The sequence below is a fragment of the Megachile rotundata genome, unplaced genomic scaffold (genome assembly GCF_050947335.1).
Source record: "Megachile rotundata isolate GNS110a unplaced genomic scaffold, iyMegRotu1 scaffold0057, whole genome shotgun sequence".
Lineage (NCBI taxonomy): Eukaryota > Metazoa > Arthropoda > Insecta > Hymenoptera > Megachilidae > Megachile > Megachile rotundata.
Genome location: NW_027473354.1, coordinates 190,497 through 262,585, shown reverse-complemented (window position 1 = coordinate 262,585; position 72,089 = coordinate 190,497). Strand labels below are relative to the sequence as shown.

Sequence of the window (72,089 nt, the reverse complement as noted above, 5' to 3'; positions counted from 1 at the left end):
CGAGTGAAAATATTGCAATTTGAGGGTGAAAGTTGCCCTCGAAGAAGGACTTGCGCGAACACGTGGTAGTGCGACATGTCGAAGTTGCGAGAGAAAGTCGCAGAAATTAAATTAATTAATGAATAATGTAAATGTCATTAGGTATTTAGAGTGCGGGAAAGGGCGAATGAGGCATATTGAATGCACGCGGTGTTTAGTTTTGACTGTTTTCGTATTTTCATGATTTGATAGTATATAAATAATGGCGTCGGTCGAGCATGCTTCGATATATCGTACGAACACGTGGGCATCTCCGCGCGAGGGAAAGCGTAGAGCATAAAGGCCGGTTCGCAAACATCCAACATGGCCGGGGAAGGGTCGCTGCAGGCGCATGGAGAGCGGCCCTAAAGGGTGAAGCGGAAGGATGCAGCAACAAGGAAGACGGCGGAGGCATGGTGCGCTTTTCAAACGGAAAGAGGAGGGGAAGAAGCGAGAAGACAGCGAGAGGGAGAAGAGGAAGAGCAGGAGTGGAAGAAGCGGAGAAACAAATATAGACACGACTGATCAAACGACTCAAACCCGCAAGGGAGGAAACCGGTGTCAGCCTGGTCATAGCACCATTAGGGGGCACAAAACGGGGACCGACTGAGCGGGGGAGAGGAGGGAGAGAGGTCAAACTGAGCAAAGCACCCTTCTGATCAACTGTTGATTCAACTAGGGACCCAGTCGTCAGTCTGGTCACGGTACCATTAGGGGGCGACAATGGGGACCGAGTGGGATCGACAGGAGAGAGGAAGGAGAAAATTTTTACCGAGAGCAATGGGCTCATGCAGCGTTCTGGAAGAAGAGTGGGGTGTAATAGGAAATGCGGGGAAAATCGGTAAGCGGCGATAACGCAAAGGGTTAAAAGGGCGCATGGGAAGGGGAAACATCGCGAAAACGCGATGGAAAGCGTGGAAATTTAAAGAAACACGAGTAAAATTAGATCTCGGAAATAGCGTAGGATATACAGAGGTGATAGGATATACTAAGCAGGCAACTTTCTTGCTGGGAGAGGGGGGTGGGGGTGGGGGCGGGGAGCCGAAATTTTTGAAACGCGAGAACAAAATAGGTAATTAGAAAGTGGGATGAATTAGAATTAAGCATAGGAAAGCATATTATGACACTTAGGTGGGAAATGGTGGGGAGAGGACGCGGTTTTTTGCCGTATGTTCGAGCCCACCGGGAGGCGGTGCCGAGGGGGCGTTACAATAATATCGTTAATAATTTGAGTTATATGTATAATAGTAAGAGTAATAAGTACAATAATTATCGTTCCACTTATAATAGCAGCATAATATTGGTAATAATACAAGTTATATTGATAATATTAAGAGTAATAAGTACAACAATTATCCTTTGTGACGGATCGGTGGGGGGAAAGCCCGAAGGGGGTTCCCTGGAGTGGGGGCAGTTAGGGAAAACGGCCCTCCACGCACCGATGCTCACACCCACGGACGATTTCTTTAATGGGGCGCCAGTGCTAATGCACTCGTCCGTAGTAATCGCCCTTCCGGCTGCTCTGTCGGGAGCGGGAATCAGAGGGGGTCAGAAAAAACTAGTAAAAGACCCGCGAGTTCGTATCCAATAGAAAGTGCTTTTATTCGGGCCTCCAAGTAGGCCACGTAAGCAAAACAGAAAAAATGAATTCGCGTGGGCCCCACGCGTTACAAGCAACGGTCGAGGAAAAGGGGTCGACTCGCCAGTTGCGAGGGAGGCTTTCACGGCGCGGGGGCTCACGGTACGCGCGAGTACAGAAAATATAGAAATGCAAAAGAACGCTGAGGTATTCGCCCGCAGGGAGCACGCCCTCTCAGGGGTCGTGGACAGCAAGGGGACGTTGGTCCTAAATACCAAAATACAGCGTACAAAGAAAACTAAATGAGAGGGGACGGTGTCGTATGACCCGTCCGCGGCCTCTAGGGTCCTCGTCACTGGGGCCAGGGGTCCTATCGCCCTCGCCCACGCGCAAATGAATAACAACAAAGAAAAAGAGAAGGGTAAGGAGATGACTCCTACCTTTTTGCGCTGGTGGACTCCACAAAAAACAAATTCCTCGGTGGGGCGGCGGCGACGAATAATCCACAGGCACACAATACAAAATGACACAAAGTATAAAAACGGAACGCACTACTATTAACAAAAAAAAAACTGCGACGCAAAACACGACAAAGCAACGAAAGAAAAAGGAAGATTCGAATTTTAGCGGGAGGGCTTTTCGAAAATCGGCTTCCACACGCGGCGGCTCGCTGGCTTCTCTTCACCATCCTCTTCTTCCCCGGTTCGCGGTATTCCCCCACCCCGGGGATTTCGGCGTCGAGGATGGGCCATCCCGTGGTGTTCTGCGGCCAGGTCCTGGGGCCCTCTCTAGGTGGCGGTTGGGGGTGGCTTGTCCCCAGGCCTGGCGTCCCTCGGTGGTGGGCTGCCGGTCGCCCCCGCGGAAGATGACGGGGCGGCGGCGCGACCGGACAGCCGGCGACTTTCCTTCGATTGGCCCATCCCGCGCCTCCGTCGCTCAGGGAGGGGTTCCTCCGCGACCGGGGCAGCAGCGGCTCCTTCCTGGTGTTGGAGAAAGGGGAAGGGGAGAAAGAAAAGCGGGGCCCGCGCAAACGCAAAAAAAAAAGAAGAAAAAGAAAAAAACAAACGCAAAGGATTCACACACGCCCGCTCATTCATACTTGCCCCACCGGCGAGGTGGTCCGCTTGGGCGGAGGAGTGGGGCTGGCAATTCGGGAGGATCATCGTAACGAGGCATAACCCAAAAAAAAAACGAGGCAATCAACCCCATGAAAATATGCCTCGTTACACCTTCCATCGATAATAGCAGCATAATATTGGTAATTATACAAGTTATATTGATAATAATAGGAGTAGTAAGTGTAATAATTATCGTGCTACCGATAATCGCAGCATAATATTGGTAATAATGCAAGTTATATTGATAATAATAGGAGAAATAAGTACTATAATTATCGTTCCATTTACAATAGCAGCATAATACTGGTAATAATACAAGTTACATTGATAATAATAAGAGTAATAAGTACAATAATTATTGTTCTATCGATAACAGGAGCATCATATGGTTAATAACATGAGTTACATTGATAATAATAAGAGTAATAAGTACAATACCTATCGTGCTATCGATAATAGCAGCATAATATTGGAAATAATACAAGTTTGATTGATAACATTAAGAGGAACGAGTACAATAATTAGCATTCTATCGATAATAGAGGCATAATATGGCTAATAACATATGTTAGACTGATAATAATAGGAGTAATAAGTATAATAATTATCGATCTATCGATAATAGCAGCATACTATGATTAATAATTTGAGTTACATGTATAATAATAACAGTAATAAGCAAAATAATTATCGTTCTATTGATAGCAGGAGCAGCATATGGTTAATAATATGAGTTGTATTGATAATAATAAGAGTAATAAGTACGATACTAATCGTGCTATCGATAATAGGAGCATAACATTGGAAATAATACAAGTGTGATTGATAATATTTAGAGTAATGAGTACAATAGTTATAGTTCTATCGATAATAGGGGCATAATATGGCTAATAACATATGTTAGATTGATAATAATAGGAGTAATAAGTATAATAATTATCGATCTATCATTCATAGCAGCATAATATTGGTAATAATACAAGTTATATTGATAATAATAAGAGTAATAAGTGCAATAATTATCGTTCCACCGATAATAGCAGCATAATATTGGTAATAATATAAGTTATATTGATAATAATAAGAGTAATAATGGCAATACTTATCGTGTTATCGATAATAGCAGCATAATATTGGAAAGAATACAAGTTTGATTGATAATATTAAGAGTATTGAGAACAATGGTTATCGTTATATCGATAATAGGAGCATAATATGGCTAATAACATATGTTAGATTGATAATAATAGGAGTAATAAGTATAATAATTACCGATCTATCGATAATAGCAGCATAACATTGGTAATAATACAAGTTCTATTGATAATAATGAGAGTAACAAGCACAATAATTATCGTTCTATTGATAACAGGAGCAGCATATGGTTAATAATATGAGTTAGATTCCTAATAATGAGAGTAATAAGTACAATAATTATAGTTCTATCGATAATAGCAGCATAATATGACCAGTAATATAAGTTAGATTGATAATAATAGGTGTAATATGTACAATAATTATCGTTCTATCGATAATAGCAGCATAATATTGGTAGTAATACAAGTTATATTGATAATAATAGGAGTAATAAGCAAAATAATTATCGTTCTATTGATAACAGGAGCAGCATTCGGTTAATAATATAAGTTATATTGATAATAATAAGAGTCATAAGTGCAATACTTATCGTGTTATCGATAATAGCAGCATAATATTGGAAATAATACAAGTTTGATTGATAATATTAAGAGTATTGAGAACAATAGTTATCGTTCTATCGATAATAGGAGCGTAATATGGCTAATAACATATGTTAGATTGATAATAATAGGACTAATAAGTATAATAATTATCGATCTATCGATAATAGCAGCATAATAATATAATAATACAAGTTATATTGATAATAATAAGAGTAATAAGTATAATTAGTATCGTTTTATCGATAATAGTAGCATAATATGGTTAATAATTTGAGTTATATGTGTAATAATAAGAGCATTAAGTACAATATGTATCGTTCCATCGATAATAGCATCATAATATTGGTAATAATACAAGTCACATTGACAATAATAAGAGTAATAAGTACAATAATTATCGTTCTATCGACAACAGGAGCATCATATGGTTAATAATATGAGTTACATTGATAATAATAAGAGTAATAAGTACAATAATTATCGTTCTATCGATAATAGGGGCATAATATGGCTAATAACATATGTTAGATTGATAATAATAGGAGTAATAAGTATAATAATTATCGGTCTATCGATAATAGCAGCATAATATTGGTAATAATACAAGTTACATTGATAACAATAAGAGTAATAAGTATAACCAGCATCGTTTTATCGATAATAGGACCATAATATTGTTAATAATTTGAGTTATATGTATAATAATAAGAGTATTAAGTACAATAATTATCGTTCCATTGATAATAGCAGCATAATATTGGTAATAATACAAGTTATATTGATAATAATAAGAGTAATAAGTACAATAATTATCGTTCTATCGATAACAGGAGCATAATATGGCTAATGACATAAGTTAGTCTGATAATAAGAAGAATATTAAGTAAAATCATTATCGTTTTATCGATAACAGGAGCATCATATGGTTAATAATATGAGTTAGATTGCTAATAATGAGAGTAACAAGTACAATAACTATAGTTCTACCACAATAGCAGCATAATATGGCCAATAATATAAGTTAGATTGATAAGAATAGGAGTAATATGTACAATAATTATCGTTCTATCGATAATAGCAGCATAGTATAGGTAATAATATAAGTTATATTGATAATAATAAGAGTAATAAGTACAATAATTATCGCTCTATCGATGACAGGAGCATCATATGGTTAATAATATCAGTTACTTTGATAGTAATAAGAGTAATAAGTACAATAATTATCGTTCTCTCGATAATAGGAGCATAATATGGATAATAGCATATGTTAGATTGATAATAATAAGAGTAATAAGTGTAATAATTATCGATCTATCGATAATAGCATCATAATATTGATAATAATACAAGTTCTATTGATAATAATAAGAGTAGCAAGCACAATAATTATCGTTCTATTGATAACAGGAGCATCACATGGTTAATAATATGAGTTAGATTGCTAATAATGAGAGTAATAAGTACAACTTATCGCAACGACACAATCAGTAGGGTAAAACTAACCTGTCTCACGACGGTCTAAACCCAGCTCATGTTCCCTGTTGGCGGGTGGACAATTCGACGCTTGGCGAATTCTGTTTCGCAATGATAGGAAGAGCCGACATCGAAGGATCAAAAAGCGACGTCGCTATGAACGATTGGTCGCCACAAACCAGTTATCCCTGTGGTAACTTTTCTGACACCTCTTGCTGAAAACTCTTCAAGCCAAAAGGATCGATAGGCCGTGCTTTCGCTGTCTCTATGCGTACTGAGCATCGAGATCAAGCCAGCTTTTGCCCTTTTGCTCTACGCGAGGTTTCTGTCCTCGCTGAGCTGGCCTTAGGACACCTGCGTTATTCTTTGACAGATGTACCGCCTCAGTCAAAGTCCCCGCTTGGCAGTGTCCTCCAATCGGATCACGCAGGAGTTATTATTGGTGATCGGCCCACGGGCTTTCAACACCACTCTTATACGCTTGGTACAAGAATACCGTGACAACCGGGTCGAAACCACGGTGCACGCGTTCCGCCTTACCGAGTAAGTAAAGAAACTATGAAAGTAGTGGTATTTCACCGGCGACATGACATCTCCCACTTACGCTACACCTCTCATGTCTCCTTAGAGTGCCAGACTAGAGTCAAGCTCAACAGGGTCTTCTTTCCCCGCTAATTTTTCCAAGCCCGTTCCCTTGGCAGTGGTTTCGCTAGAAAGTAGATAGGGACAGATTGGGAATCTCGTTAATCAATTCATGCGCGTCACTAATTAGATGACGAGGTATTTGGCTATATCCTGTACCAACGTCCGACAAAGGATGGGTAGACTTCCGAGGTTTTAGCCCCCTCGTTGGGTATAACAAACAACAAAGAAAAAGAATAAAACAACAACTATAGACAAAAAGCAACAGTACTGTCAACATAAATAAATACATTAATTATCACATAACATAAAACATAAATCGTCAGAACAACAAAACGCCATAGCTCTTCTGCTTGTCCATATAGTACTTAAATAATTCATAAAATAAAAAACCATTATAATCTTCAAATAGTATAGTCGTAATCAATAAATTCGTTCGCCATTTCTATCGATGAGCGAAGAGCTATTAATGATACAGTTATTAAATCTTTCTGCAGAAACCCAAGTAATTGAAGGTTTAACTTTGTTAAATAAGGCATCGCTCCTCTACATCCCACTACTATCGGCAGGATTTCCGCCGTTGCACCGTTAACTCTTAGTCTAATAAATTCTGCCGTGTCTTTATATTTTTTCATTTTTTCTTTATATGCTTCGGCTAGATTTTCTTTATCTTCATATCCCACTGTGACATCTACGACGTAAACCCTATCATGGCCTTTAATAACCATATCGGGTTTTTTTAACTCTCTCATCACGTTCACAACTGGCTCTTTAAAAATATCACACCGTTTATTTACTTTATTAAGTATCAAGTCACAGTTCTCGTTATGCCTTTTAATCCTTTTTCTTTTAGTGTGGGTGAAGTTACCCAGGACGTGCCCCAAGGTTTCTGCTTGGACACCACATCGTCGACATTTATAATCTATTTCTTTTTTGGCTCTTCTTAAGGCCACTGTAGTGCCAAACGTATTAGACCGTAATTTTAGCGCGTCCCGATATCTAGAGGGTTTTAAAAACTCCGGAGTGTATAGCCATGCGTTACCGATCTTATTGTTACAAAATTCTTTTACACCTTGACCCTGTGAGATTAACTGCTTCCATCTCTCACGCTTTTTCCACGCGTTGTAAATTGCATGGCCATTCAATACCTTTAGATTTAGCGTATTTTTTAAGCATGTCTTCCTGTTTTTTTAGCGCGATTCGCACGACCTCATCTTCCGATTCGTTCATTTTAATCGCATTTCTTATTTTCGCTATTTTAACTATATTCGCAACCTTTTGTATGCCCAACCCTCCGTGGCTTTTATCCGTGTATATTAGGCCATCTGTGGTAGATGAATGCAGGTGCAGAATCTTTTCAATTATTTGTTTTATTTCCTTATCTATGTCGTCTAATATACCTAACGGGGGGTGGGTTTGCCACCAATCTGTGTATATATCTTGGAAGAAGATATTCTCTTATTAGGTTCACCTTTTGGTGGGGTTTAAGGCTCAGGTTTTTAATACCCTCGGCTGCATCTACTATCTCTTTCACCGATGCCCTCTGCAAGCCTCTCCACGAATCTAATATGACCCCCAGACATCTCATTATTTCTTTCGGTTCTGCATTCGGCAAGTTTTGACAATCTATTTTTGAGCGTCACTAATTAGATGTCGAGGCATTTGGCTAGTATCTTGCACACAATATTAAGAAATGGATGGACTGCGTACGAATAACAAGCCGCGTACTCGGCACGTCATTTAGAACATTAAGAAAAAGGAAGAAAGTCCTATAAATATACAAATATGTCATAGCCTCATCATCTATAATAAACAAATAAATAGTCACAACATAAAAGAAAGAAAAAGAAATCAAACAAATAAGAAAGAAAGCATAGTCATTATTTAGAGGAAATAACTAATGTAAAATAGTGCAGGAATATAGGTCAAGTATATCCACATTAATTTAATATTTATACTTACAATAAGAAACAACAACGGACAATAACGAACAAATATAACAATGATAATTAACAGAAGACAAAAATACATTAATTAATTAACTATTAATGGTAGAGGGGGCCATCTAACCATAATCTAAAAATTTATTATATATTTCTATTGATCTACGCAACGCTATTAAAGACATAGTTAGCCAATCTTTCTTTTTGATATTAAGCCGCTGTAGCTCTGATTTTGTGACGTTTGGAAGTGCACCTCTAGAGCCTATCACAATGGGAATAACTCTAGCTTTAGATTGTTTAAATTTTTGCCTCAGAGTAGGTAAAATGCAGACATATTTTTTAATTTTTTCGATGTGTGCTAATTTCAGGTATTGTCCTTTTTCCTACCGGACTGTCACATCGAGTATGAAAACACCTTCCTCATTCGCATTTACGACGAGATCGGGCTTGAACAATTCACCTGAGCAGCTGATGGACGGCTCGTCAAGCACTTCATATTTTGCACTAAGGCGTTCCTTTAAGAGATCCTTAATTTCATTATGTCTTTTTATCCGTGCACTTTTTGTAGAAGTACAGAGGCCGAGGATGTGTCCAAGCGTTTCTCTACCATCATTGCGACGACGGCAGGATACGTCCATATTCGGTGTATAGCGGCTAAGTGTGGATCGGTTGCCGGCCGTATTGGTACGGAGTCTGATGGCATCAGCTACACGAGATGGGAGGAGAATATTATGCTGTTTGAGCCATTTGTTGCGAATTGGGTCGTCTTTGAACTCAAGGACGCCCTCACCTTGAGCTATATCCTTTGCCCATTCGGTTATGCGGCTCTTTTTCAGCCTAAGCTTATAACGGTCAATATCTGCTAGAGTAAGAGGCCAGTTTAATCTAAGGGCTGCGGCATACTTCTTCAGCTGGTTTTCAATAGATTCTCGGCGCATAACTTCTTGCATAACCGGATCTGTGTTAGCAAGGGTTTTGATGCCATTACCCAGTGCTGCAATTTGCACTTGCTTTTCGACCTCTTGTATGCCGAGTCCACCTGATTTGACAGGTGTGTATAGAAATTTGGATGTAACAGATTGGCTGATGTGTAATATCTCCTTCACAATTGAGCGGATGGTAGTGTCTATCATTTTTAGAACCCCTTGGCAAGGAGGCTTAGCTATAAGACAGTACATATATCGCGGAATAAGGTATGTTCTTGTAAGTTCAATCTTCTGAAGCGGTCTAAGAGGTAAACATCGTACTCTACGTAGCATATCATCAAAGGCCTTGTGCTCGAAGCCACTAAGCAAACCTTGCCACGGGCTAACTTTAGTACCCAGATAAGTAAAGGCTTCATCCGGTTGTACTGCTCTTATCTTCTGGCCATTGAGCTGAAGCTCTGGGTCGTTGACGCACCACGTTTTATTTTTGGCAATTATATGAAATGCCGAACATTTGCTTATGGCAAGCTTCATTCCTAGTTTTTCCAGAAATGCATTTATAATATCAAGCTGCTTCTGGGCTGCAGCAGCATCAATGGCCAGCGTGACAAGGTCATCAGCAAACGCGAGTACGGCGACCGCGGTCATACCAATTTTGATGCCATCAGTACTCTCATTAAGGACACTTAAAAGCGGCTCGATATATAAATTAAAAAGCAGTGGCGAGAGGGGATCACCCTGTTTAACGCCTCTGCGTATTTCAATCGCGGCATCACCATCTCGGGTTCGTATAACTGTTGTACAGTTTGATAACATGTTCATAATATACGATACAACAGTGGATGGCAATCCCTTTCTTTCTAGGGCGAACTTTATTGCGCTATGTGGCACGGAATCAATGGCTTTTTCAATATCTGTCACTATGCATACACCGCCGCAGGCCTTTGCTGCCTCGATTCCGGCGTTTAGTGCTGTTACGTTTGCGTAACAGCCGTTGACTGATACGAATCCTTTCTGCCTTTAATGTTGCGTAACATAGGCTCTAAATCGCGTATCTATCAACCCGGAGAAGATTCTGGCCAATATCGAGTTGATAGTTAGTGGCCTCCAATTGCGGACATCGCTTTTTTCTTTACCAGGTTTCGGTATTAAAATAGTTCTATTGCACCGCCATTTACCAGGGTAATATTGCTTAAAAAGTAATAAATTATAAAAAGAAGCTAAAACAATATGTACATCTTTGCCGCGCAAGTGGTACTTCTTGATTTTATCCAAACCCGAAGCAGAGGAACCTGGAATCTTACATATCTTTCTTTCAACCTCGGCTTCGGTAATGGGTTTAAAAATCGAGGCTGTTTCGATAGTACAGCCAGCTTGACTTTCGAACGAAAGCTCTGATCCTGGCTGCTCCCAGAGTTCGTCATATAAACGTTCGACTTCTATTCGCGGCGGTGGTAGCACAGAATCGAACAGAGATAGGTCGTTACTCGCAACCATATCTGCGATGCGTTTAGGACATTTCTCGTATAGGTCCTGACATTTGGCGAATTGAAATTGACGGTGCTTGGCCTTACGGCCCATTCTGCAGCTATTTTCTTTTTTGCCGCGAGTATTTCTTTTCTTGCTCTTAGGGCCGCAGTCGTTTTCTTCGGTCAATTTTTTTGACAATAACTTTGCTGTGATATTAGTATTAATAGACTCCAGCGTTTCAGATTGCAATACTTCTGAATTAGCGGCTTCTATGATTTGCCGCCATACTTCTAGCCAATCGTCAGGGCAAACAGCAGTATTGATTGCTTCCTTAAGAAACATCTTATAGGAGGTATCATTGTCCAAATGTCTGGTTTTATTCAACGCATCATCAGACCGCTCAACTGTAGGAACAGCCCAAGTTTCTTGGAATTGTTCGTTCGTACACGGTACATTGTGTGTCATTGGCTGAGGTGAGCATAATATTGTCATCGTTAGTTCTTAGGTTCGATTCACGTAAATAGCGCCTTTTATCCGATATTTGTTTAGCTGTCTTGCCGGGTAAGGGCTGGGAAATTAATTTATTTATATGTTTAATGTTTGGGTCATCTTTGTATTTCGTGTCTAATTCAATTAAAAGACTAATTTCATCATCAGTCCACACTGCAGAAGGTCTAACGTCGCGACTAGATTCACCCAACAGAGTTTCCATTCTCTTTTCGTTCTGTGTAGTTGGATGTTGGTCTCGTTCGTGTTGCGATAGACCAGATTTACTGGCAAAGGACGAGGCGCATTGGTCACATTGAAACGGAAGCGACATAACGACCTGCGAGCCCTTGCACTTAGGGACATGGACAATAAGCCCATGCACCTTATCAAAAGTCTTTTCGCAGGTGCCACACTGCCAATGCGTGCGCATCTCTTTGTGATATACATCACAGTGATCAGACAGTTGTTTCGGTTTTAAAAACATAATAGATTGACCACGGTCTTTACATTTAGGACATAATAGAGGCGCCGCATTTATGACCTTGATGGTATGGTCAGTTCGTTCAAGTATCTTATTACGCCTTGAGGAACGCAAACACATAGGCGGGTTCCCTTGCCCGTTAGCAGGAAGGCCTGCGGCCTGTAGCGTATCAGGAACCAAGGTTACGCCACCGGCTACCCCTTGCATGTTTGCGATTAACTCCGCAGTAGACGGCACCACAGGGTCCAAGATGCCGCCAGCCTCCGAGACTTGATCATCACTATTTATATTCATAGATTTTGGCCCAGATAAGGGGAAGTATGGATGTTTAGGGAAAATCCAGTCCATTATGGCGAAAAGGATAAATCCTATTCGCTTAATCACCGCATGAGAAATTGGCAGTGTGGCAGATCTTCTGCTATGCGCTAGTACTAATAGTACTTTGGAGGCAAATGCCTGTTTATTTACTGGGCTGTCATTCACCCTAGTTATTGAGAGCTAGTTTAGCTCACTGTGCAAGAAATCCAGGATTTCTTGCTGTGGAGAAGTTACTCCACATCATCGCTGCACGTCATTTAGCCGTGTCTGTGTGTAGGAATGTGTGAATGTCAAATGAGTACCTGTGTGCAAGCTGAACGCGTGTGTGTGTGTATGTATGAGTGTGTGTGAGCATGAGTGTGTATGTGTGGTGTATGTGCATTGTGTATTTGTGAATGTGTAATTGTTACAGACACGTTACCGGCGGTGCCACGAGGAGGCATGGCGTGCAGCTGGGACAGGAGAGGCTAAAGGACCTAAGAAAAGGTCCTAATAGAAGGTATATTACGCGTCACCATCCCTGTAACCATGGCTCAAATAAGCGACCGGATCTCTCCCAAGATGTCACACTAGTTGGAATGTGGCTCCCGAACCCTCCGCACCTCCACGAGGTGGGAGCTGGGCAACACCTGACCTGAGGGTCAGGTGGCTGAGCCGGAGGGAAGACATCAGGGGAGAGACGCGGAATTTAACGCTTAAGAGAGTAATAGCTACTCCCGCCACCGGGGGGTCTGGGGGGGTTGGTAAGACCCCCCCCCCCCCCCCAGTCGCCGCACAGCGGCTGGGTCGGGGCGACGTTTCGCCGCCTTATGACGATAGACTAAGGCTGGAAACCGGGGTTTATCCCCTTACAGCGGTTCAGCGTACACCTCCCAAGAGGCCATCACACGATCACCCGGACTATCCCTTCAAATGAAGGCAGCTCAGCGGCGCCACTATGCTCCGAACTGTGCCTGGATGGTCCGCAGGCAGGACGGACCGCGCAAAACAGCGCTTCAACATGGGAGGTCGCATCTCGAATCGCGCGGCGCGGACAGAGATCCTTGGGACCCCCCCCCCCCCCCCCCCACCTCAAGGGTATGCTCGCAGAATGGTAACGAGCCCGCCCTATTGCTACGCCAGCGACTGCCCCTTAGAGGCCGACACCAGATGAGGGGGCGACTGTAGCCGACCAGCCGGGGCTCCCCCACCCCTAAGCACCCCATGTCGACGAGATTCCTCCCGCCACGTTTGACGGGTAACCGCCGCACAGTGGCGAAAAACGGCGAAAACGTGGACAAAAGTCAAAAAATGAAAATCGCAATTCTTGAAATCCGTTTAATGGAATTAGTTTATAAGGAATCTGTGCATACTGTTTTCACAGTTTTAATGATTTTATTACTACCATTTCGAAGATATGAGCCTCCAAAGTTGAACATTTTTTAAAGTCAATTTTTCCGGGTAAAGTTTAACATAATGCTGTTCATTATTTTTTAAATATTATGTTCATCCATTATTATCGGCTGTTTATATGATACTTTAACATTATAATTATGTAGGTTGCACAACAAAATGTTTATTATTAACACTGATATGGAAAAACATATAAACCATAGTCATATTTAATGTTTGTGTAAGGTAAAAGTTGTGATCTTCACCTCGGTTCACCTACCAAATAGGCTTAAATGAAAGCTGGAAGCTTCCCGAACAAGAATCTATAACAATATCTTGCGGTAATTTGCGGTCTTATGAGCTATTCCCATTTTTGTCCATATGCGCACCCTATTAACGCGCGCGACAACAGCAGTCCCGGACGTTTCACAGTTAACAAAGTTTAACATAATACTACTTAATTATTATTTAATTATTATATTCATCCAGTTTTATTGGCATTTTTTATGGTACTTTAGTATAATAATTATGTAGGTTGCATATCAAAAGGTTTATCTTTAACACTGATACAAACTGAAAAAGGAGATATAAACCATAAACGTACTTAATGTTTATGTAAGGGAAAAGTTGTGAATTCCACCTCGGTTCATCTACCAAATAGGCTTAAATGAAAGCTGGAAACTTCCGGAACAAGAATCTGTAAAGATATCTTGCGGTAATTTGCGGTTTTCTGAGTTATTCACATTTATGTTCACGCGCGCGCCCTATTATCATATGTGACAACAGCGGTTTCGAACGTTTTTCAAATATGTCGTCGCTGACCGTTGCAAAAAGTCTTGTTTTGTAGGTGAGCTTTCAATATCCACACCCATATATATATATTACATATTAGATATTTAAACATTATTAAATAATTTAAAAAATAAAAATTTATTTGCAATTTCTGATAATAAAAAATGAATTTGCTAATGAAAAAAATATTATTATGATAGTTCAAACATTCAAGTTTAAAATGAAAAAAGATTTAATTAATTTCGATAAATAGTTTACGAGATAAAAATTCATACGTACTAGTTAACTAACCGTATTAGTTAACTAACAAATCAAAATTCGATTTTTAACACAAAAAACTAATTTGTAACACTAATGTAATCATTTTATCGAAAAACATTTAAATAATTTATCTCAGAATCGAAGATATTAGTTTTGTCCACGTTTTCGCCGTTTTTCGCCACTGTGCGCCGAGGACGCTAATGCGGACCTCTACCGCACATCATTGCTCCCGGCGGCCCTTTTTGCCCACAGATGGGATCGAGCGGCCCCGCGCGGGAGCTTTAGCAGAAAACGCCGAGTGGTGCAGCGCAAAGTCACAAAGTTTACCCGCGCTTAATTGAATTTCTTCACGTTGACATTCAGAGCACTGGGCAGAAATCACATTGCGTCATCACCCTTGGGGGCCATCGCAATGCTTTGTTTTAATTAGACAGTCGGATTCCCCTAGTCCGTGCCAGTTCTGAGCTAAGCGTTGAATGGCGGCCGAAGAGGCGAAAAGGGCGGCCGAAGCCGTCACAAGAAGCCTCGCAGCAAGGAAGATCCGTTGGCAGCCAAGGCACGGGACCGAGCTCGGATTCCGGGACGCGACACGAAGTCGCCAACAGTTCACCTCGCCCAGGCCCGGCACTTCAGCCTGGCCAACTTCCCGACCAAGCCCGACACGCCGCGCTCCTCAGAGCCAATCCTTATTCCGAAGTTACGGATCCAATTTGCCGACTTCCCTTACCTACATTAACCTATCGACTAGAGGCTCTTCACCTTGGAGACCTGCTGCGGATATGGGTACGAACCGGCGCGATACGTCCACGTGGCCCTCTCCGGGATTTTCAAGGTGCGAGAGGAAGATCCAGACACCGCCGCAACTGCGGTGCTCTTCGCGTTCCAAACCCTATCTCCCTGCTAGAGGTTTCCAGGGAACTCGAACGCTTATACAGAAAAGAAAACTCTTCCCAGATCTCCCGACGGCGTCTCCAGGTCATTTTGGGTTACCCCGACGAACACTCTTACGACCGCCCGATTGGTATGCGGTTTCGCTGCCGGGTTCCGGAATAGGAACCCGATTCCCTTTCGCCCGATGCTTGTGTTTCTTCCCAAATCACGCAAAATTATATAAAACACCAACGCATCTGCGACGCAACGACCACACGACTTGCGTTCGATAGTTTGTAGGATTTAACCAAGCTGTTCGAACAACGGTTGAAATGTTATCGAACGAGCGTTCTGTCTCGCTCGCTCGTCAGCTCGCGCGACTGCTGAGCCTCTTGGCGAGGGTGACGCGGAAGGGCGGAGGTAGCCTCCAACGATATATGTTTTGTTCCGCGACGGTTAACTTACTTATCATATCGAATTGTTACCAGCAACTTCGGCAAACGAAACGTTCTTTCTATTTCTCACGATCACGAACAGTAAAACGTACTGCTTCGGCACCTTTTCTTTTGGGATTTAGTAAGTTAGTTAATTACGTTAAAGGGCATTTGATTTGTGTGTGTGTCGTGCGATTATATTTAATATTTTGACCAATGTACAGTTCCTTTTTGTTTAAAATATAAGTTTATTGTTCCGTCGGAAGTCCGGCAAAAAAATATCGTTTTTATTTCGTCGGGAACAATATCTAACTCTACGCGATTTTCGTCAAGAGCGATATTGCCCCAACACAAGCAAAAAATAGAAAAAAGTCGCTTTCAGGCGTTCGACAACGTCGCATCACGACGAACGTGAAGTGTCCATCGATCCGAACCGCGATCATTTTTTTTCGGCGTTCAACGTTTTTGTCAATTTATCAATAAAAATGATCATGTTCGAGCGGTGGATTAGGACACAAACACGAAACGACGGCGACGTAAATTGTTATTTAACTGCAATTTTTTTCTCTTTTTAACATTTTTTGCCTTTTGCGCGCGTACGTGCGTGCGAGCGTACGTATATTTGTCATTTGCGTTCGAAAAGTGTGAATTGTAGGACACCTCATCAACATTAGATTTCTCTTCGGGCTTAGGATCCACTGACTCGTGTGCAACGGCTGTTCACACGAAACCCTTCTCCACGTCAGTCCTCCAGGTCCTCGCTGGAGTATTTGCTACTACCACCAAGATCTGCACCGACGGCGGCTCCAGGCAGGCTCACGCCCAGACCCTTCTGCGCACACCGCCGCGACCCTCCTACTCGTCAAGGCTTCATGGAGAACGGACACTGAATCCCGTTCCTGCGCACTTGCCGTTGACGGCGGAGTATAGGCGCGACGCTTCAGCGCCATCCATTTCTAGGGCTAGTTGCTTCGGCAGGTGAGTTGTTACACACTCCTTAGCGGATTCCGACTTCCATGGCCACCGTCCTGCTGTCTTAAGCAACCAACGCCTTTCATGGTATCCCATAAGCGTCGACTTAGGCGCCTTAACTCTGCGTTTGGTTCATCCCACAGCGCCAGTTCTGCTTACCAAAATTGGCCCACTTGGCACTCTGATCCAAGAAAAATTTTATCAATTTATATCTCGTGGCTTCATGAAAATTCAAGCAAGTCAGAGATCTCATTCATTTAAAGTTTGAGAATAGGTTGAGGTCGTTTCGGCCCCAAGGCCTCTAATCATTCGCTTTACCAGATAAGACTCGTTATGCGTTCGAGTCGAGTGCCAGCTATCCTGAGGGAAACATCGGAGGGAACCAGCTACTAGATGGTTCGATTAGTCTTTCGCCCCTATACCCAGTTCCGACGATCGATTTGCACGTCAGAATCGCTACGGACCTCCATCAGGGTTTCCCCTGACTTCGTCCTGACCAGGCATAGTTCACCATCCTTCGGGTCCCAACGTGTACGCTCTAGGTGCGCCTCTTCTCGCAATGAGAACGAGACGCCCCGGGAGTGCGAGGCCTAATCGTAACGAGGCCCATCCTCCCTTAGTCGACTTCTCGGACGACTTTCACTTTCATTTCGCCTTTAGGTTTATCAAATCCCAATGACTCGCGTACATGTTAGACTACTTGGTCCGTGTTTCAAGACGGGTCCCGAGAGTACCCAAAGCAATAGCGTCGCCGACCGGTAATTCAAAGTTTGGCCAGTCCAAGGACTCCGCCTGCCAACAGCCCGCCAGGCCCGGTTACGGCGCTAGACTGGAACGAGCTTGCGGCGGTCCTGGACGCAGTACGTTCGAGAATTTTGCGGCCCGATACCGTCTGAATACCGTCGCGCACTCGGCCGGGCATCCAAGGGGCTGTCATCGTACGCTAAAAGCGATGGACAGTCTTCGCCTCAGGCCTTGGACCGACACGCAACGGGTCGCGACGTTCTACTAGGGGAGAAGTGCACGACTACATAGCCGGAACATTCGCCGCGGGTGGTGTGCCCACGCCGATGGGAAACCCGCCGTAACGGGACCATCCGGGGCACTATCGCACCAACACGGGAGCCAGCTTCGTTGACGATGAATCTCCCCATTCCATCTTTTGGGTTTCTCGGGTTTACCCCTGAACGGTTTCACGTACTCTTGAACTCTCTCTTCAAAGTTCTTTTCAACTTTCCCTCACGATACTTGTTCGCTATCGGTCTCGAGGTCATATTTAGCCTTAGATGGAGTTTACCACCAACTTAGGGCTGCACTCTCAAGCAACCCGACTCTAAGGAGAGATCCACACGAGACGCGTACCGGTCACTACGGGCCTGGCACCCTCTATGGGTAAGTGGCCCCCATTCAAGATGGACTTGGACGCGATTCGATGTCTCGGGATAAACGGATCCTCCTGAACACTACATTTCCCAGCGGCGTTAACCGCGGGATTCAGTGCTGGGCTCATTCCTGTTCGCTCGCCGCTACTAAGGAAATCCTTGTTAGTTTCTTTTCCTCCGCTTATTAATATGCTTAAATTCAGCGGGTAATCTCACCTGCTCTGAGGTCGTCGAAATTTTATTATTTCTTTTCAAAGTTATACACAAACTGTACGCTCTTTTCGGGGTTTCGACACGTAATACGAAAGGTATATTAATACCAACGCGCAGGGATTATGTCGTTCGTTTTTCCCTTGTATCGTTCGATAACCAACTATTTTTCTCTTTTCGGATCAACACGATCGTCGACTACGCGAAGGTACGTACGAGCCAAAATGAAAGCTCGGTGTCTCCTCTCTCTTTTGTTCGACAAAAGAAAAAAGGCACTTAAAACGCCGCATATTCGGGCAGACGGGACAACGACAAAAAAAAACGACGACGACGACGTCCGGTTGTTCTCGACTCGCGTCGGAGTATATATGTATATATACAATCGGATATATCTTTTTATCTATCCAGGACGCGTTAAAACAAACGACGAGGAGAGACTACGACAACGAGGAGATAAAGGTCGGACCTTTTCTTCATACCCTCGGCGCGCTCTCGCACACGATCGTTTCATGTTTCTTTTGTCTCCTAAAGGATACATATACCGTTTCATATTTACGTTCGAATATACACTCGACGGTCGATAAACCGTAAAGACGCATCGTCCGATACGTTTTTTCTTTTGCTGTCGCGTTCCGACGCAAAATCCCAAGAAAAGGGCGAGAATGCGAGAGACAGCCAAGTAAACCATCGGTGACTTATCATGGTCCAGAGAAGAAAGGGTTAAAGGAAAAAAAATCCCATTTTTAACGTGCGTGGTACACCTTCGTCGTGTATATATCGTTCGATGAAACCACGAGCGCACAAAGGGAGGAACAAAAGCGTTTCGACATCGATCTTCGGGGTAAATGTCATTGTTCATTTGCGTTCGACCGTTGTTCGATAAAAGAAATTTAACACAGGAACAACAATGAAGGGAGACTCTCGCAAGGCGATGACCAAATAAGCGTTTATCGTTCGATCGGTCCGGGTTTTTCAGCGTCCGTCCGGCACAATTATGCACTTCGAGGACTGGACGACCAGAACCCATATTGGGATCGCGCGGTCTTCCGCTTCTAATCAACGACAACGAAGCGATCTGCGCTTGTAAATGTTAAAAAAACGTTGCGAAGCTACGATCTCGTTATAATTTAACCGTGAGAGAGCTTCCGTCGCACGTTTATTTTTAACTTTTCTCCTCGTTGTATACACTTTCGCACCGTAGAAAAAAAAAATTCCACAATCATTTCAGACAACGTCGGGAGCGCGGAGAAACGCCGTAAACACGCTCTACTCTCGGCTTGCTTCCTTCAATTGGTGTCTAACAATTCTCTCGCAGGGCGAAGAATCATTTTCTCTCTCGTCTAAATATCCTTCTGTAGTTAGGTGTTTTCGACTCGGGAGCGCTCTTTCACGGGCGGTCGTAAATGGTCTCTTTTAGGGGTTTAACTAGAAACCACGACTCACGCAAGCCGAGGTAAGCGCATTCCGCTGAGAAGATCTTAAAACTAGAAATTGCGAGATATACGAAAATGTTCTTCTGTCGCCTGTGAAAAAAATGAATACTAGCAAAGAGAGCGCAAGACACGAACGTTCCATTTAACATTCTCCGCGTCAAACGCCGACGAAATGTCCAACCATCGCTCGTACGTTTTCGCCAATTTCGCAAATTGTTCTCTCTCTCGCGTTCGACCATCGGATCCCGCTCCGAAACGTTCGACTTTTCGGCGTTTAACAGTTTCGTTTTATCTAGTCGAACGACGAGCGGGACCGAAAAAAATTTAACAATGAAGAGAAAACCTTTTGCTGCTAAAGGCAAACGCAAGCAGTCTTTAGTTATATATCGACCCTCTGCCTTGGCGGGTGTAACTATAACTCTCTTAGGGGATGATCGCTCCTCACCCTCTATGAGATGCCTTCCCTCCGGCTCAGCAGCCCAGTTTAAACTGTGCGTTGCCCAGCTTCCTCCTCGGGAGGTGTGGAGGTTTCGGGAGCCACTTTACATCGTGTGACATCTCATGGAGGATGGGCCGCCCTTGAGAGTCTTAGTTACAGGGATGGTGAAGCGTCATACTGGCCTTAAGGCCCTAGCCTCTCCCTTCCCAGCTGCACGTCATGCCTCCTCGTGGCGCCCGCTGGTAACATGCCTGTTACATGTACACATTTATTCACATACACACGCACACACACCTACACTCATCCACCCACCCTACCACACCCACACTCACACATTTACACACACCCACACATGCACGTACACACACACACACAGTCATGGCTAAATGGCGTGCAGCGCTCCATACTGCGGTTACCACGGCCCCAACCGCTTCGGCGGGCTACCGGTACCATTCCGGAGTGGGAATTCCGGGCCTCAGGGTTAGCAGCCCTTTGGTCCTAGATTTTACTGCTTTCGATGATGATGTTACCGCCCCGAGCGAAGAAGAGCACGGCCCCACTCTTCGTGTTACTAGACAGGGGGCCACTCGGCAACGACCCGGCGATTCCTTGATGGTTACGATTTTAATCCCCTTTGAACATAGATGTTGCGCGATTTGTAGTGAATATAACAAAAACTATATGGCTTTATCGCTGAAAGACGAACTGAGACACCTACAATTTACCCACCATCAGTATGAGGTACAATTTGCTTGTTGTTACTGTAATAAAACGTTCGGTTCCTTCAGATCCGTCTCGGGACACGTTCCTAGATGTCCCTCGCTGAGGCTTACTCCGACTAGTGACCCGTCACCATCGACCTCCACGGCTCCAGCGCAAGAGGATTGCTCGGTCTGTGGCCGCTCATTCCCTACTAAAAGAGGGTTATCCCAGCACCTTCGGCTTGCCCATCCTGAAGCCTCTAATCTTCGCCGGATGACTGCCGTTGAGCCTCAATCTAAACCGCCTAGGTCCGGCTCAGCCTTTACAGCTGACGGGGTCACTAGAATGCTAGACCTGGAAATTCAGCTGCCCAATGAGCGTTCTATTGCTAAATCAATGGCCTCTTAGTTCCCGGACAAATCGTTGAAGCAATTGCGAGACAAAAGGAATGAGCCTGCATATAAAAAGCGCAGAGAGGCAATACTCGCTACCCTCGAGTGTACACAGCCTAATCAGCAGGCTTCTGCTTAGGATGAAGATCCGGTCCCTAGTCCGATCGATATTGCGTCATCATCCCCCAGTGATGAAGTTGTTGATACCGAATCAGCTAGTGACATTGCAACGGACAACTCTCGGGAATGGCGCAAGCGAATGTGGAGTGCAGTCCTGTTGGAACGTCCAAATTTCAACGACCTTCCTCCTACAGTGAAACAGGTGGTCGAAAATCTTTGGAACTTAATTGATTCCAAAGTGGATGGTGAGGTAATCACGCAGGCCGAAATTAATAGGGCCTATAGCTGGCTGCAAGAATTCTTCGCGCTAAAACCTAAAACTAACAAACCTAATTCCCCACCGGGTAAACTAAAAAGGGCTAAAAGACTGAGCGAACAAACAACAAGGCCACCGCTTATGCAGTGACGCAAAACATGTATAGGAACTGCCCTGCTCTGCCCGCTAAATGTGTTCGTGACAACCTTCCTTTACAAAACTCGGAGGCCGCGGAACCTAGCGCCAGCGAATTTGAATCGCTATACAACAAAGTGTGGAACCAACCCGGTAATTATAAATCGTTTGAACCGCAGAAAATTAATCCAGAGATTGACCCTAATAATTTGCTTGTTGCTATAACTTTAACTGACATTAAGAAGCGACTTAAACATACAAGACCAAAGTCTGCCGCTGGTCTGGATGGTTTAGTTAAGCGTGACATAATTAAAACCGGTCACATTTACGTTCTCCAGCCAATGTTTAATTTGATTTTGGTTGCCGGTCGCCAGCCTGGTTGTTGGAGACTTAACGTAACTAAACTATTGTTAAAAGAGGGTAAAAACAGCCTTAAACCCGAAAATTACAGACGCATTACTATTGCCCCACTACTTAGCAGAGTTTTTTGGGGTATAATAGACCAGCAACTAAGACATAAAATAAAATTATCCCCTAGGCAGAAGGGCTTTGTTCCCGAAATGGGTTGTTTTTTAAATGTTAATATACTTAATGAATCCATAAAAATTGCCAAAAGTAACGATGGTCTAATAGCGATTCAAATAGATATTGCACGGGCTTTTGATACAGTGCCGCATAAAGCCATACTAAACGCGCTTATTGCTAAAGGGCTTCCTAGTGAAGCTTTGAAGCTCATAATGGACTCTTACAAGGGAATTAGCACCCAGCTTAATCATGTGACGTGGTATTTTATACCCGTCACAAGGAACCTCCTCGGGAGACCGGACGGTCATTGCAGTAAGGGCAAATACCGTCTAGAGAGAGAACGACGCGCATATAATATAGTATCGTACGATCGGAATCTGTCGCCGCTTTATTTTGTATGTACCATCGGATAACGACGTCATCATCCAGCGAAAGAACACCGTACGTCGAGGGAACGCACCGCTACCCTGCAACTACCCCGCTCGAATCCAGCAATAGACCAAGAGAGGCAGCGGAGTAAGGGGAGGAAGGTCTGCGAGAGAGCGACGTATGCCGAGGGAATGTTCCGCTACCCTGCCGCTTCCCCGCTAAGGACCTGCGATAGAGGAAGAGAGGTCGCGGAGCAAGAGGAGGTCCTACCGAAGATGCCTTCGCGAGAAGACGTCAACTTCGGCCTGGGGTGGAGGTGATCACGAGGTGTCCGAATACCGGCATAAGGGCACGCGGTTTTAGCATTCTGTATTCGGCATCTGCCCTATCGTGAGCCACGTAATTAGAGTTCCTTTTTTTTGTTTTGGAAATTGTACCGCCGCTGGTACCCCGGGACCCTTTGCCTTATCGGACATCTCGGTAAGCCCCTCACCTTCTATCGTTGTAAAGAATTCGAAATCGAGAATAACGTACCGTGGGTTGTCGATCACCGAGTGTGCCAATCACCGGCCGATTCTGCGAAATGTGGCCGGGGTGTCGGCATTGAGCGTTAGTTAATAATTAGGTTAAGTAATTGCGGAAAAATTCAGAAGTATCGTGAGATAGGAAGATCGAGAAGCGACACACTCGGCAGGTCACTGAAACGGACCGGGGGATTGGTATCGCGATAGCCACGATTTAGCTTCTTAGCTTCGCGAAAGCGTTGCAAAATTTTGTGCCCACCCACGTCTCGATTTCGAATTCTCGTTTACGCGGGAGCAGATCGGAAAGTGCATGTTTTGTCGTATCGGAGATTTCATAGTTTGTCGCGTTAGTTCTCGCCTTCTCTCTCTAGACGGTCGTCGATACAGAATCGTTTCGTGCGTAGGATAAATCGCGTCGCTTTTAGTTCATTGCGTTAGATTTCGTGCATTTGAGATAATTGCGTTTCGTTGCGTTATATTGCGTGTAGAATATTTGCGTTTCGTCGCGTCATACCGCGTTAGGATAATTGCGTCGCGTTTCGTTAGTTATTAGAGTTGCGTATAGATAATTGTGTCGCGTATCATTCCGGAAATCGACGACTGCATCGCGCTTAGGAATTGGCATTAGTTCCCGTTCACGGGATTAGAATTACGGGATTTTCGGACATCGGTCAGTCGCTAAGCAATCACGAGTGAACTGGTTGCCGGTACGAGGTTATACTGTTCATCGCCTAGATTAATTAGATTTACAATAAACAGCGCTGCTTTTGCTAAATACTGCTGAGTCGAGGTCTCTTGCAAATTATCCCGGGATACTTCCTCAAATCCGCCTCCGCGTCTAGCCTCCTTACCCTGTAAGAATCACGCCACTCTACCACCGCGAACGGATACTGAGCTGCCGAGCCATTCCGCCGCCGATTCGAGTCTCTCGCGTTAAAGTTCCTTATCGCGACGCGGAAACGCGTCTGGCGCTCAATCAAGTAACAAATCAAAGCGGTATCGAACGGATTCGAATCGGGCGCCGAAGTGCTACTCGTTCGTGAATCCGCGGAGGCGCCGCGACGGTCGTGGTCGCGGGTTAGGTCAGAAGGGCCGTTTCGAGAATTCGCGGGCGTAGCGGGGTTCGCGGGCAACTATCGAGCTAGCCGCGAAATACCGCGTAGCAATCATAAGAATTGGTCCATAAATATCGATATAAAGAGAGGGGTGAAACAGGGCAACCCCCTCTCGCCACTTATCTTTAATTTAGTTATAGAAGCCCTTCTACTCCGACTCGAAAGTATGCCCGGGTTCAAAATCAACGGTCATGCCAACTTGAGCTGTCGTGCCTTTGCTGATGACCTAGTGCTCTTGGCTTCTAACATTGAGGATGCTAAAGCACAGCTCCACTTTTTAGTTAGCTTCTTTACCAGCTTTGATATGGACATTTCCATCGACAAATGTGCCGCCTTCCAAATTAAAACTACTAAGGTTAGCTGGTTTATTGTACATCCTCATCTTTACATCAGCGGGCATAAGATCAATTACCTGGGTCCTGATACCCCGATTAGGTATCTTGAAGCCCTGATTTCGCCCTGGAAAGGAGTTTTAACTGACCATTCCATTCGAGGACTGCAGGCTTGTATTGGAAGAGTCAAATCCCTGGCGCTTGAACCGCACCAGAAGGTTGAGCTGTTATCACGTCATCTGATACCTCACTTCCTCTACGGCCTAATTATTGGTAGCCCTTCAATCACGCAAATAAGATCATTAGATCAGAATCTTCGTGTTGCGGTTAAAGAATATCTTCATCTACCACAGTCCACTGCCAATGGTCTGTTATAGGCGGGTAAAAAAGACGGTGGTTTAGGCTTTCCAAAACTTGAAACCATTATCACCTCGGCTGCCTTGAAAGCCTATCTACGTTTCATTAATAAGAACGACCCGGCTATACAACAACTCCTGGAAGGAAGGGCCTCCAGAATGGCTCGGATTGCTGGCATCACCTGGCCGATTACATCTATCATGGCCATTGATAATTTTAAAACCACCGCCAAAAGGAATGAAGCCCTCAGATGGGCCAACTTACCGTCCCAGGGAAAAGGAGTAAAATCCTTCTTCGACGATAAGATTGGCAATGAGTGGCTTTATAAGCCCGTCCTACTGAAGCCGAGTAGATTCATAACCGCACTCAAAATACGGTCCAATGTTGTGGCAGACAAAGTATCGATTAGTAGAGCAAATAAACTTGATTCGGTAATCTGCCGTCATTGTAAAGTTGTGCCCGAGACCCTTGGCCACATAGTGGGTCAGTGTGTCTACAATAAAGGTCTTATTATTAAGAGGCACAATGAAATCTGCAACTTTATTGCTGAGAAGTTACAGAGTCATTCTTCTCCTCCAGCAATTACGAAAGAGCCTATCTTACACTGCCCTGGTGTCGGTAATCTTAAACCCGACTTGGTCATACATAATCAAGATCGAGTGTTTATCGCTAACATTACGGTATGTCATGAGGATGGTAACCAACTTAATAGTGCCAAGGCTCTTAAGATTTCAAAGTACTCGTGCCTCATTCCGAAGGTGCAATTTGACCTTAATGTAGCCGCCGCGGAAGTAGTCCCACTTGTTATCGGAACCAGAGGAGCTATGCCAAAGGACACTATAGCAGCGCTAAAAAAGATTGGTATTTGCGACCGTCAATCTTTCCGAACTATCTCTTTATGCGCCCTTCGCAGCTCAATCGTAATGTATAACTTATTCATGGACTACAATCGCAGATGAACACCCGATCCCTTCGTATCCAGGTTAGTTTCATGTGTGTGATTATTTATACCTAATTAGTTAGTAATGATTATATTATTATCGATAGTCTTTCGGCAAGTGTCCTTATTATGTATCTGGGTTTACATGTAACCATTCATGCGCATATTATTGTACTGCTGGACTGACCTATTCGTCTGGTCTTTTGTCTTATTTCTATTTGTTTACTCTATTATTTAATAGTTATTGACTTGTGTATGTTGAGTACTGTTAGATCTATTTTAGTTTAACGGACAATGTAATACTATTTGCCGAGTTGTTTTTTTTTTATAATCACGAATCGGGTTTGAGGGTTAATATATATGTTTGTTTGGAATGTCATTCTTTTGTCATTGTATTGTCATTGGTGTCATTTTTGTACTATTATTGTTGTTGTTTTTAGCAGTTCGTTGCACATGTGGCTGTAAATGACCAAGTTCTACTGCCTTAGCCGACTGCTTGTTAAAGGCCACCGCACCATTAACGCGGAAATACGAGGACTATTTAGTCACCTCGCAATATTAATTTTTCTTTTCATTTCTTTCTTCATTTACTCAAATATGAGTATTACTTCTATGCTTTACCTAGCTCTTACTATTCATATTACTCTCTTTTATTTCCTAACCCTTTATATCTTTTAACCCGTTCCTCTCGCGTTGAGTGCTGCCTGCTCTCTCAGGCACAATGCGCGCATGTTGACATTATGTCTTTTATTACACATTTTGTCACCATGCTCTTTTAAAATAGCCAATGCCTCATCATTTAATTAGTGACGCGCATGAATGGATTAACGAGATTCCCAATCTGTCCCTATCTACTTTCTACCGAAACCACAGCCAAGGAAACGGGCTTGGAAAAATTAGCGCGGAAAGAAGACCCTGTTGAGCTTGACTCTACTCTGGCACTGAAAGGAGACATGAGAGGTGTAGCATAAGTGGGAGATGTCATGTCGCCGGTGAAATACCACTACTTTCATAGTTTCTTTACTTACTCGGTAAGGCGGAACGCGTGCACCGTGGTTTCGACCCGGTTGTCACGGTATTCTTGAACCAAGCGTATAAGAGTGGTGTTGAAAGCCTGCGGACCGATCGCCAATAATAACTCCTGCGTGGTCCGATTCGAGGACACTGCCAGGCGGGGAGTTTGACTGAGGCGGTACATCTGTCAAAGAATAACGCAGGTGTCCTAAGGCCAGCTCAGCGAGGACAGAAACCTCGCGTAGAGCAAAAGGGCAAAAGCTGGCTTGATCTCGATGTTCAGTACGCATAGAGACTGCGAAAGCACGGCCTATCGATCCTTTTGGCTTGAAGAGTTTCCAGCAAGAGGTGTCAGAAAAGTTACCACAGGGATAACTGGCTTGTGACGGCCAAGCGTTCATAGGGACGTCGCTTTTTGATCCTTCGATGTCGGCTCTTCCTATCATTGCAAAGCAGAATTCGCCAAGCGTCGGATTGTTCACCCGCCAACAGGGAACGTGAGCTGGGTTTAGACCGTCGTGAGACAGGTTAGCTTTACCCTACTGATGACTGCGTCGTTGCGATAGTAATCCTACTCAGTACGAGAGGAACCGCAGGTTCGGAAATTTGGTTCACGCACTCGCTCGAGCGGCCGGTGGTGCGAAGCTACCATCCTTTCTAGACAAAGTTGGCAACGATATTTCTAGGAGTCTCGTGTGGGTCGAAAGGCTCAAAACAATGTGACACTACTAGGTGGACGGTCCTCGGATCGTTCATCGCATGGGCCCCAGTTTGCCGTATGGGCGTCATCGGATTCGTCGTCGGGATCTCACCGTATGACGACCGCGACGCTCTAACGGTCGATCATGGGTACTCCAAGTTCGACGCCGAGACTCGGAATCGTCTGTAGACGACTTAGGTACCTGGCGGGGTGTTGTACTCGGTAGAGCAGTTACCACGCTGCGATCTGTTGAGACTCAGTCCTATTCTTGGGGATTCGTCTTGTCGATTAGGCGAGGACCACAAGGAGAAAATATACATAAACATATATACATAATAATATATAGTAAGAAATGAGATTGAAGAAGGCGAAAGAAAAGAGAAACAGGAGACAGGAAAGAACTCTACCATTCCGTTTCATGTAAAAACGTTCGAGTCAGAACGGTTCGTTATTTGTTACAAAAGAGAGAGAAACCTATACGCTGCAGGAAGTTTTAAATTTCGCTACGAATCACGAAAGCACTCAGCTTCCAGAACTTGTCTTCACATCACGTATGCGAAAAGCAATACGCTGCCAGAACTTGTATTTGAGCCACGTATGCGAAAAGCAATACGCTGCCAGTACTTGTATGTAAGCCACGAATGCGAAAAGCAATGCGCTGCCAGAACTTGTGCTTATACTTGAATTAACGATAAACATTTATTAATTTCAACCTGAATGTACCGCACGTGATAAACCGTAGCGAATATACTTGAAAAATATTCTCCTGTAGATTAAAATTGCCGTTTGTAGGAGTTGTCGGTGATCATTTTATCGATTCGAAAGTACCGAAGAGGACTTAGAGCGAAATCGAATGTACCGGTGACGGGACTTAGAGCGAAAACGAAAGGTAGCTCAACGAACCGACTGCGCGGAACGATTTATTCTTAATAACTTCCTCATTTATGAATCCGAACGTGCCAAAACCATATAGGAGTACTAAAAATACACTACTCTAACGAGTCCAATCGTTTTCGGAATGGGTTGTCAGTCATAGTTTGACCGAACCGACGATGCCGAGCGATTTATTCTCAATTTCTACCGAAAAAAAAAAATTTTATACACAAATTCATTTATCATCATTTTAAACGTGTTTTACAACTTTTTGGAAATCGATTTTTTCGCGCTGTTTTATCGCACTCTCGAATTGGCACGTCCGGATCGCGCGTTAGCATCGTAAGTGCCCGTGCATAACGGCCGGCGTCGCCGACCGTCCGGCCGGCCGTTCGGTACCTACAAGGAGACGTTCGGTCCGATTGTGCCAGACGGAACAGAGTCGGGCGGGTGGCTACTCTATAACCTCGGTTGAGAACTAGTCCACCGCTCCTCGTGCGTAACTTCGTGTTGCCTCGACTGTTCGTGTTCTCGGTACCGATGCAGGATTTTCTCCACACTGCATTGTCGCGTGTCGGCGTCTAAGACCGAATGGCGCATATGCGACGAACCTTTAACATGAGGCTGGTGACTTGTATGCACTTCGGTGTGTACGTTGTACTGACTCAAGCGGCACAGGCTACTAAAATAAAAGGGATAGAAAAAAACCGACCGTTCTAAACGGGCCAAAAAAGGTTTTATAAAATTATATTAAAAATGAATTAGATAGTGGTGTTGAACGAACTTGTTCGTTACAACGCCTTCAGTCGAGAGGCTAAAAAATTGTGAAACGGAATATTTATTCCGAAATTCAGAAATGATATTACGTCCCCTTAATGTTTTGTGCGTCTCGAACGCCTAAATATTTTCTCGATGCGCGAGAAAACTTCTTCTTCGCGGAGAGTTTTTCGGTACGATGAAGTAAAATATTAAATGAATGCTTCACTATACGTACAGCGCAGCGATATTGAAACGAAATAATATGTAACTATGACCAGGAAACTTCTTCCAAAGTGAAGAGTTTTCGGTACGGGTGATTTCTCGATATTACATCGAGGTTTCGCTTATACGTCACAAAAATTATTATTATGGTGTGTCGTAACTATGACACGAAATTTTGAGAGAGAGAAAATAAAAATTTGGGTGGATTTGTAAGAATCGATGTGCCCAGCGCGAGCTAAAATTCTCTGTGTACGTGCTTGCTCCGATTCGTTTTTTTCGAACAGCATGCCCGTTGTACGCGCTATCACGGTACGTTCAGCACGCCACGGTACGCGCTAACCTTTATCGGTGTGTCTTGAATAAAATACCAAAGAGAGTGAAAGGAGAGAATAGAGAGAGAGAGAGTTTAGAGGAACAAAAATTTAATATGACTGAAACACATGAGAGAAGAACCAAATAAAAAAGGAACGCTTCAGCTGATATTGGTTCATTACAAAAAAATGGTACTTATGAAAAAGGCGAAAGAACACCGATATTGTGGAGGTTCAATACGAGCGTGTGTGGTTTACGTGCTTATACCGTTTCGATGCAAAGCGTGAAAAGCGGTGTTACGTGCTTCCAAAACTTTTCAACGAGAAATCTTTCTGGCACGAAAGGATTTGCATTGTTACGCGCTTTATCGATACAAAATAAGAGAAAAGAGACCCCGTGGAGGAACGAAACGTTTATATCGACACGGTTTCGATTCGTGTCGACGAACAGCATGTCCGCTGTACGCGCCATAGCGTATTGTCCAGCGTGCTCCGCTATACGCGCTATTTCGGTGTTGTGTCGTTAAACGAAATATTGTATATCAAAGAGTTATATAACTTCACGCAATATAAATAACATTACGACCCACAAAAGGAAAGGGGCAAAAAGAGAGCTGCAAATTGGTTCGTGTGCAAAAAGTTGTACAAAAATAATCATAAAAGAAAGGGAACGTTTAAGCTGAAAAACTGAAATAAACGAACACAACGTCCAGCGTAATTGTTACGCGCTTACACCGATGGGGATCGATTAATTCGTTCCGAGCGTGTGCGGTTTACACGCTTCTTACGTTTCGACGAACGGCGTGAAAGCGGTGTATACGTGCTTTCAAAACTTTCTTGAACCGGAGAATATTATTCTTCGGCATTACTACGTCGATATGCGTTTCTTCGAATCTGCGGCATTGAGGTGTGGAGGATTCGTAATAAAATCGAAACGAGAGAGAGAGAAAAGGAGGAGGAGAATTGTGAGTCTTGACGTCGATCGGTCGTTGTTAAATTGTAAAGGCGCCGTCGACCGTAGAAAGATCCAATTTGATGTTAAATATAAAATCTGCTTAAGAAATTGAAATAATTCTTTAAGCTCCCTGGTTGATCCTGCCAGTAGTCATATGCTTGTCTCAAAGATTAAGCCATGCATGTCTAAGTACATACCGAATTAAGGTGAAACCGCGAATGGCTCATTAAATCAGTTTTGGTTTCTTAGATCGTACAACAATTTACTTGGATAACTGTGGTAATTCTAGAGCTAATACACGCAAACCAGCATTCCACCCAGGGATGGGAGGAATGCTTTTATTAGATCAAAACCAATCAATGCGGCGGACGGTTCGTCCGTCTTCCCATCGTCGGCTATGATGACTCTGAATAACTTTATGCTGATCGTACGGTCTTCTAGCACCGACGACGGATCTTTCAAATGTCTGCCTTATCAACTGTCGATGGTAGGTTCTACGCCTACCATGGTTGTAACGGGTAACGGTGAATCAGGGTTCGATTTCGGAGAGGGAGCCTGAAAAACGTCTACCACATCCAAGGAAGGCAGCAGGCGCGCAAATTACCCACTCCCGGCACGGGGAGGTAGTGACGAAAAATAACGATACGGGACTCATCCGAGGCCCCGTAATCGGAATGAGTACACTTTAAATCCTTTAACGAGGATCCATTGGCGGGCAAGTCTGGTGCCAGCAGCCGCGGTAACTCCAGCTCCAATAGCGTATATTAAAGTTGTTGCGGTTAAAAAGCTCGTAGTTGAATCTGTGTGTCACAGTGTCGGTTCACCGCTCGCGGTGTTTAACTGGCATTATGCGATACGTCCTACCGGTGGGTTTAGCTTCTCTTCGGAGTTGCGGCCCAAATTAAATATCCCATCGCGGTGCTCTTCGCTGAGTGTCGAGGTGGGCCGGTACGTTTACTTTGAACAAATTAGAGTGCTTAAAGCAGGCTATCTTCGCCTGAATATTTTGTGCATGGAATAATGGAATAGGACCTCGGTTCTATTTTGTTGGTTTTCGGAACCCCGAGGTAATGATTAATAGGGACAGATGGGGGCATTCGTATTGCGACGTTAGAGGTGAAATTCTTGGATCGTCGCAAGACGGACAGAAGCGAAAGCATTCGCCGAAAATGTTTTCATTAATCAAGAACGAAAGTTAGAGGTTCGAAGGCGATCAGATACCGCCCTAGTTCTAACCATAAACGATGCCAGCTACCGATCCGCCGAAGTTCCTCCGATGACTCGACGGGCAGCTTCCGGGAAACCAAAGCTTTTGGGTTCCGGGGGAAGTATGCTTGCAAAGCTGAAACTTAAAGGAATTGACGGAAAGGCACCACCAGGAATGGAGCCTGCGGCTTAATTTGACTCAACACGGGAAACCTCACCAGGCCCGGACACCGGAAGGATTGACAGATTGATAGCTCTTTCTTGATTCGGTGGGTGGTGGTGCATGGCCGTTCTTAGTTGGTGGAGCGATTTGTCTGGTTAATTCCGATAACGAACGAGACTCTAGCCTGTTAAATAGACGCAAATTATGGTATCTCGAAGGCCCCCGGCTTCGGTTGGTGTGGTTTTTACTACCAACGTATAAACAAATCTTCTTAGAGGGACAAGCGGCTTCTAGTCGCACGAGATTGAACAATAACAGGTCTGCGATGCCCTTAGATGTTCTGGGCCGCACGCACGCTACACTGAAGGAATCAACGTGTTTTCCTTGGTCGAAAGGTCCGGGTAACCCGCTGAACCTCCTTCGTGCTAGGGATTGGGGCTTGAAATTATTCCCCATGAACGAGGAATTCCCAGTAACCGCGAGTCATAAGCTCGCGTTGATTACGTCCCTGCCCTTTGCACACACCGCCCGTCGCTACTACCGATTGAATGATTTAGTGAGGTCTTCGGACTGGTGCGCGGCAATGTCCAGGCATTGCCGATGTTACTGGAAAGATGACCAAACTTGATTATTTAGAGGAAGTAAAAGTCGTAACAAGGTTTCCGTAGGTGAACCTGTGGAAGGATCATTAACGAAAGTTTAAACAAACTTACAAAGTTTGAAAGAGAGAAAACCTCTATCACTACGTGAGCTCTTGACATTAAAACACATGATACGCAAAGACACGAAACACGTGATAATAATATACAGTACGTGCCAAAGAAAAACTTGACAAAATCTATGACTCTCAATATGAATACACGCAAAAACTGTGAAAAGCAACCAAAAGTATAATATGACTATAAACACATGATACGCAAAAATGAGGATGAAAAGTGCAGCTCCTCGCGTATATAAACAAATATAATATATTGGCCGTACACAACAAAAATGCGTATAAACGAGCCACAATAGATGATTGAGAGAGAAAGGGAGAGAAATATTTGGAGGTAGTAGCAAACAAACGAAAAAAATAAACAGATGCCAAAAATGTTAAATGACAATTCGTCGTTACGGCAGTCGTGATGCGGAGAGATATTACGGTTACGTGTAGGAGGTCGCTTTGGTTCTCATCGTCGATACACCCGTCCGTACTTCGTATCCGCCGACGCGTTTCGTACGAACAAGCGCTAACGTTAAATGAAGTTAAAAAATGAGAGAGCAACGCCGTTTCATGTCGAACGCTGTAAATAGAAAGAACGAAAGTTTACCGACGAAAGAAAATCGAGAGTTTCCTCTCTATCTTCTCGGCTCTTCTTTCCGTAGCGTATAAGAAAGGTTTCGACTCTCCCGGGACATCGTTTACTCCTTATTAACGGGTACCGCACGATCCTTCGATAATTACAAAAAGTCGTCGTAACTAGAATGTTCAACTTGAACACGAAGGAAAATCCGAACATTCTCATATAAAAATATATCTATACATAAATGAATCTGTCGCGTATTTTGCCGGCAGAAGGTTCGTTATGTAAAATGGATCGTATGCATGGTGTACCCGTTCGTCGCGACGTCTGAGTTAAAAGGAGGAGAGAATCGAAATTGTTAAATAGTTACGCGCCAGGAAAGCGAGAGATTTCGGAGAAGTAAGAAGAGGTGAAGGTTATAAGAATCTCGAAATATTCTTATCGGACTTTCCTTTCTATAATTTTTATTCTTGATTCGTGTCGCGTACTCTCTCGACCCGTGTGAAGACACGAGAGGGAATATAAAGAAATATTTTGGGATGTTTGGTAACGAAATGCATGGGTTTGCGAAAAAAAATTGTTAAATTTCTTGTCTTTTTTTTCTCCCGCTTCGTGAGAGACTCTCATTTTATTTTCTTTCTCTCTATAAATTTTGTCTTTGAACAAAGGGAACACCCCCTTTTAGCCTCTCTCTATTTTGTGTTAAACGAGAAACGAAATTTAGAGTGTGATACGGAGGCTTTCACGCGGGGGGGGGGGTGTCCGGGTAACCGATGGAAATCGAACCACGAAACCGCTTCGACGAACGAAGTCGCAGCTTCACGCGAGTCCGCCTGCTTACGACGGACGATATGGTAACGTATCGCTTACGGACCGGCTGAGAAGCGAAAACGATAGCGTAGTCTAGTTCGTTGGTAGACCGATCTGACGCCGGCCATGGAGTCCGTATCGAATCTCGCGATACCGCCAAGACGTCCAATATATGTAAGCAGCGAACAGGAGACTCGTGTTACGCGCGACAGCGCGTTTCGTATTTTCCACAGTTTTTGAATGACTTTACCACCCGGAACGGACTGAAAACTCGCCGCACGAAGAGAAATGCGCCACAGAGCGTTGTTTCATCGGCGGTTCTGTAGTTTTATACGGTCCTTTACCCGTCCACGCACGTTATCGTGTCGTCTTAATCAATCAGCTCGGGTAAATCTGTGAACAGAGCTATGACGGGACGACGTCCGAATACCGATACTTGATCTTGCGCTTGGATTGGAGTTAGTATTCTATGGACAATCGAACGAATTTATAAACCAGGTTAAATCACGTACATACTGGTTTTCAGACGCTGAGTTGTTAAATTTGAACAAAAATTTGTATACGATTACCCTGAACGGTGGATCACTTGGCTCGTGGGTCGATGAAGAACGCAGCTAATTGCGCGTCAAGGTGTGAACTGCAGGACACATGAACATCGACATTTCGAACGCACATTGCGGTCCACGGATACAATTCCTGGACCACGCCTGGCTGAGGGTCGTTTATATAACTAAAGACTGCTTGCGTTTGCCTTTAGCAGCAAAAGGTTTTCTCTTCATTGTTAAATTTTTTTCGGTCCCGCTCGTCGTTCGACTAGATAAAACGAAACTGTTAAACGCCGAAAAGTCGAACGTTTCGGAGCGGGATCCGATGGTCGAACGCGAGAGAGAGAACAACTTGCGAAATTGGCGAAAACGTACGAGCGATGGTTGGACATTTCGTCGCCATTTGACGCGGAGAATGTTAAATGGAACGTTCGTGTCTTGCGCTCTCTTTGCTAGTATTCATTTTTGTCACAGGCGACAGAAGAACATTTTCGTATATCTCATAATTCCTAGTTTTAGGATCTTCTCGGCGGAATGCGCTTATCTCGGCTTGCGTGAGTCGTGGTTTCTAGTTAAACCCCTAAAAGAGACCATTTACGACCGCCCGTGAAAGAGCGCTCCCGAGTCGAAAACACCTAACTACAGAAGGATATTTAGACGAGAGAGAAAATGATTCTTCGCCCTGCGAGAGAATTGTTAGACACCAATTGAAGGAAGCAAGCCGAGAGTAGAGCGTGTTTACGGCGTTTCTCCGCGCTCCCGACGTTGTCTGAAATGATTGTGGAATTTTTTTTTCTACGGTGCGAAAGTGTATACAACGAGGAGAAAAGTTAAAAATAAATGTGCGACGGAAGCTCTCTCACGGTTAAATTATAACGAGATCGTTGCTTCGCCACGTTTTTTTAACATTTACAAGCGCAGATCGCTTCGTTGTCGTTGATTAGAAGCGGAAGACCGCGCGATCCCAATACGGGGTCCGGTCATCCAGTCCTCGAAGTGCATAATTGTGCCGGACGGACGTTGAAAAACCCGGACCGATCGAACGATAAACTCTTATTTGGTGATCATCTTGTGAGAGTCTCCCTTCATTGTTGTTCGTGTGTTATATTTCTTTTATCGAACAACGGTCGAACGCAAATGAACAATGACATTTACCCCGAAGATCGATGTCGAAACGCTTTTGTTCCTCCCTTTGTGCGCTCGTGGTTTCATCGAACGATATATACACGACGAAGGTGTACCACGCACGTTAAAAATGGGATTTTTTTTCCTTTAACCCTTTCTTCTCTGGACCATGATAAGTCACCGATGGTTTACTTGGCTGTCTCTCGCATTCTCGCCCTTTTCTTGGGATTTTGCGTCGGAACGCGACAGCAAAAGAAAAAACGTATCGGACGATGCGTCTTTACGGTTTATCGACCGTCGAGTGTATATTCGAACGTAAATATGAAACGGTATATGTATCCTTTAGGAGACAAAAGAAACATGAAACGATCGTGTGCGAGAGCGCGCCGAGGGTATGAAGAAAAGGTCCGACCTTTATCTCCTCGTTGTCGTAGTCTCTCCTCGTCGTTTGTTTTAACGCGTCCTGGATAGATAAAAAGATATATCCGATTGTATATATACATATATACTCCGACGCGAGTCGAGAACAACCGGACGTCGTCGTCGTCGTTTTTTTTTGTCGTTGTCCCGTCTGCCCGAATATGCGGCGTTTTAAGTGCCTTTTTTCTTTTGTCGAACAAAAGAGAGAGGAGACACCGAGCTTTCATTTTGGCTCGTACGTACCTTCGCGTAGTCGACGATCGTGTTGATCCGAAAAGAGAAAAATAGTTGGTTATCGAACGATACAAGGGAAAAACGAACGACATAATCCCTGCGCGTTGGTATTAATATACCTTTCGTATTACGTGTCGAAACCCCGAAAAGAGCGTACAGTTTGTGTATAACTTTGAAAGAAATAATAAAATTTCGACGACCTCAGAGCAGGTGAGATTACCCGCTGAATTTAAGCATATTAATAAGCGGAGGAAAAGAAACTAACAAGGATTTCCTTAGTAGCGGCGAGCGAACAGGAATGAGCCCAGCACTGAATCCCGCGGTTAACGCCGCTGGGAAATGTAGTGTTCAGGAGGATCCGTTTATCCCGAGACATCGAATCGCGTCCAAGTCCATCTTGAATGGGGGCCACTTACCCATAGAGGGTGCCAGGCCCGTAGTGACCGGTACGCGTCTCGTGTGGATCTCTCCTTAGAGTCGAGTTGCTTGAGAGTGCAGCCCTAAGTGGGTGGTAAACTCCATCTAAGGCTAAATATGACCACGAGACCGATAGCGAACAAGTACCGTGAGGGAAAGTTGAAAAGAACTTTGAAGAGAGAGTTCAAGAGTACGTGAAACCGTTCAGGGGTAAACCCGAGAAACCCAAAAGATCGAATGGGGAGATTCATCGTCAACGAAGCTGGCTCCCGTGTTGGTGCGATAGTGCCCCGGATGGTCCCGTTACGACGGGTTTCCCATCGGCGAGGGCACACCACCCGCGGCGAATGTTCCGGCTATGTAGTCGTGCACTTCTCCCCTAGTAGAACGTCGCGACCTGTTGCGTGTCGGTCCAAGGCCCGAGGCGAAGACTGTCCGTCGCTTTTAGCGTACGATGACAGCCCCTTGGATGCCCGGCCGACTGCGCGACGGTACTCAGACGGTATCGGGCCGCAAAATTCTCGAACGTACTGCGTCCAGGACCGCCGCAAGCTCGTTCCAGTCTAGCGCCGTAACCGGGCCTGGCGGGCTGTTGGCAGGCGGAGTCCTTGGACTGGCCAAACTTTGAATTACCGGTCGGCGACGCTATTGCTTTGGGTACTCTCGGGACCCGTCTTGAAACACGGACCAAGGAGTCTAGCATGTACGCGAGTCATTGGGATTTGATAAACCTAAAGGCGAAATGAAAGTGAAAGTCGTCCGAGAAGTCGACTAAGGGAGGATGGGCCTCGTTACGATTAGGCCTCGCACTCCCGGGGCGTCTCGTTCTCATTGCGAGAAGAGGCGCACCTAGAGCGTACACGTTGGGACCCGAAGGATGGTGAACTATGCCTGGTCAGGACGAAGTCAGGGGAAACCCTGATGGAGGTCCGTAGCGATTATGACGTGCAAATCGATCGTCCGAACTGGGTATAGGGGCGAAAGACTAATCGAACCATCTAGTAGCTGGTTCCCTCCGAAGTTTCCTTCAGGATAGCTGGCACTCGACTCGAACGCATAACGTGTCTCATCTGGCAAAGCGAATGATTAGAGGCCTTGGGGCCGAAACGACCTCAACCTATTCCAAAATTTTAAATGGGTGAGATCTCTGACTTGCTTGAATTTTCATGAAGCCACGAGATATAAATTGATAAAATTTTTCTTGGATCAGAGTGCCAAGTGGGCCAATTTTGGTAAGCAGAACTGGCGCTGTGGGATGAACCAAACGCAGAGTTAAGGCGCCTAAATCGACGCTTATGGCATACCATGAAAGGCGTTGGTTGCTTAAGACAGCAGGACGGTGGCCATGGAAGTCGACATCCGCTAAGGAGTGTGTAACAACTCACCTGCCGAAGCAACTAGCCCTGAAAATGGGTGGCGCTGAAGCATCGCGTCTATACTCCGCCGTCAACGGCAAGTGCGCAGGAACAGGATTCAGTTCCCGTTCTCCATGAAGCCTTGACGAGTAGGAGGGTCGCGGCGGTGTGCGCAGAAGGGTCTGGGCGTAAGCCTGCCTGGAGCCGCCGTCGGTGCAGATCTTGGTGGTAGTAGCAAATACTCCAGCGAGGACCTGGAGGACTGATGTGGAGAAGGGTTTCGTGTGAACAGCCGTTGCACACGAGTCAGTCGATCCTAAGCCCTAAGAGAAATCTAATGTTGATGAGGTGTCCTAAAATTCACGCTTTTCGAACGCAAATGACAAACATACGTACGCTCGCACGCACGTACGCGCGCAAAAGGCAAAAAATGTTAAAAAGAGAAAAAAATTGCAGTTAAATAACAATTTACGTCGCCGTCGTTTCGTGTTTGTGTCCTAATCCACCGCTCGAACATGATCATTTTTATTGATAAATTGACGAAAACGTTGAACGCCGAAAAAAAATGATCGCGGTTCGGATCGATGGATACTTCACGTTCGACGTGATGCGACGTTGTCGAACGCCTGAAAGCGATTTTTTTTCTATTTTTTGCTTGGTTAAATCTTACAAACTATCGAACGCAAGTCGTGTGGTCGTTGCGTCGCAGATGCGTTGGTGTTTTATATAATTTTGCGTGATTTGGGAAGAAACACAACCATCGGGCGAAAGGGAATCGGGTTCCTATTCCGGAACCCGGCAGCGAAACCGCATACCAATCGGGCGGTCGTAAGAGTGTTCGTCGGGGTAACCCAAAATGACCTGGAGACGCCGTCGGGAGATCTGGGAAGAGTTTTCCTTTCTGTATAAGCGTTCGAGTTCCCTGGAAACCTCTAGCAGGGAGATAGGGTTTGGAACGCGAAGAGCACCGCAGTTGCGGCGGTGTCTGGATCTTCCTCTCGCACCTTGAAAATCCCGGAGAGGGCCACGTGGACGTATCGCGCCGGTTCGTACCCATATCCGCAGCAGGTCTCCAAGGTGAAGAGCCTCTAGTCGATAGGTTAATGTAGGTAAGGGAAGTCGGCAAATTGGATCCGTAACTTCGGAATAAGGATTGGCTCTGAGGAGCGCGGCGTGTCGGGCTTGGTCGGGAAGTTGGCCAGGCTGAAGTGCCGGGCCTGGGCGAGGTGAACTGTTGGCGACTTCGTGTCGCGTCCCGGAATCCGAGCTCGGTCCCGTGCCTTGGCTGCCAACGGATCTTCCTTGCTGCGAGGCTTCTTGTGACGGCTTCGGCCGCCCTTTTCGCCTCTTCGGCCGCCATTCAACGCTTAGCTCAGAACTGGCACGGACTAGGGGAATCCGACTGTCTAATTAAAACAAAGCATTGCGATGGCCCCCAAGGGTGATGACGCAATGTGATTTCTGCCCAGTGCTCTGAATGTCAACGTGAAGATATTCAATTAAGCGCGGGTGAACGGCGGGAGTAACTATGAGGCGGGAGTAACTATGACTCTCAGGGGTCATAGTTACATGGTCGGTGATGCGTAATACAGACCCCTGGTTGGGTCCTTCAGCCTCTCCCGACCTAGTCGTACCCATATCTCCTCGTGGTGCCCGCCGGTAACGTGTCCGTTCTGTTTATACTGAACGAACACGGCTAAACTGAGTACGACGACACAGGGCCCTGGGGGCTCTTGTCGTCCTCTGAGTCTGACAGAGGGGACATCAAGAGGAAGCTCGTAGTCGCGACTGGCAGCCCGCCGAGAGTGCTGCTCAGCCCGACGAAGGCGACCCAGGACGCTCCCGAGATGAAGATCGATATGCCGCGACTCACGAATGAGACCGAGCCGATGAAGGCATCAGCAGGTCCGGAGTGCGCGGACACTCAGGAAGTGAGGGCGGCGGATCCCCCAAGAACAGTCAAGCAGTTTAGGGAAGCCGCCGCACCCACCCAGACCAGGGCCCCCGAGAGTAGGGTTCAGGAGACGGGTTTGGAAGGAGTTGTCGCTCAGCTGATTGGGAAAGTGGAAGAATTGTCAGCTGAGCTAAAATGAGTGGCGAGGAAAAGGCAGGGCAGCAGCAGTGCCCAGCGCGGGACTCAGCCCAGGCCACCACAACAGCGGCCCAGGCCGGCCCCGAGAAGGGCAAACACCGCAGAGGGGGCGACCAACCGTGCAGCCCGAAACACCGCTCCGGCAGCAGCCCACCAGGGAAAAAGCGAGGAGTTATGGACTACCGTCCTTGGCCGAAAAGCGAAGCAACAGTCGAGGAAGGAGACGCAAGCAACGGTAGCAAGGAAGGTGTCTGGTAGGAAGCCAGAAAACCGGCCTCAGGGTAGACCGGTGGCAACGGGGGTCAAGCTAGCCCAGCCTGAACCCAAGAGAAGGATTAGGGTACCACGACCACCGAGGACGGCGGCAGTTACCGTCGCTGTAGCACCTGGAGGGGAGTCTACCTACTCCCAGGTGCTGAGGAAAGCCAGGGAAGCGATCCCCCCCAAGCAACTGTCCGAAATGGGCATAACGGAGGTGAAGATCCGCAAGGCGGCCACTGGAGGACTTGTCCTGGGGATACGGGGGCAGGAAAACAAGGCGAAGGCAGCCAACTTGGCTGGTAAACTGAGAGAAGTTTTTCGGGACTGAGAAGTTAGGGTGGCTAATCCCACCAAAACGACAGAGATCCGGCTGCTAAATCTGGACGAGTCCATTGAGAAGCAGGAACTAGCCCAAGTCTTGGCGGAGCTAGGAGAGTGCTCCGCCGAAGACATCAAGGTGGGCGATATCAAGAGAGGACGAAACGCACAAGGGACCGTGTGGGTCCACTGCCCCTTGACAGTCGCCAAGAAAGCGGCGGCAGCGGGACGAATACGAATAGGATGGATATCGGCCCGGTTCGAGGTTCTTGCGACCCGGCCAATGCACTGTTACCGCTGCCTCCAGAGAGGGCACACGGCCCAGCAGTGCGGCGAGGATGTCGATAGGTCCTCAAGATGTTACGCGTGCGGAGAGGGGGAGCACAGAGCTTCAAACTGCAATAATAAGTCGAAGTGCCCCCTCTGCAGCGACCTGGGGCGTCCTAGTACACATCGCCTTAGGTCGGTTGGATGTGCACCACCGATGAGGAAGAGGAAAGCGGCCGCTCCAGTCAAGACCGCTGAATCCGGGAAGGAACCTGGAAAAGAAAAAGAAACGGTTAGCGTGAGACAGGGCGAGCAACCAGCCACCAAGGAACCAGCTGATCAGCCGGCAAGCCAGGCGGAGCAGAGCGCCATGGAGGTGGCGGACAAGGCAGTTTAGTAATGGGGCCATTGAGCCCCATACTTCAAGGAAACGCGAACGACTCGGCGGGGGCCCAGGACGTCTTCCTGTACAACCTCGCCGAGTGGGACTGTTCGTTGGGGGTGATAGCGGAGCCCTACCGCGTCCAGGACCAGCCTAACTGGTTCGCGGACGCGAAGGGCCGCGGCGCGACGGTCGCGGCAGTGTCGCGTGGGGCATCCGGCCCCCCCCTGCACCGCGATCGCAGAGGGAAGGGGGGCCGTCGCGGTTCGATGGGGGATGTAGCGGTGGTGGGCGTCTACGCACCACCCAGCTGGCCTCTCGCAGAGTATGAGGAGTTGCTGGACAGGGTGGGGCAGTTAGCGTCGCGTTGCCCCACCCAGCGCGTTATGGTCCTCGGGGACTTCAACGCGAAGGCTCGCGAATGGGGTTCCCCGAGGACCGATGCGAGAGGCCGGGCAACACTGGATTGGGCGGCGCCGCAAGGGCTCCTGTTTCTCAGCAGGGGCTCGGCGAGCACATGCGTGCGGCCTCAGGGGGAGTCTGTAGTGGACTTGTCCTGGGGCTCCCCCGTGGTCGCGCGCATGGTAGCGAGCTGGCGGGTGGAGGAGGAATCAGAAACGTTAAGTGACCACTTATATATTCGCATTAAGTTCTCCTCCGAAACCCGGCGTCGCCGGGGTGGACGCCCACTGCCGCCAAGATGGGCGCTGAAGAGTCTGGATAGCAATATGATGGTGGCTGCGGCCCTCGCGGTTAGCTGGCCGGCTTCTCCGGCCGGAGAGGTCGCGGATGACGAGAGTGAGGCTCAGTGGTTCCGGGGCACCATGCAGGATATCTGCGACGTAGCGATGCCCCGGGCCACCCCTTGCCCGCGTCGGGCGGCGTACTGGTGGACGGGGGAGATAGCGCAATTGCGCGAGGCATGTCTCCCATTGCGTCGCCAGCATCAGCGCGCGCGGCGGAGACGAAACCGCGACCATGCGAGGGAGCAGCAACTTTGGGGCTGCGACCGGGAGGGGGTAATGGCCTACAAGAAAGCCATCAGGGAGTCCAAGGATCGGGCCTGGGACGAGTTCCTCGGTTCTCTTGAGCGGGACTGGTGGGGGCGGCCATACAGATTAGTTATGGGTAAATTGTGGCCATACGTCCCGCCAGTTACGGAAAGTCTCGACTCCCAGCTACTGGGGCGCGTCGTGGAAACACTGTTTCCGCGTGAAGATAATCCACCGGCGCGCTCCGGGTCGTCGGCCCACCTTCTGTGGACCGACGATACGGAGGTCTCAGACGGGGAGCTCTTCTATGCCGTCAAGAGGGCCAGTGCACGGAACACCGCACCAGGCCCTGACGGCATCCTTGGCCGGGCTTGGGTCTTGGCACTCCCATTTTTGGGGGATAGACTCAGGGGCCTCTTCAGCGCCTGTCTGAAGAAAGGGACATTTCCACAATTGTGGAAGAGGGGACGGCTGGTCCTCCTTAAGAAGGATGGACGACCCGATGGGGAGCCCTCGGCGTACCGGCCGATCGTGTTGTTAGACGTGGTTGGGAAAATATTCGAAACAATTATGGCGAAGCGACTCACCGATCACCTCTCCGGAGAGGGTCCCGACGTGGCCGACTGGCAGTTTGGGTTCAGAAAATGTAGAAGCACCATAGATGCCATAAAGAGGGTAAGAGACATCGTCCAGTCGGTCACGTCCAGGGGCGGGGTGGCGATTGCTATATCGCTAGATATAGTAAACGCATTCAACACCCTGCCCCACGGGACGATATTAGAGGGCCTAGAAAGGCTCCGGGGCCCCCCGGTAATTTGTAACATTATAGGGGACTATCTCCGGAAAAGGCGATCAAGTGCGTCGATCGGTCGGGCGCCGAGAGAGTTTGGTAGGTCGAGCGGGGCGTACCCCAGGGTGCGGTACTCGGTCCGCACCTGTGGATCGCGGGGTACGACCCCGCTCTGCGGGCCCCACTGCCACCGGGTTTACATTTAACTTGTTTTGTTGATGACACCCACATCCTGGCAGTGGGGCGAGATTGGACGAGGACCAGCCGTCTCGCAGAGTTAGGAGCATCGGTGGTCGTTGCCGAGATCCGGACGCTCGGGCTAGAGGTGGTTCCCCACAAAACGGAGGTTATGGCCTTCTGCCGGACACGTGGGGGCCGGCCTGCTGCTGGAGCGTCGATCCGGGTAAGCGGGGCCGAGGTCCAGATCGGGTCCGAGATGCGGTATCTCGGACTCCGGCTGGACAGCCGCTGGAGATTCAAGGCCTACTTCGACGCGTTGGCCCCCAGGTTGGAGCGCGTGGCAGGCGCTTTGGCGCGCCTATTGCCCAACCTGCGGGGTCCGAGTGAGAAGGTGCGCCGGCTCTATATGGGGGTCGTGCGGAGCATGGCCCTATACGGCGCCCCAGTTTGGGCTGCCGACCTGGCTGCCAGTCGTCGCTCGCAAGGTGTTTTGCGAAAAGTGGAGCGGCGGCTGGCGGTCAGGGTGGTGATGGCGTACCGCACGATCTCCTATGAGTCGGCTATGGTCCTGGCTGGGGTAATTCCCTGGAAGTATCAGGCGGAGGTGGAGGCGTCAGTGTACGGATTCAGATGTGCCCTCCGCCGCGAGGGGGTTGTAGAGGGTGCCCAGCCAGGGCCCAGCGTCGAGGAGGTCAGGCTCCAGGCCTGACGCGCTGCTGTCCCTCGCTGGAAGGAGGAGTTATCCTCCAGCGGGGCCGTGGGGAAGCGCGCTGTCGGGGCGGTCCTTCCGCGAATGGAGCAGTGGATGGACCGCGGCCACGGGCGGCTCTCGTTCCGGATCACGCAGGTGCTCACCGGGCATGGTTGCTGCGGGGAGTACCTGTGCCGGATCGGAAGGGAACGGACACCGATGTGTCACGAGTGTGGTGGTGCTGGGCCCGACGACGCCCAGCACGTGCTGGGTCGGTGCCCTGCATTCGCGTTTCTGAGGCACCACCTAGAGTGTGAGCTTGAGTGTGGTGCTGCGTGCCTGGGAGATGTGGTTGAGCGAATGCTTCAGAATGACGAGGGATGGAAGGTTGTCGCCTCCTTCTGCGAGACGGTGATCTCGCGGAAGGGCCTTGGGGGCTGCCTCCCCCATGGTCCTTCTTCAAGCTGGCCCAAAGAATACAAAGAAGAATACTAAAAATAGTAGTGCTGGTGGTGGGCCCTCTGGCTCTGCCGCCCCAGCTTTTGATACCCCCTCCCCTTTCCCTTCTATTTCTTCTTCTTCTATTTCTTCTACTTCTTCTTTTCCTTCTTATTCGCTCCAGCCATCTGTTGGTGCATCCACCTCTCGTGCCGTTTCCGAGCCTCCATCAGATGACTGTTTTGTCTGTTCGATTCCGGAGTGTGGCCGTTCATTTGCGACGAAAATAGGGCTCGGAGCTCATTTTAGACGTGCGCATCCGATTGAGCGCGATGAGCTTGTAACTCCAGCGACAAGCAAGGTCCGGTGGTCTGAAGAGAAACGAATGCGCTTGGCCCGTAAAGAGGCATCCTTAGTTCTTGATGGTCAGGAATTTTTGAATCAGCTTCTAGAAGCCGTGTTCCCAAATAGAACCCTAGAAACTATTAAGGGTCAACGGCGGCGTGCCGACTATAAGGATGCTGTCCAGAGGTTCATAGAAGAACTACAGGAGGAGAATATTGCTGGTAGTGGTTCTCCACCTCCAGACAATCCCATTGACGAGGACCATCTATCGTCACCAATACGTTCCTCCTTAATAAACCTCCCTCCTTTATAGGGGCGTGATTATTGCGCAGAGATACTTAACCGGATAACTAACCGGCTTAAGAACATCTCTCCATCGGAACTAGCTGGTGAAATCGCATTTTACATCGGAGAAATATTCCCTAATCCACCAAGCAATGCTCATCCTCGAAAGCGCTCGCCACAAATGGGGCTAATGTCTAGGCGAAAACAGCGTAGAGCTGATTATGCCCAAACCCAGCGCCTTTTTAAAAAGGATCCTGGAAGGTGCGTCGGTCATATCCTGGGCGGTGTTCCTCACGTAAGTATTATGGACGGAGAAACTTTGGAGCATTTTTGGATCGCTGTTTTCGAATCCACGCCAATACCATACTCGGTTCACCGGGATATACACCCCGAAGTTCACGAGGCGTGGGCCCCCATCTTGTCCAGTGAGATAACTACCTGCTTCCCAAGGAGAGGTACATCTCCTGGGCCCGATGGTGTCTCCTGTCGGGCTTTAAGGGCAGTTCCAATAGAGGTCCTGACCCGTATTTTTAACATCTTTTTATTATGTGGGGAACTTCCTGAAATCTTATGCAGGTCAATTGTGACTCTTATACCCAAAATGTAACAACCGACGTCTCCGGCACATTTTCGCCCTATTGCAGTCTCGTCCGTCATCACCAGGACCTTTCATAAGGTTTTGGCGTATAGACTATTCCGGCTCTTCCCGCTCGACATTAGACAGCGTGGTTTTATCAAAGCGGATGGATATGCCGAAGCCACCTTTCTTTTAGATATGGTTCTCCGATTCCATCATAAAAACTATAAGCCCGTTTTTCTCGCATCTATTGACATCAGTAACGCCTTTGATTGCATTTCACATGAAGCGATCGTTACCATCTTGCGATCTAGAGGTGCGCCACCTAACCTCGTCAATTATTTAAGAAACTTCTACTCGAAGAATAGTATGTCCATAAAAACACCAGAATGGACATCACGTCCGATCCATCCGTCACGAGGCGTCAGGCAAGGTGACCCTTTGCCACCTTTCCTTTTTAATATTGTATTAGATGATTTTCTAAGATCCCTTCTCGATCATTATGGGATCCGTGCGGATGGACTCCATATTAACGGAATAGCGTACGCTGACGACCTCTGGTTAATGGCTACTACCGCCGAAGGTCTACAGGATCTTCTCAACTTGGCACTGGCTTACTTTTCTAACTGTGGCATGAATATCAACACGGAGAGAAGTTTCGTTATAGCACTGCGAGTTGATGGCAAGGCTAAGAAGGTTGCAGTTGATGGTAGGGTAAAAATATACTCTCAGAGCTCCAGTCTAAGGGCTCTTCGTCGCACGGACACCTTTACGTACCTAGGGGTGTCCTTAACGCCCGAGGGTCGTTTATTCACAAAACCTTATGAGCCTCTCCAGAATATGCTGGATAGATTAACTACGGCCGCTTTTAAACCACAAAAGAGGCTATGGGCGTTACGGTGCGTTGTTTTACCCAGATTTTATCATCAGCTGATCTTAGGCCACGCCACGATAGGGTGTCTTAACAAAATGGATCGCATTGTGAGATCATCGGTGAGATGCTGGCTCCATCTACATCATGACGTGCCTAATGTCTATGTGCACGCATCGATCTCTGATAGAGGCCTTGGTGTTGTTTCTCGACGCTGGATTGAACCGTGTTTAAGACTCAAACGTCTACAGTCACTAGCTAGTGGTGATTGGGGTCCTGATTTAACCCCAGGTTCCTATTGGTACTATGAAGTCCTCCACTGCCACCGGAGGCTAAAACCGACTAACTTTGCGCCACTTGAAACAACACAGGACATCCAGAATTTCTGGGCCGCGAGACTGTACAGCTCGGTGGACTGAGCGGCTCTCTCTTGCTCGTCATCCACACCCTCACAACATAAATGGGTTGAGTTGGGCAACCGCTTCCTCTCTGGTAGGGATTTTTTAAACGCATGTCGATTGCGAATAAATGCCCTGCCCTCTAAATCAAGATCATCGAGAGGACGCGGTTATGACCGCAGTTGTCGTGCTGGTTGCCCCAGAATTGAGACAACCAACCATATTCTACAGGCGTGTCACAGTCGCCATCTTGGTGCCGAAGCAAACGGACGTGCCTGCGCGTCGCTCCGCAATTTTCTGCGATTTCGACGGGAAAACCACAGAGAAATATTGTGAATTGTGTATCAGAACGTTCAGGAAGTGACACAGAGTGAAATAAGTGTAATAGTCGAGTGAAAAACCTTCATACGAACTGAAAAACACAAAAATAGTGCTCCGTGACCACGCCCGAGCGTCGACAACCGACGCTACGAGTGAAATCACTCTAGTGAGTCAAAAACACGCGACCCAGTGGAAATAATTGACACAAACAGTGCGTTATTACTGCAGGAACACGGGCAAGTGTGTATCTCTTCGCGGAATAGTGGAGAAAGTGCATTTCTAACGTGAAAAGTTTCTTTCTGGAAACGAGGTTAGGACGCCACGCCGTCGGCCATATTGGCCGCCATATTGGGATGCCGCGACTGACGCGCCACCTGAGCGGCGAACGAAGCAAACAGCGGCGCTGCTATTCTGCTTTCTGATTGGCTGTCGCGGAGTGGAATCCAGGCATCTCATAGGCTGAAACCCGACTCAACGCGAACGATTCTGGCTGAGTGTTGGCCGCCACCGCTACAACCGACGTGGCGCTTACGTAGCTCCAACATGGCTGACAAGCCAAGCGGAGATGCCACGGCGGTATCAAACATGGACACCGAAGCAGAAATAGGATTTACCGAGGTAAGAAGAATGCACAGAAAACGCAAGGAGCAAAAATCAGACTCTTCAGACACCGAGGTAGAAGTTAGAGAAATCGTGAGGAAAACAAAAAAGAACCCGCAAAAACAGTCAAGGATACCAGTGAAGAAGAAATAGAGGTTATGAAAAGACCTCTACCGCCCCCCCAAAAATCGACGACTAGCGGCAACCGCGAAACACCTCCTGGCAATGCTGAAAAAAGTCAAGAGCAGCCAAGACTTGCTCGCCGCGAAGAAAATGGCTAGCGAATTGTGCGAATTAGCACAAAAAGCAGAGGCAAATAATGCTGCACTGAAAAAAGAAGTCGAGTCTGCGAAAACAGTCGACCACAAAATCAGTGCAATGGACGCGATGCTCAGCAAAGTGGTGAAGACCGTAAATGAGTTGAGCCAAACGCAGAAACCGAGACAACAACTCCCGATGACGTACGCGGAGAAATTGAAGCGGAATGCGGCGGTAACCCTTGAAGCGACAAAAGCCCCCAAGAAACACATCTGCACAATATACCCAGAGCAAAATAGCAAGATTGCGGACAGCGAAGAAACCAAAAAAGCAATCTTAACCTCAGTGGCCCCAACGAGAGAGATGCTGAAAATAGTGAATGTGCGGAGAATTGCCAATAAGGGTGTCTTGATTGAGACAAAAACAGCGGAAGACCTGAAAGCGGTATTAGAGAGCGAAAAACTCAAAGAAGCAGGATTGGCAGCAGGACTTCCAGTGAAGAATAGGCCCAAAATCCTGATCAAGAGAGTTCCGAACGACCTACAGGAGAAGGAGATAACCGCTGCGATCAGATACCAGAATGTAACCGTGCTGGTTACATAATATAAGAACATATTATATATCAGTTCATGTATTGCCGCGGTATGGGGTATCCCTACTCCGCTCATACGTCGTGATCATGATTTCATGGGGTTACCGGTAGAGTATTTACCCTGTTACGTCGCGGACTATTCTGCGGTTCTTTAACCTTAAAGTGCTGACGCACACCTTGACCTTAGCCGGTTTCCGATTTCTAGCCTAATCAGGGGAATTCGATGGAGGCTATTTCCGAACTGACTCAGCCTTTTGTTGGTTATATTAGATTTTATTGTATATGTTCCTTACTTACAATGATGATCTCTCTCTCTCTCACACGCACTTACACTCGTGACTGATGGTGGCTTGGTTTCGGGTACTGCTTCGCCCCTCTAGACGTCGATGATAGTCTTATCCTTCGCGGTGGACCTACGCGATGGCGCACGCACTCCCGGAATTAACTGTTTACGGGTCTTGTATTATCAGACCCGGAGATACGATACGCGAATGACCGCTGGCCGAGCGCGAAGAAAACCTCGAAGTGTAAAGTCACGAACAATCAACTACAACCAACCATCAACCATCGACTATCAAAGATCAACCATTAACTCTTTACTCGCGCTTGTCGGCGGTTTTTGTACCCGAAAGTGTGCCAAATCGAGTTCTCATTTGTCACTCATGCACATTTTGGAGTTACGCGATCGCCTTCGCAGAATGTCGCGTTAATGCATTCCTGCGAGTCAATTCGGTCGCGACCCGAATACCGACGGAAAAGGAATATTCCTCGGATGTAACACCCCCCACGCTAGACACAAAATAGTCTCAAAAGACAATTTTGTGAGAAATGAAAACGTATATTCCTTTTTCGTCGCTACTTAAGCAACTCACACTCAAATCATAACCCATACTTGTAAGTAACATAATTAACAAAGGTGTCAAAAATTTCTGAATATACATAATACAATATACAAGGAAAGAATATATACATATACATATAAAACAAATTTGATATAAAGTGTGAACTATAAAATATGCAATATAAAATGTTCGATGTACGCGAGAGGATTATGTACAATGAGGTTTAAAGAGTCGCGAACAGGTAAATACAATTTGATTTGCGCAATGTAATATTGGTAGTGTAGAACAGGATGGGTGGTTGCCGGTATGCCGATATTTTTTTCATCCGGAGGTTCTCGGATGTCTTTTATGGAATTTTGGAAGTCCATGGGTTTGTAGACTGCATTTCTGGAGCGAACCGTTACGTGGTTCGACACGTTGAATGGATCCTCTCTTGGTCTCGTCCTTTAATAAAAATAGATTGCCTTCCTTGGTCCGTGATGAACCTCTTGGGCTGGCTCCTGTTGTCCGTATGCCACTATCTCGGTTTCCTCTACATTTGCTCTTGTTATGGGTGGGAGATCATTAGGAAAGACGTGTAACGATTTGTCCTAATATTATGAACCAACAGGTATAACCGATCTTCATCGTAGCAGCGAATAATTCGAACTAATGAAATATAGATAGGTATTTGATTAATATTGAGAAAACACATATATTTATTCATGAATACGGAATTATAGGTTTAATTCACGAATGACGGCATATGTCACGAATGTCCCAACAAAAAAAAAAAAAATTTATCATTTTTCCTTCAGGGAGGTTCTAATTCGACGCTTTCATCTAAGTCCCCTTCTTTTTGGAAGTAAGCATGTTTTAACTTATCAAAATGTTTTGCAAATTTCTGTCCGGTTTCCGTAATTAATATCGCGTTATTCAGATCGGTGATTTCGCAGATTTTATATGGTCCGTGGTAGTGAGGTTCAAATTTTCCTACCCTGGGTTCCTTTAGCACATAGACATATTCGTTAGGGGAAAATTTTACTTCATTACATTTCTTATCGTAAATTAATTTAGAACGCCGTTTATTAGAGTCCAAGTTATCCCGTGTTATTCTTCGAATTTCGTCTAAACGATGAACTAGGTTTTGCACATAGAGGGGATAGGTGTGGAGTTCCTCTCGAGACATAGGCGTAAATGGAGCTCTAGCTAATTGTCCGAAAACTACCTCATAGGGCGTGAAACTTGTCGCTTCGTGTACGGATGTATTGTATGCATAAGTCGCGAAAGGTAGGAGAATATCCCAGTCTTCATATTTTTCCAAAAAATGTTTTAAATATTCAGTTAGTACTATATGACTACGTTCGAGAGAACCGTTTGTCTGAGGCCTATATCCAGAAGTTGTCACATGGTTGATTTTAAATGTTTTCGCTATTCCTTCTACTACTTGATTTATGAAGGTTCTTCCTCGGTCGGTGAGAATAGCACGAGGGGCTCCGAAAATTGCAATGAAGTATCTCGATATCGCATCTGCTACCGTTATTCCTTTAATATCAGGAAGGGGTATCGCCATACAAAATTTTGAAAATTGGCATTGGATTGTGAGGATGTGCCGGTTGCCGCTTGGAGTAGGGGGTAAAGGGCCCACAGTATCTAGGGCTATTTTATCGAAAGGTTTTGCCGGTGTGTCAGTGATAAGCATAGGTTCTCGTGTTTTAATTCGTACTAATTTTTGTTCTTGACGGCTTGTGCAATTTCTAATGTAATCCTCTATATCCCTATGCATTCTTGGCCATTCAAAGTTATTTCTAATGCGTTTAAATGTCTTTGTTACTCCTTTATGTCCACCTATTAAACTCTCGTGATAATACCGGATAATACTTTCACGCTGATCCTCAGGAGGTTGTTGAATTTCTCCTGTACAAATTGTTATTTTTAGTGGTAAATCGTAGAAAACTTCTTCTAGGTACTTTTGCAGGGTCGACGCATCGAATGTATGTAGAGGCTCGCCGTATGTTGCAATTCTAAAATTTTTTATATCTGTTAGCCGTATAACTGATTTTAAAGCTTGTAACAAATATGCCAATTGGTTAGTGTGAATGGTATGGAAAAAATTTTTAGTTCCGACTATACTGAATACCGTTCCTTCCTCCGTACTAGTTTGAATTACCCTTCCTTCGATTAACTCATGCATCAATATTTTGGGTTCCAAGAAAAGTCCTAAAGCCTTCAATGTTTTGCACACTGGGCTCAGGAACACTTTGTCTGCCGGGATAAAATGAACATAATTGCCTTGATCAGATGTAAGTGTGGATTTTGAAATTTCTATTCTACATTTCAGTGACTTCTGTTTAGCCTCGATTGGTGTTGGCTTCGGGTACCATAACGGAATATCGAGCGTATCATAAGAAGATGTTAAGATGATTGGTTCTGAAATATTTGTTCCGGTTTTTGTTCGCTTTCCATGATCCATTGTAGTAGGGGCAATTATTGTTGATTGAGGTACATCTAGTAATTTTGTAGGAGAGGGTATGTGATCCGACGATTCATCAAAGTGAATGTTTGTATGGTTTGAAATTCCCTGGTCTTCGATTGGGATGGGGAGATTCCTACTTTGCTTTTCATTATTCGGTTCAAAGTTACTAAGATTATCAGTTATCGGCGAGTCTACTCTTATTTCAGGAGAGTTTTGTTGTACAGCGAGTGGTGTTCCCCAAGAGACCCGTTTTTTAGTTTTCGTTGCACGTTCCGGAGTACCTCTGATATTACTATCATCAAATTCCTGAACTGGTATCCGTGTTTCTATCGGTTCCAAAACTGTTGAGTTTGCATTAGGCTCGTCCACAATATCCTCTGGTAGCCAAAAACTTCGTTCTAAATTACTATCTGTTAAGTTTGATTCATCATTATTACTATCTTCTACTAGTAGTGACGGGGGTTCATCATAGTTTGGGCGTGATTGATTTTGATGACGCGCACTGACTCTCTGACCAACTCCTTCTGTGCTAACATTCGAAACGGGTAATATCTCTTTTTCGCGTGGTACAAGTGGTAGTGCATGCAATACCGGATTGCGAGATAATGCGTCTGCGTTAGCGTTAACTCGTCCGGGTTTGTAAATTATTTCGTAATCGTAATCAGCAAGAAGTATTCTCCATCGAGCCAAACGGGATACTGGATCTTTGATTGAAAATAGCCATTGCAGAGGGCGATGGTCAGTTACCAATTTAAATTTCTGTCCGTAGATGTATGTTTGAAAATGTTTTACCGCGAATATAATTGCCAAACATTCCTTTTCTGTAGTAGAATAATTTTTCTGACAGTCTGTGAGTAACTGCGATGCGTATGCAATGGGCGGGTTCTGGCCTATTTTGCCTTGACTCAAAATAGCGCCGACCGCAGTATCAGATGCATCGGTGGTTATAATAAATGGTTCATCAAAATTCGGATATCTTAAGACGGGTTCTTCGCAAAGAGCTTGTCTAAGGTCCTCAAAGCTATTCTGTTGTTCTTCTGACCAAATAAATGGTTTTTTGGTACTCGTTAGATCTGTCAAAGGTTTCGCTCGTTTGGATAAATTTGGTATAAATCGACGGTAATAATTAACTAAACCCAAGAATTGTTTGATAGATTTCCTATTAGTAGGTACAGGGAATTCTGACACGGCTTTAATTTTTTCGGGATTCGGTTTAACTTCCTCCGATGATAGGATGTGACCCAAATATACAACTTCGTTTTTCAGGAATTCAGCTTTGTCGGTTTGCAACGTTAAATTATATTTTCGTAATCGGTCGAATAATTGTTTAAATCGCGATTCCATTTCTTCGAGTGTTTCTCCAAAAACCACTATATCGTCTATGTAAACATATAAAATTTTTCCAATCAGTCCTTGCAATACACGTCGCATCAATTTTTGAAAGGTTGCGGGATCATTTGTTAATCCAAAAGGCATCCGTACGTACTCAAAATGATCATCAGGTGTGGAAAAGGCTGTTTTTTCTCTGTCTTCGGGTGCCATAGGTATCTGATGAAATCCGTTAGCTAGATCAAATACTGCAAAATATTTAGCACCTCCGACACGGTCTATAATATCCGAAATGCGTGGCAGCGGGGAGCGATCGTCTATAGTCTTCTCATTCAATTTTCGAAAATCTACGACCATACGCCAACGTTTATTTTGTTCGGAACTCGATTTTTTGGGTACTACCCAAACCGGCGAGTTGTACGGAGAGTCTGACGGGACTATTATGCCTAATTTTTCTAAATTTCGTACTTGGGTTTCAACTTCCTTTTCTTGATTTATAGTGAAAGGATATTGCCGAGTAAATATTGGTCTAGAATCTGTCCGTTGAATAGTATGTGTCATGGCGTCTGTTTCTCCAAGAGGATCTCCGGGTATAAAAAATCTATCCGAATATTCCGTAACTAAGTTTTCGACAAGGGTCCGGGACTGTTCATTCAAATGGTCAAGTTTCAAAGTTTTCAGGATAATGTTTAAACGTTCTTCCGAGGTACGATTTGCCGTTTCATAATTTCCGAGGTCATTATTTTCGAAGTCCAGTAACTGTTCTTCACTGAGTGGAGTCAGCGAATTATCGGGTTCGTGTTCGCGAGGTTCTTCACTTTTCGTTGCATCCTCTAGTGCTGGATGTTCGCCTAGATATGTCCGTAGAATTTCTTGGTCGCGATTATATATAGCCAAGGCCCTTTCCATTTCTTCGGTGTTTGAAAAATTAATGGGGTGAATTGGTCTTTTACTAGTCACGATCGAACGATGGTAAAATGAAATTGAGCTGTTTTCTTGTAAAAGATAGGAGCTGCCTATTAATCCAACTACCCCTCAGGGAAATTAGGTGTCTCGACCACATAAAATAAAGCCCAACTACTGTTAATTTTCATGCACGTCGCACCGATGGTTGTAACCGTTCCCTTTAAACCTTCAATGTTAATAATTTCCTTATTTACAACAGGTGCATCGGGTTGGATCGCGCTTAATTTAACCAAATTTTACATAGAGCCTGTGTCGATTATAAACTCGCCCTCGCCATTGTCCAATTCCTTCGCCTTGACTCTGATTCGAGGGGAGGGTGCCTGTTCGAGGTACGGTATCCGGGACTGTTTCGGGACATCCTGCGGGTCGGTGATGGGGTCGCGCTCGTTCGCCACCCGGTTGGTGAGCGAGCGCGATTGGAGTTTAAATTTTCTCTTTCTAGCGGTGTATTTCTTCTTGGTGAAAAATTCCGATTACGCGACACAGGTTGCTCCTGTCGTGAACGAGGTGGATCTCGCTGATTAAAATTTCTTCGTCTAATTTCTTGTTCAGGGCCACGAACCTCGTGATAATATCTTCGTACTGGACTGCGCATAAGTGGACGAATCTCACGGTCAGGTTCTCGCGAACGGCTCGCTCGATCATTATAAGGTATATTCGCGTGATATGATGTTCTGGGATATTCGTATTGAATTTGTCTTGGCGGCTCGCGCCATTCCCTCCAGGTCCGTTCGGAATCATACGGAGCTGGGGGTCGCGGAGGTAAAGGGTACGCGTATGAGTCAATAGGAAAACCACCCATTCCTCTATTTTGACATTTTTCCGGATACAATGCTTCGTCAAAAGCCTCGTTTAAAGAAGTAGGCATTGATGCTACTACTGCGTGTGATATATGTGCGGGCAATCCCCTAATAAAAGATGTACGCGCTAATCGATCCAAATTCGAAGAATCCCATTGTTCTCCGTATTCGTCGAGGGCACTACCAAGGGCCTGATGTCGTAATCTGGTAAACCGATGAATATAATCTAAAATAGATTCGCCCGGATGCATGCGAATGTGTTCTAACTCGTAACGAATCTCTAAATGAGGTCTGCACGGCGCATACCGTTTACGCAAAAGTCTAAGGAAATCTGTAATATTCGTGCAGTTGTTATCCTCAATATAGAATTTTATTGGCTCAGTTAATTTATGTTTGAGACCGGAGAGAAATCTGTGTTCATGACCTCTAGGAATACGATCCATTACACTGGTTACAGCCGATAAAAAACTTTCAAAAGAAGTGAACCTAGGATCAAAACGCGGAACCGATTCTAACGCATGATAAACACGGTATTCCTCATCACGGGACATACGCCACACATCGTACTGTGACATTTCGTGAGTATTTTGTGATCCCCGATCCAATGAGGATCTGGAGGTTGAAGTTAATGGTGCATTTACGGGTGGTGCGGGAGGAGTACGCAGCGGAGGTGAATCTGTTAACCTCGGCATGTTAATATTTACGCGATATAATTATATACGATATTTTACGCGATACGCGAAGCAAACTGATACACGACGATACACGGTACGTGATATTACACGATACGACATGCAACATAAGTAATACGGAACGGAACGATACGAAATACTATACGCGAAATAATGTTTACGGGGCAAGGTCAAGTTAGAAGTATCCCACTTCTGACACCAAATTTGTTACGTCGCGGACTATTCTGCGGTTCTTTAACCTTAAAGTGCTGACGCACACCTTGACCTTAGCCGGTTTCCGATTTCTAGCCTAATCAGGGGAATTCGATGGAGGCTATTTCCGAACTGACTCAGCCTTTTGTTGGTTATATTAGATTTTATTGTATATGTTCCTTACTTACAATGATGATCTCTCTCTCTCTCACACGCACTTACACTCGTGACTGATGGTGGCTTGGTTTCGGGTACTGCTTCGCCCCTCTAGACGTCGATGATAGTCTTATCCTTCGCGGTGGACCTACGCGATGGCGCACGCACTCCCGGAATTAACTGTTTACGGGTCTTGTATTATCAGACCCGGAGATACGATACGCGAATGACCGCTGGCCGAGCGCGAAGAAAACCTCGAAGTGTAAAGTCACGAACAATCAACTACAACCAACCATCAACCATCGACTATCAAAGATCAACCATTAACTCTTTACTCGCGCTTGTCGGCGGTTTTTGTACCCGAAAGTGTGCCAAATCGAGTTCTCATTTGTCACTCATGCACATTTTGGAGTTACGCGATCGCCTTCGCAGAATGTCGCGTTAATGCATTCCTGCGAGTCAATTCGGTCGCGACCCGAATACCGACGGAAAAGGAATATTCCTCGGATGTAACAACCCCACTTTCACTAATTATGCGTGCGCATCGATCCCCACTCGATAGCGATCGAAGGAGGTCGATGCGAGGATCAAATTCATCACTTTACGTCTGGAAGCGAATCGAGTCGGTTCAAGAAAAGTCTATTCTGCGAAACACGGTACGCGATTGCGAGGTCAAACCGACCTGATAGATTCGTCAAGCCGACAATTTGTCCGCGACGCGTAAACGCCTCAAACCGAGGAGTCGATCGTTCAAGCCGAACGGTGGCACAGTCAGAGTCAGATTTCGGAACAATTAGTCGATCGTGAACAGCGTAGTAGTCAGAACGTAAATATTGATTTGTATTAAAGCGAATAATCAAATAGATAATTTCTAAATTCTTTGGGTAAAGTTGTGGTAAGTAATGGTTGATTGGAAGCCGATTCTCTTTAATAATTTTCGTCGTTATTCCCGCAGTTGTGAATTGCGACTGAGATCATTTAAATTGTACATTTTGGCGTGGTACAGCTCTCAGGCTCATGCAGGCAATTGAAGTGTCGCTTGGTCCACGTAAAATGTCCCGCCGTATCCTCTAATTGTACCTGTGTGCCCTTGCGAGAGGTAGTCTCGCAGGTGTAGAATTGTATGATTTCTGCCATGTTTGATCGAGGCACAGCTCACAGACTCGTTTGAGTAACCAGAGTATCGCCCAGCTCACGAAAGTGCTCTGCCGCTACTCCTTGGTTGTTCTCAAATGCCTTTGTGAATAGGTGGACACGACCGTGTGGCACAGCTTTCACTCTGTTTGGAGGTTAATTTGTTCAAATCGGATTCATACTCAGTTTGGGTAACCGAAGTGTCGCCCAGCCCACATATCGTGCCTGCCGGCATCTTCTGGTTGTTCTCAATCAGTGCATGAATCTCATAGTACAGGCACCTTTTGGCTTTTCCCGAGTTGCTCGACAAGGTCAATTTGTGTGTTACTGTACTATTCGCGTCGCGAATTACACGATCGGATCAGTACTGTTGGAATCAGGCGTCTGGCATCAGAGCAAGTCGTGAGCCCCAACAAACTCCTCTAGACGAACTCCTAGGTGTCTCAACCTGATCTCGACTTCGTGCGAGTCTCCACCGGATCATCTCCTCCGATTTATCGACCGAGTGTAAAAGGTGCTGCGACAATCCTCAATCGTGCTATTTACCGAGGCATCGACTCCAACCACCAATTTAAATATATATATGTAAATAGCTAATCGAAATTTCACATAAAGCATTTACATTCCTTTCGCATCTTCGAACGCCGACTCATTGAAAGTCACTAGATTGAACGAAACAAAATTGTATTACAAAATTTCGTAAAACGAAACTCTTATTGTTAAATATACATGTATGTACGTATGTGTTGGATTTGCAGAATATATATTTATATTGTCTTATGTTAACTCTAAACGAAAGAGGTTTCTAACTTTCTTTAACGACCAGTCAGACCACTCCGCTATCCAGTATCTGGAGGCCCGAAACGTCCATTTAAATCATTCATAGATTAAAGCACTTTTATTCTTACTGAGAAGCCCAAGCTGGGCTTTAAACCAGACAGAATTCACAGAAAATATAACGACAAAATTCGTAGAAGCAACGCCCGTCTCCGGGCGTATCTAAATAGACAAACTCACGTTTACAAGAATTTGGATAAGTGCCCCAAAGAGAAGCTTCAGGAGTGCTTCACGCTGGCTTTCAAGAAAGGCCCGAAGGATAGGCCAACAACCGACTGGGTAGCCGAGGTCAGTCCGGAGGTGAGGCAGAAGTTCCTGAAAGAAGGTAGGATTTACCTAGGATGGCACTCGTACTATGTAGAGGACTATTTAGACGTAACTAGATGTTATTATTGCCAATCTTACGGGCACATCGCGAAACATTGCCAGGCCAAAACTCCGACCTGCGGCCACTGCGCCAAAGACGGGCACTCATTTAAAGATTGTCCGTCCAAGGCAAAGAAACCAACCTGCATAAATTGCAAGAGAGCGAATAAACCCCATGATCATTCATCCAGGTAGACAGATTGTCCCGCATATAGATACGCGCTAGAGGCCCGCATTTCAAAAATCGATTATGGAAAATAACTCATAACGAATCGTCCACAAATCCCCACGCGTCCGTTACAACCGAAAAAACAACTCGGTTGGCCACCGAGGCCAGTCGATTTCCGCGACCGCGGCCACGGGAATTAGGATACTTCAGCTGAATATGCAACACTCAGCTGTCGTAATGGGCGAGGTGCGAGAACTCATAGCCAAAAAGCACTTAGACGTCCTGTTATTGCAGGAACCATACGTCAAGCAGCTAGGCATGAGTCACACCATCTCTGGATTAGGAACGGGACTGAGAGTAGTGGCCGTAACCTCACACTCTCCGTGGGCAGCGGCAGCTGTGTGTAACCCTCAGTTTCAGATGATCTTTGTCTCGCAGCTAAGTACGACACACTGCGTTTGTGTGGAAATACTAGCGCCTTGCTTTTCGTTCTACGCTGTATCCATTTATTTTCAATACAGCGACGAGATCGAATTGCACCTCAGACACCTCGAGACGGTGTTCAGTTCACTGAGGGGTAAGAGACTTTTAGTGTCGTTAGACGCCAACGCTCGATCATCACTCTGGGGACCCCAGAACACAGATGACAGAGGTGTCCTGTTCGAGGAGCTCATTCGATCGTTTGACATGGAAATAGTGAACGATGCTACACAACCGCCAACCTACTGGTCGATAAGGGGCTCATCATTCATCGATGTAACCCTGGCGTCGCCTTCCATGTTCCGATTCATCAGGAGCTGGAAAGTTAGGAGCGATTGGACCAGCAACGATCACATCTCTGTGGATATCGGTCTGAAAATTCCCAGAGCTATAGCGGCGGACCGGAGTACCGCGAACAGTCGTTTCGAGATCCGTCGAACCGACTGGGAGCGATATGCTGAATGCCTGGCCGATCTATCTCGATCGAGACTTGAGGATCTTCAGCCCAATTCCGCAGAGGATGTAGAAAGAATGGCAGAGACGCTCAAAGGAGTCATAATTGACGCCTGCACCGCGTCGATGCCAAGGAAACGAGCAATTAGAAAGTCCAACCCGTGGTGGACACGTGAGCTGACAAAGCTCAAAAAAGCCGTTTACCAGAAACGATGCGAATTTCAGAAGGAAAGAGATGAATCGACTCGCCTTCGCAAAAAGCTCGAATACCGCACTTCGCTTCGGGAATACAGCAAGAAGGTAAAGAAGACGAAACTCGAAAGCTGGAAGAAATATGTGTCGTCGAACGGCAACTCGGAACCTTGGGGAATCGTATATAAGCTCCAAGCGCAGAAACTCCGAGTTGAGAGGATGCTCAGTACCCTCCGGCGAGGTAGTGAAACCTCGATGGATATTAGCGAAACTGCCAGCTTACTTCTGGATGCGCACGTCCCAGACGATCGGGAAGAAAATGATACACCGACACAACGATCCGTTAGGGAAAGCGCACGCTTCGCGCCGGACACCGCAGATGCCGATCCTTTCACGGAACCGGAAATCATAGTGGCCGTCAAAACTTTCAAGTACAACAAAGCTCCAGGGCCGGACCTAGTAGAGGTTCGAGCACTGAAAGCCGCGGTAAAGATAATCCCCGATCAGCTGGTACGGCTTTTCAATGGATGCCTTCAGTGGGGTGTCTTTCCCTCCGCCTGGAAGGAAGGCTCCCTCAGAGTATTCCTGAAGGGGAAGGGCAAAGATGAGAAGGATCCAAAATCTTACAGACCGATCTGCCTCCTCTCCGTCATAGGGAAACTCATCGAGAAACTCCTCAAGAAGCGACTTAGCGAAACGGCAACGGCGCCAGGGAAAATCTCCGAACGACAATACGGGTTCCGCCCCGGAAAGTCGACGGAAGACGCAATTGTGGAAATGCGCCGCATGGTGGATGTCTCTAAACATCGCTATGTGATGGCATTACTTTTCGACATATCGGGTGCATTTGACAACATGTGGTGGCCGCTTGTCCTTCAAAACCTGAAGTCGAGAGATTGTTCGCGAAATATCTTTGAAGTAACTGGAGATTACTTCAAAGACAGACGGGTAAAACTAACGATAGGGACAACGGAGGTCTCCAAGCGGGCGACGAGGGGGTGCCCACAAAGCTCTGTCCTCGGCCCTGACTGCTGGAACCTCCAATTCGATGATCTTCTGCGATCATTCGAAATAGAATTCGGTGAATGCTACGTCGCCTACGCGGATGATTTTCAGGTCATCGTGAGCGGCGACAGTAGACGCGAAATCGAAGTTAAAGGGCAACAAATCGTCAACCATATACTAGAATGGTGTAGCAAAGCCAAACTGGAGATCTCAGTACGGAAAACTGAGGCAATTGTTCAGAAGCGGCTGGATTGAAAGGGCGGTAATAGGAAGACGGGTAGGATCGCGCCCGGACCGGAAAAGAAAAGCAATTCGTCCCAACAAAGCGAATCTAGCTAGCAGACCACCGACTATTTGAATAGGGAACACAAGCATCAAATTTAAACGTTCGGCTAGGTACCTAGGCGTCCACATAGATAGCGGTATGGGTGTTCGCACTCACTGCCAATATTTAAGCGAAAAGGTCGGTTCGCTATTCCAAAAATTAGGTAGGTTAGCGAGATGTAAGTGGGGGCTTCGCTTCGGTGCCCTCTCAGTGATTTACAGAGGGGTGTTCATCCGGGTGCTGGCCTACGCTGCCTCGGGATGGGCCGATCTCTGCACGGAGAGGGATCTGGGCGTGCTCCGGTCGGCACAGCGCCGAGTCCTGATCTCGATGACCGCGGCTTACCGCAGGTCACCGTGGGAAGGCTTGTGCGTGGTGGCCGGCGCGGTCCCAGTTCATCTCGCTTTACAGCAACATAGGGCCCTCTACAGTCTTCGTAGAGGAAAAGACGCCAGGATCGGAGACACTGCAATCTCTGCGACAGTTGTGACGTGGTATTTTATATCCGTCACAACGAACCTCCTCGGGAGACCGGACGGTCATTGCAGTAAGGGCAAATACCGTCTAGAGAGAGAACGAAGCGCATATAATATAGTATCGTACGATCGGAATCTGTCGCCGCTTTATTTTGTATGTACTATCGGATAACATCATCAACATCAGCGAAGGAACACAGTACGTCGAGGGAACGCACCGCTACCCCGCTCGGACCCAGCAATAGGCCAAGAGAGGCAGCGGAATAAGGGGACGAAGGTCTGCGAGAGAGCGACGCACGCTTAAGGAAGGTTCCGCTACCCTGCCGCTTCCCCGCTAAGGACCTGCGATAGAGGAAGAGAGGTCGCGGAGCAAGAGGAGGTCCTGCCGAAGATGCCTTCGCGAGAAGACGGAAACTTCGGCCTGGGGTGGGGGTGATCACGAGGTGTCCGAATACCGGCATAAGGGCACGCGTTTTAGCATTCTGTATTCGGCATCTGCCCTATCGCGAGCAAGTAAATAGAGTCCTTTTGTGTTTTGGGAAATTGTACCGCCGCTGCTAGCCCAGGACCCTTTGCCGTATCGGACATCTCGGTAAGCCCCTCACCTTCTATCGTTGTAAAGAATTCGAAATCGAGAATAACGTACCGTGGGTTGTCGATCATCGAGTGTGCCAATCACCGGCCGATTCTGCAAAATGTGGCCGGGGTGTCGGCGTTGAGCGTTAGTTAATAATTAGGTTAAGTAATTGTGGAAAAGTTCAGAAGTATCGTGAGATAGGAAGATCGCTTCTCGATCTTCCTATAAGCCACACTCGGCAGGTCACTGAAACGGACCGGGGGATTGGTATCGCGATAGCCACGATTTAGCTTATTAGTCTCGCGAAAGCGTTGCAAAATTTTGTGCCCACCCACGTCTCGATTTCGAATTCTCATTTACGCGGGAGCAGATCGGAAAGTGCATGTTTTGTCGTATCGGACATTTCGTAGCTTGTCGCGCTAGTTCTCGCTTTCGGCGGACGAACTGTTGCCGGGTTGGCACAAGTCGGATCTCCCACCTCCACGTGGTGTTCGCTGGGATAGAGGAACTGCGCCTTTGGTAGTCGATCACTTCGGTGATTCGCTACCCAAGGCCAAGGGCCTCTATGCTAACGGGAGAACGGCGGGTCCCCCAGTGGGAGGCTCATGCTCACACCGTAAGCCTGTGGTCATGTTTCGCAGGAACGGGGGGCTTGCCTTAACCGGCTGGCCCGCGAGGAGTAAACCTCTATAAAAAATCTGCTGTGTGGCCTCGGGACGGAATTTGGCCACGGTATCCCCTGCCTGAGGTATGAGTCCTCTAAAAGGGGTGGCTCCCGTTGTCCCTGAAGTAGGTCCAAGGATGTGCGAGGCGATGCCGGCGGGGTCTTCGGACCCTGGCAGGGCCTCCCATGCCGGTAAGGCTCGGACGGAGGATCGAAATGGGGCGATGTGCGGGGCGGGGGGACGTTCAAACCCAAGGTGTGGAGGAAAACCGTGCCGAGGGGTGTATGGCTGCCTGGACGTTAAATGGGTGCAGTCTCGAACGGTCCCTCGGGGGTACCTGCCGATCCCCCCGAGTAAGAAGGCTTATCTGGGTAAGGCGGCTCTGCCCAGGCGGACTCTCCTTCCGACCTACTCGTGGGAACATTATGGATGAATCTCAAAATTTAAATCAACTGGGGTTAGGGAGGGAGGGCGCGGGGAGCTCGCAAGGGCGTCCGTGTCATGTGTTGTTGGATAAGTTGCCCGGGGACCTGGTGGAGCAAGCGCTCACTAAATCGCCCGTGGCTGCGGAAGAGGTGTCTACCGCTGAACACAGAGGTGTGCAGCCAGCGGTTATTGGGGCTGAGGAGGATGAGGAGGACCTCTTCAAGGTCCCTTCAATCAGGCACAGGGAACGGGCGAGAGCGGCATGGGCCACTAGTGTTCGGTCAAGAGCTTCGTCGTGTGCGTCGTCTATCGGTTCGATTGCGGCGGCGGAGCTATTGACGGGAAAGGGCGGTTTGGACGGGACGGAGTCGGATGCGTCCACTGCCTCAAGATTATCACACAAACGGAAGAAGATCGACCGCCCGCAGACCACTGGTCATGACGCCGATATTGCCGCCGCCAAAAAGCTTCTTCTTGATGTGGAGGGTCATGCGGCGGAGGTGGAGGCTACAGAGGTGGTGTTCGACCCGGAGGTGTTGGCACGCCGGCCATCCCGGTCGAGCATACCTCTGCCCGATGAGATTTCGCTGGCGCGGGAGTCTCGCAAACTACCGACCGCGTCCATCGTGTCACGCGTTAATGAGCATATGGAAGTGGTGGACAAAATTGCTGCCAACAGCCGCAATCTGAATGGCCGCTTTGTTCGCGCGCTGCGAATAGCATCTCATGAGACCCGTGTGGCGGAGGCCGAGCTGGCCATGAGGTCAGCCACTTCTGCCACGTCCGTTCTCGAGGAGGAGAACCGGGCCCTTCGGAAAAGGCTCGACGAGATGGAGGAAGCCATCTGTTGCATGCGCTAGGAGATGGTGCGACAACGGAGGTCGGCAACCGCACCAGCTGTGCCTGCATCGCCTCCCGGGCCAACTAGTGTGCCGCAGACGGCGCCGGTGTCCACGGCAGCTGCCCCTCGGGGCGAAATGTTGACGCAGGAGGAGCTGCTGCAGCGTATTACGCAGATCATAGATCAGCGTTTTGCGGCAGTGCGTGCAGAGCTCCGGCCAGTGGCAGCCGCTTTGCGGCAGCCTGTTCAGTCGGCCCAACAACAGCCGATGCAGCGCGGACCGGAAATAGTTCCGTCTGAGGCACCGCGCATGAAAGAGGGGCCCAATAACAGGACGCAAAAGAAGGCATCTGTGCCTTTTGGTCGTAATACTACGGGCGAATCGTCCGCTCGCCCTGCTCCTGTTCGCGTACAGGTAGCTGCACGCCAGCGGCCGGCTGGACAATTGGAGGCTACGACAGCCATCTCAAGGAAGGAGCAGCCGGCATCCCAACCTGCGGCTCCGACCGAATTGTGGACAACTGTGGTCGGACGCAGGGAGAGGCGTAGGGCGGCGGCGGTAGTCGCTACGGCGACGTCTGCCAACGGGTCGCGTAAGGTGTGTGCGACTACCAAGATGGCGCCTAAACCGTCGGCCGGCAAGAAGGGGGCGACGGCCATCCTTCCGCGTGCTCTACGGACTGCGGCTGTGACGGTGTCCATTCCCGCAGTCTGTTCCGCATCGTACGCGGAGGTGATGGCCAAAGCCACATCTAAGATTGATTTGGCGGCACTGGGAGTACCTTTGGTGCGCCCAAGGCGAGCGGCTACTGGGGCCTTCATTTTAGAAGTTCCGGGGCCAGAACGTGTAGCCAAGGCTGACCTCCTTGCCGCCAAGATGGCGTTGGAGGGCACTGGTGCGAGAGTGGCCCGTCCGATGAAGACAGCCGACTTGCGGATCCGAGGGCTCATGCCCTCGATTACACCTGCGGAAGTGGCGGCCGCGGTCGCGCTGGCCGGAGGCTGCCAGCCCGGCGAGGTAAGGACCGGAGATATCCGGTCTAGTCGTGCCGGGCTGGGTACGCTTTAGGTACGCTGCCCTGCGGCCGCGGCCAGAAAGCTGGCTCAAGTTGGCAGTCTGGCAGTAGGGTGGACCCCCAACTGGGACCCCTCCAAAGGCGCCCTCGCTCTTCATAGGGCGCTTCCCGGGGAAGACCAGTGTGCTCCCCCAAAAATACGAGCTCCTATTTTACGACGTCACCCGGACCACTAAGATGCCGCCGTCCGCACGGGGCCGCGTGCAGGGTGTCTTGGGCCCCCACCCAGTACGCCACGACCCCAGCGGCGGCTCTACAAGGCGAGGCGTAAGACCTCCCCGGAGCCGCCGCAACCCCGCCGGGCTACAAAGCCCGGCCTTTCCAGTGTTACCGCTGCCTGGAATTCGGCCATGTCAGGCAGCGGTGCACTAGCACCGCCGATAGGACGGGCCGATGCTATGCCTGTGGTGCAGAGGGCCACAGTGCCGCGCAATGCACGGCCTCATTGAGGTATCCCGTCTGCGCCGATCAGGGCAGGCCGGCAGCGCACCGTATTGGCACACAACTATGCGGTGCCGTGAAGGAGACCTCGAGGAGTGGTCGTCGCCGCAGAGGAAAGCGGCCGCGTAAAACTGCCGAACCTGCGCTGGCAGTAGCGCCCCCTACAGCGATAGCATTGGCCCTTGCACCGATTGAGGTATCTGTAGTGGCGGTCTCCTCTGTGTGCCCGCCGATTGCTGCGGCTATGGTCCCAGTGGCAGCAGGTACGGACGTTGCAGCGCCGAGCACGAGCGCCGAGGTAGATGGGGCCCAGGGCCCCATGGACATCGCTTGAAATAGGGCCCTCGGGCCTCATTATCCAGGCCAACCTGAACCGCTCGGCCAGGGCGCAGGACCTGTTTGAACAGGCTCTGGCCGAGCGGGATGCAGGTTTGGGTGTGGTGGCGGAGCCCAATAATGTCGCGGTACAGTCAAACTGGACCGGTGACGATCTGGGCTCCGTCGCCATTGTATGGACAGGCCGTTCTGGATCTCCGCCATGTTCTCGGATCGAGAGTGGGCGGGGGTTCCTGGCGGCTGATTGGGGTGGCACAGCGGTTGTGGCCGTTTACGCTCCTTCGAGCTGGCCCCTCGCGTCTTTCGAAGTGTTTCTAGACGAGGTCGGGCAATGCGTTTCCCACTGCCTGTTTCGTCCGGCGGGCGAATGGTGCCAGTGTGGAACAAGTCGGATCTCCCACCTCCACGTGGTGTCCGCTGGGGTAGAGGCACTCTATGCCCTTCGGTAGTGCTTCGGTGCTACCCAAGGGTGAGTGCCTCTATGCTAACGGGAGGACGGCGGACCCCCTAGTGGGGTTTGTGCTCACACCGTAAGCCTGTGGTCATGTTTCACAGGAACGGGGGCCTTGCCTTAACCGGCTGGGCCGCGAGGATGTAAACCTCTATAAAAAATACCCTAACCCTAAGTTATGGTGCGCGGCGATGGGGTACCTCCCAGACTTGCGCTGGGGGGTGGGCTGGTGGGAGCACCAGCCATTAGCGGCCTCCTCAGGACACCTGGCGACCTCCTGAGAGTATGAGCCTTCTCCCCGGGAAGGGCGTAACCCGGGGAGTGACTGTTGTTCGTCCCTACTCGTGGGAATACCATGGATTTTGTTAAATTTGACGACATTGGGGTGGGGGGTAAAGAAGGGAGTGGGAGTGGAGTTCCCGGTAGCTCGCGTGGCCGTACGCCCGCAGTGAGAGGGAAGAAGTTCGGCTCTAGGAGCCTGAGTCCCAGGAAGCGGACGAGGCAAGAGGAGATGACGGAGGAAGTGGTGATGGAGGAGGAAGGAGAGGAGAGAGAGATTAAGGCGATGCGGCGCGTAGGCGAGAAGCTGCGCAAGTTTCTCTTAACCGAGGCCAATCGCGTCTCTAAGGCAGCGACGGAGTTTGTTTTAAATTGCGTGAGCGAATATGAAGAATGTATGATGAGTATGATTGCGAGGAATGAACGGTTAGGTGGACGCTTGGATGAGTGTAGAAAGATGTTGGATGAGCGTGTGAGTGTGCCTGCAAGTATGTCTTATGCGAGTGTGACTGGTAGGAGTGGTGTGTCTGGGAGTGGTGTGTCTGATCGAGCAAAGAGTGTTGTGTGCGTGAGCGACAAGCCGAAAGTGCGAACTTTTGCGGTTGTTGTTAAAGCGAAAGATGAAAGCATGAAAATGACGAGTGAACAGGTGAAAGAGAAGGTTATGAGTGATGTGAGTAGTGGATTGAATGTGAGAGTGAAAGCTGTAAGAAAGACTCGAAGTGGAGGACTGGTGATAGAAGCAGCGAGTGCGAGAGAAATGGAGATGCTCAAGCAGCATAGAAAGTTCGAGGAAGTTGGTCTCAAGGTAGAGACACCCAGAAGAGTGGGTCCCAAAGTAATTGTGTTTGACGTTGCGAATGAGATGACGAATGATGAATTGATGAGTGAATTGTACGTTAAGAATTTGAAGGAAGCTGGTGTGACAGAGATGGAGTTTAAAGACAGAGTGAGAATTGTGAGTAGAGTGAACAAGAAGGGTGTGAATGTTGGGAATGTGATACTCGAGGTGTCAAAACGAATGCGTGATGTGTTGATGTGTGAGGAACGTGTGTACATAAAATGGAGAGCATGTAAAGTGAGGGACTTTGTGAATGTGATGAGATGTTATAAGTGTTTTGCCTTCGGGCACATGATGCGTGAGTGTAGTATGAAAGAGAGGCTGTGTGACATTTGAGGGAAAAATGTCAGAAAGCGTGTGTGTGCAGGAATTGCAAAATAAAAGGAAGAGTGAGTGACCATTCGGTTCTGTCGGCTGAATGTCCCGAATATGTGCGAATGTTAGAGAGAGAGAAGGCCAGGATAAGTGATGACTGATGTGTGTTTGAGTGTAGTGCAGTGTAATTGTCAGAGGTCGTACAGTGTGTTGTGTGATTTGGGTAATGTTATGAATGAGAAGAATGTGAGTGTGGCCTTGTTGCAAGAGTTGTATGTGTCGCATGGATGTGTGAGAGGCTTGCCAAGTGGATGGCAAGTGTATGTATGTGCGGACGACCCTGCAAAAGCTGCAGTGGTCGTTCGGGATGTGAATGTGGAAGTAATGTGTGTACGTGAACTCCCGAATGAGTATGGTGTGTGTGTGGTTGAAGGGGGGCTTTGTCGAGTTGTATGTGGTCTCTGTGTATTGCAGGTGGGGCACAGATATTGAGCCCTACCTGGTGTATATGGAGAGTGTGAAAGAGTATGTAAGAGGAAAGCGTGTGTTATTCGGGATGGATGCGAATGCGACCTCGCCCTTGTGGTTTAGCAAGGGCGGAGGCCGCAGCAGAAAGAATGAGATGCGTGGAAGGATTTTGGAAGAATGGATATTAGCGAATGGACTGATTGTAGTGAATGGACCGAGTGAGCATTATACTTTCTCGGGAGTGACAGGGCAGAGTGACATTGATGTCACTCTGATGAATGATTCGTTAGCCAGCTGCCGCCTTGAATGGGAAGTGAAGAATGACTGGGGAATAAGCGATCACAATGTGATTTTGATTAGAATGATGTGTGATGAAAGTGAGCAGAATGCCTCAGATGAGCGAATGGGATGGATATGCAAGGATGTGGACTGGGAAGAATACAGGAATGATTTGATGGAATTTGCGTTGATGTATGGACAGAATGTGAGTGACGAGATAAATGTGGATAGAATGTTTGAAATTTTGATGGAATGGATCCAAGGTTCGAACGACAGGAGAATGAAACGGAGAGTGAGAGTGAATGACAAAAGGATGGTTTGGTGGACGGATGAGTTGAAAAGAATGAAAGCTAAAGTACGAAAGAGTAGGAAATTGTGGCAGAAAGCGAGAAGAAGAGGAAGCGTGGATGTAGATGCCCGACTGAGTACGTATAAAAGTTTGATGCGTGAATATAAGCGTGAGTTATGCAGAGTGAAAGAAGAATGCTGGAGAAAGTTTGTGAGCGAGTCGTCGAACCTGGATCCATGGGGTCCTGTATATAGAATATGCAGAGGTAAGAATGCGAGGGAGAGAATGAGTTCGTTGAATGTAGGTGGTGTGAACTATTCCACATGGAGAGAATGTGCGCAAGTGTTGTTAGAGAGATTCTTCCCAGCCTCGAGTGATTCAAGGGGAGTGACTGGTGAGATAGAGAGTGTGAATGACGTGATCGAGTTTGATTGGGATGAAGTGAATGAGGCTGTGATGGCGTCGAAGTTGGGCAAGGCACCTGGCTTGGATGGTATAACTGTGAAAATGCTACGAATGATTTGGTGCGCGATTCCGGGATGGTTGTTGAGACTGTATAATGCTTGCTTGAGGACTGAATGTTTCCCGAATGAGTGGAAGAAAGCGTGTGTAGTGGTCTTGCTAAAGTCCCCTGAAAAGCCGCGAACGGACCCTGCGTCGTATAGACCGATAAGCCTGCTGTCAGTGTTTGGAAAGACGTTAGAGCGAATGATGGTTAAGAGGCATGAACGGAGAGTGTGTGAGAGTATGGATGATGCGCAGTATGGCTTTCGCAGGGGCCGTTCGACGGAGAGTGCTTGGTTGAAAGTGAGAGAGTATGTGCAAGAGAGTGAAAGAAAGTATGTATTAGGGATATTTGTGGATTTTAAGGGTGCGTTTGACCATTTAGAATGGAATAGTATGATTGATTGGTTGAGTGAGACTGGATGCGCGGAGTTGCCACTCTGGAAAAGCTATTTTCAACGGAGGGCAGCATGTATGTGTGGTGTGAATGAGGTTGTATGGAGGAATGTTGAGCGTGGATGCCCGCAGGGGTCCGTGTCTGGCCCTTTCCTTTGGATTGGGCGGATGAATGGGCTCCTGCGGCGGTTGAGAGAGTGTGGGTGTAAATGTGTGGCCTTCGCGGATGATCTGTATTTGTTTGTTGAAGGACAGAGCCGAATGGAGATTGAGCGTATCGGAACTGAATGGATGGCAATAGTGTGTGAATGGGGTGCGCAAGTTGGTGTTAGTGTGTCTGAAAGTAAAACTGTGACGATGTTGATGAAAGGTAGTATGGCTGCAAGCAGACGACCGATTGTGCGAATGAATGGGAAGGCTTTGAGATATGTGGAACGAGTGAAATATTTGGGTATATGGGTGAGTGAGAGAATGCATTTTAAAGTACACCTCGAGTATCTGAGAAAGAAAGTGATGAATGTTGTGAGTGCGATGAGAAGAGTGATGAAGAGAGAATGGGGTATGAGAAGGAGAGCTGTGAGAGTGCTATATAAGGGTTTGTTTGTTGCGTGTGTGATGTATGGTGCGAGTGTATGGTATGACGTGATGCAATATGGGTATGCAAGGGATTTGATGAATAGGTGTCAGCGTGTTGTGTTGCATGCATGTTTAAGTGTGTGTAGGACCGTCTCGACGGAAAGTATGCAAGTGTTGATGGGTGTCCTACCTTGGGACATAGAGTGTGTGAGACGAGGTATGTGTGCTAGAATGAAGGGTGGTGTGAATCTGTGTGAGAATGTAAGCGCGCTCGCTGCTTCCGGATTGGATGGACGAGATGTGGATGAGTGTGTGGGAATTGTGGATGAAAGGGCGTATGAGTGTTGGCAGAATAGATGGAATTTAAGCGAGAAAGGTCGAGTCACGTATGAGTATATCAAGAATGTAAGGTTTGCTGAGAGTTGTGTGAATTTTGAGCCGAGTGTGTTTGCGTGTTTTCTGTTGACTGGGCATGGAAGTATGAATGCGTATTTGTATAAATGTGGACGGAGTGAGACGGAGCAGTGTACGTGTGGAGCTGAGTGCGAGGATTGGAAGCATGTGTTGGTTGAGTGTAGGATGTATGACGACCTCCGGTGTCTGGATGAATGTGGTGTGATAAGGAGAGAGGATGGTAGTGTGGATGTGAGTGGTGTGTTGGAATGCAAGGAGAAGTATGAATGTTTTTGTGCGTATGCGAGAAGCGTGTTTGTGAGAAGGAGAAGTGTGAATGCGTAGTGTGTGTGTAGGGTGTGTGAGGAGACGCAGGGTGGCTGCGAGGAGGTCAAAGACCTTAGGGTCGATTCCTACTCGCGGCCTTTGGAGGTTGGCGTCTCCACGTACCCGAGTCGCCGGCTGACCATTGCCGGGGGTTGCGGGACCCCCAAAATGGAAGCGGCTTTGGTCGCGCAGATCCCACCAGTGATTTTGACTGGTACCGCGGGGACCGAGGCGCCTACAGGGGCAACCCTGGCTCGGTCGTGGGTTGGACCATCGCGGGGGCAGTGGTTTAAAAGCCGCATGCTGGCTAGAGGGCCTGCTAGTCGGGCCTTCGGCGGGTGAGCTGCGTCCCAACAGTTCGGGTACCAGCCTGTCTTAGCTGGTAGAGTGTTGGAAAGTCACTCGGCCCCACCAGAGGTCGGTTACCGGGACCCGTAGAGCCTGGTGCCGTTTCTGGTAGTCCTTGCTTCGGCGAGGACGCGCTAATTGGGCGTATCCCAATTCCGCGCCCATGTGGGCCGTGTAGTAGAGCTGTGATGGCGGGTACTGCACGTTAAATAAACACAGACAATCTCTGCCTGCCTCGTCCGGTCATT

The 72,089-nt window shown here is 47.2% G+C and overlaps 2 non-coding genes across 2 annotated transcripts; both read left to right on the top strand.

The window, feature by feature from the left end:
• The first annotated feature begins 31,055 nt into the window (after positions 1-31,055).
• On the top strand, positions 31,056-32,988 carry LOC143266181 (small subunit ribosomal RNA). The gene has a single exon (XR_013041256.1). It is a non-coding gene; the product is annotated as a small subunit ribosomal RNA (ribosomal RNA).
• Positions 32,989-34,956: 1,968 nt separating this feature from the next.
• On the top strand, positions 34,957-35,111 carry LOC143266179 (5.8S ribosomal RNA). Its single transcript, XR_013041254.1, has one exon. It is a non-coding gene; the product is annotated as a 5.8S ribosomal RNA (ribosomal RNA).
• Positions 35,112-72,089: the final 36,978 nt, after the last annotated feature.